Source organism: Pleurodeles waltl, chromosome 7 (genome assembly GCF_031143425.1).
Source record: "Pleurodeles waltl isolate 20211129_DDA chromosome 7, aPleWal1.hap1.20221129, whole genome shotgun sequence".
NCBI classification, from domain to species: Eukaryota; Metazoa; Chordata; class Amphibia; order Caudata; family Salamandridae; genus Pleurodeles; species Pleurodeles waltl.
In genome coordinates, this window is record NC_090446.1 from 823,330,671 (window position 1) to 823,402,759 (window position 72,089).

A 72,089-nucleotide genomic window follows, 5' to 3' on the forward strand; every position below is an offset into this window, starting at 1 on the left:
GCCAGTGAAGAAGACTGAGCACCGGGAAAACAGATTCAAATTCGAGAATGCTTAAAAGTAGACAGGCAACAGCATTCTGTAACATCTGAATTTTATTAAAGCATTTTTTCCAAATGTTGACAAATAGGGCATTGCTATAGTCAACTTTGGATATAACCAAAGCTGAGGTCATGGTTTTCTTTAAGCTAGATAGGATTAAAGGAAACATTTTCCTAAGGAGCCTCAAAATATGAAAAGTGGCTGAGGTAATAGTGTTAGTATGTCTCTCAAAAGAATGTTTTCTACCAAACACTATCCCTAAGTTTTTAACCTCATTGACAGGGGTCGGGAGAGAGAAAAATTCCTGCAGTCACCAATCAGGGGACCGCAAGGAAGCATTGCTGCCAAAAAGTAGAACCTTGTCTTTTAGGTAAATAAGGGATACCCATTTTCTAACCTGGAGAAGACAATCATAAAAGGGAGTGGCTGTGTCTGATTGATTACTGGTCACAGATATCACAATTTGGGTGTTGTCGGTATAAGACACTACTGAGAACCCGAATGACCTGATCAATTTAGCTAAAGGGGAAACATGAATGTCAAAAAGGGTAGGGCTCAATGACGAGCCCTGGAGAATGCCGCACAAATGCTTTTAAACTCTTCAGCAAAAAACTGTTTGTGATTGGTAAGAAAGGACTAATGAAGAGTAAGTGCTTGGCCATTGAACCCAGAGGGGGTAAGAATGTTGTGACTGATTGAAGGATCAAATGCTGCTGAAAGATCCAATAGTACTAAGGCAGCATTATCTCCTGTGTTGACAGTCTGTCTTATTTGCCCTGATGCTGTAATAAGGGCAAGTTCCACACTATGTTGCCTTCTGAAGCTGAACTGGTTGGGGTCAAGAACTCCATGGTTCTCAATAAATGAGGTCAATTGAGCATTCATGCATTTTCCATAATTGTTGCTGGAAACGGAAGGAGTGACATAAGGCAATAGTTTTTTTGCCCATGGTATCAAGATTGAGCTTTTCTAACAGAGAGAGGATATAGGTCAACTTCCACCTAATAGGGAACTATCCCATGCAAACTTTAAAAATGTATGTTAAGTGTTCAGCAATTCTTTCTGCTGCTTGATAGATTATTGGATAATTTTAGGAGTACAAGGATCAAGGGGGAGTCAGATTTATGAGAGAGATGTAAAAATAGAAAACCCAGATCATCTTCAGAAGCAGGCTGATGGAGGGTTACCTTAACTGCGGAGGCAGCAGCAGTCCCCTCTGATGTCCAGCAAATGCTGCTGAAAGATCCAATAGTACCAAGGCAGCATTATCTCCTGTGTTGACAGTCTGTCTTATTTGCCCTGATGCTGTAATAAGGGCAAGTTCCATACTATGTTGCCTTCTGAAGCTGAACTGGTTGGGGTCAAGAACTCCATGGTTCTCAATAAATGAGGTCAATTGAGCATTCATGCATTTTCCATAATTTTTGCTGGAAACGGAAGGAGTGACATAAGGCAATAGTTTTTTTGTCTGTGGTATCAAGATTGAGCTTTTCCAACAGAGGGAGGATATAGGTCAACTTCCACCTAATAGGGAACTATCCCATGCAAACTTTAAAAATGTAGGTTAAGTGTTCAGCAATACTTTCTGCTGCTTGATAGATTATTGGATAATTTTAGGAGTACAAGGATCAAGGGGGAGTCAGATTTAGGAGAGAGATGTAAAAATAGAAAACCCAGATCATCTTCAGAAGCAGGCTGATAGAGGGTTACCTTAACTGCGGAGGCAGCAGCAGTCCCCTCTGATGTCCAGCAAATGCTGCTGAAAGATCCAATAGTACTAAGGCAGCATTATCTCCTGTGTTGACAGTCTGTCTTATTTGCCCTGATGCTGTAATAAGGGCAAGTTCCACACTATTTTGCCTTCTGAAGCTGAACTGGTTGGGGACAAGAACTCCATGGTTCTCAATAAATGAGGTCAATTGAGCATTCATGCATTTTCTATAATTTTTGCTGGAAATGGAAGGAGTGACATAAGGCAATAGTTTTTTTGTCCGTGGTATCAAGATTGAGCTTTTCCAACAGAGGGAGGATATAGGTCAACTTCTACCTAATAGGGAACTATCCCATGCAAACTTTAAAAATGTATGTTAAGTGTTCAGCAATACTTTCTGCTGCTTGATAGATTATTGGATAATTTTAGGAGTACAAGGATCAAGGGGGAGTCAGATTTAGGAGAGAGATGTAAAAATAGAAAACCCAGATCATCTTCAGAAGCAGGCTGATGGAGGGTTACCTTAACTGCGGAGGCAGCAGCAGTCCCCTCTGATGTCCAGGAAAGATGAGAGCTTAGGTTTCCTAATGGAGCATCCTCAGCGGAGGTATGCCCAGGATCAGAAATTTGCCGAACACTGGCTGTAAACTGCCCTTACCTTATCCTGGAAAAAAGATGCTAAAGAATTGTAGAAGGCTTGGCTGACATTAGCATTTATATTTTCAGGGGGCTTCACACATTTTTTAACTATGGCAAACATTCTTTTAAGAGTTTTTATGGGTATAGAAGCAAGTTTTCTCCTTAAAAATCATATCTTTATATACTGAAAGGAGCACTTGTAAGATTCTCTTCCTGTGACCACGCCTTCGTTTTCTTTCCAACCTATGACATGTTTGCTTCTGGTGTTTAAGACTCTCAGTGAACCAAGGTTCAGAGGGCATATTTCTATGGTTGTTGTAGTTTTTGACAGGTGCAGTATGATTAGGAGAGGAGTTAACCCATTGATGATAGGCATCAATAGCCAGATCATGGTCCATCTGAAGTCTGTTGTATTTCTACACTAAAGCCAGAAGAAGGTCTCACAGACTTTGGCCATTTAGGGGCAGATACAAGTGTGCTAAGTTTGAGACTGATCATGACTGCTGAGTGGTCAGACCAGACCAAAGGAAGAGAAGGTAGACTTTGTCTGAAAAGATTCCATCTAGCAGATGGCGAGCTAAACATTTAGGCGCGTATTTATACTTTTTTAGCGCCGCATTTGCGCCATTTTTTTACGCAAAAACGGCGCAAACGTACAAAATACAATTGTATTTTGCAAGTTTGCACCGCTTTTGCGTCAAAAAGTGACGCAAATGCGGCGCTAAAAAAGTATAAATATGGGCCTTAGCTTCCCTAACATATTGTACTAGGTCCACACTATCCATTACATCTATAAGCTGGGCAGCATTGTTTCTTAATGTAAATTGAAATCACTGAGTATAATAAAATTAGACAAAGTCAACTTTGATATCTAAAAGTTGTCTAAGACCATGGGTAGAGGTGGCCCAGGTGCCTGGAGGTCAATAGATTAGAAGCTGGTTAAAAGAGTAATGATTGGTAATATCAATTTTTAATGCGAGAGCTTTGAGCCCCAGGGAACAACTGTGGTCTACAAATGACCATTTGATCAGACTGCAGTAGATGACAGTAAGGCCACTGCTTTGATTTTCGAGGCAGGCTTGTTCGACAGGAACTTCAGTGGACAGTTCTGGACCAGAGGCCGCATCTGCCTAAGATTCTGTGATGAAAGTAATATCTATAGGCTTTGATTGAAGAAAATTGGTGAATTCAAAAGCATGTCTAATGAGGGAGCGAGCACTGTTCAGGGTACAGCGGAAAGTCACTAGATAATAGAAGGGCTCATGTGTGGAGGTCTCCCAACAGTAAGGCCCTTTATTTTTAAATTAGATAAGGTAAAGCTTCAGTTAGGATATATGGAAGAATCAGCAATACTGGATGAGCAAAGAGTAGGGCCATAGCATTGCTTTCCTGGAACATTCAAATTGAGTAAATTGTCCCTTGGGTGGTGCAACAAGACTTTGGGCTGTGAGACGAAAACAACAGAGTGGCTGGTGCTGAAAATAATCTGAGTGTGGACAGACTCCAATGGGCTCGCCCTTGGTGTGCCTTCAGTGTGCCATTGACGTGCCTGTTAGATACTTGCATGAGCATTATGCTTATATAGTCTGCTAAAAGGTAGAGATGCACCCAATATGGTGGGCAGTCTTCCTGAGACTAAAAAAGACTAGAACATCACTAGAAATTGAGGGAAAAAATGTTGCTCTCTAACCAGAGCTTCAAAATACAACAGGCAATAAAAAATGGTGCCCCCAGAAAATGATTAAAAACAGCCCTGTAATTAATGAAATAGAACTAAAATTCCCAAAAACACTTACGGGCCAGATGTAGCAAAATTTTGCGAGTCCCAAATGGCCCGGATGCAAAAAAAACATTTCCGAATCGCAAATAGCGACGCAAGCCATTACCGACTCGCAAAATTTGTTAGTTAGTCGCAATTTGGGAGTCGCAAACCATATGAAAAAGCCACTCGCAAATTGCGACTAGTCGCAAAAAGCCCATTTTGCACACCCAATTTACCACTAACTCAGAGCAGGTGGTAACCAGAACCAAAGTATAAAAGGAGACCCAGAAGGCATCTGGGTGACTCAAGATGGCGGAGATATATGTGATAGCAAGGAGGAGGAGAGTCCATGCCGCACAGCAGAGGAGGAGGAGGAGCCAGAGACATGAGAGGATATACAGAACCAGGCAGACACTTTTCCAACAAACTGAGGAGGAGATTTATGATAAATACATACTCAGCAGTGCAGCAATATTAGAATTAATAGATCTACTGAATCGGTAGCTTCAACGCCAGACTGTGCGCGGCAGCGCCATCCCCACACATGTGCAAGTGCTATGCTCACTGCACCTCTTGGCCTCGGGTAGCAATCAGGGGGTCATTGCTGTGGCAGGTGGGGTATCCCAAAGTGCACTCTCACGGTTTTTCAGATGTTTCTTAGATGCCATAATCACACACATCTCCAGATACATATACCTACCCAGGAATGAGGCAGAAATCAACAGCACCAAGTTGGAATTCTACAGGATTGCCAACTTCTCTCATGTAATAGGGTGTGTAGACGGGACACGTATACAAATCTGCCCTCCTGCAAATCTGGAATATCTGTTCCACAACCAGAAGTGTACCCACTTACTGAACATCCAGGTGGTATGTGACGCCCATTATGTTATCACTGACATTGTAGCCAAATTTCCTGGGAGTACACATGACTCTTACAATTTCAGGCACAGTGGGATACACCAACGCCTAGAACGTGGGGAGTTTGGAGACAATATCTCCTAGGTATTGCTGAATACACCCTGAAGACATACACACAGGTCAATGTGGAAACCATCCATGCCCTGCTAACATTGTCCATTTTTGCCAAACAGGTGACAGTGCATATGCGCTACGACCATGGATACTTACCCCGTACTTAACACCCAGCAATGAGACTGAGAGGCGATACGACAGTGCACATAGGAGGACCCGAAATGTCATAGAAAGGACCTTTGGACTGTTGAAGGCAAGATTTCGATGCCTCCACAGAAGTGAAGGTGCGCTCCAGTGTGCCCCAATAACACCATTCAAGATAGTTGGCGCATGCGCTATACTGCACAACATTGCCACCAGACGTGGGCTACATCTCACCCCAGAAGACCCAGATTCGGAGGATGACGAGCAAGAGCTACCACATCGCCATCATGGGGATAGAAGCATTGCAAATCAAGGCAGACAGAGACGGGACCACATTGCAATCCAATACTTTGGAAGGTATGTGCTGCCTGTCACCACACACACGAATGTCACACACAAAGAGCCCAGGTGTGAAGTGGAACAAACAAGAACTTTTATTAAGTGAACCTAATAACTAAAGAACTGAACTGTTGGTCAGGGGCTGTAAATGTCCACCTGCAATGAGGACACGTTCACCTCATGTGCCTCAATTGTCTGCAAGTGCATAGCTCAACTCCTACGCCTGGGACGCCCAGCATGGCTAGTGCCTGGAGTGTCAGCAGATCCCTGACGTGCACTGCCACTCCTCAATACCCTTGTGTCCGTGGCAGATGCACTTCTGACGGTGAAGCCCTTCTCACTATCTTGAGGTGTGTCTGCCGTGCCCCTAGCCACCTGTCTTGTCTCCATCATGTCCACAGCGTGGCTTATCCGTCCCAGTCCGCGAGCCACATCCCTTGCAAAGTGGCCCAAGTCTACTTGCAAACTGACTGTCCGGCGTGACAGCCCTGTTGTATTGACAGCCAGGCGGACGTTTGAGGCAGCCATGCGGTCCAAACAGTGTATGAGTGTGCGCTCACGGCGCCTTGCACTATCTCTCACTGAAACAAGTTCAGTTACTAGTTGCCGGATGGAGAGTGCAAGGTCACTGACATGACTGTTCAGGCTTTGGAAGTCTGTGTGCACCTGTGCCAGCCCTGTGGTGACATTCTGCTCCATACACTGCATGGGCCCTGATATGACTCTCATCTGCATTGTTTGCAGGCGCTGACCTCTGATGAGAGCTGCCTCGGCGGCAGACATGGAAGAGTCCCCTACATCTCCCTGGGACACTGCAGGGACATGGACACGTCGTCTGCGACGTGGTGGAGCATCAGGGTCCTGTTGGCTGGCACTGTGGCTGGGACCGGGTGCTGGGTCAATCTCCCCAATGTCCAATGGTGCAGCTGGAGGGGACTGTGGTCGGGTGGTGCTGGGCCCTGTGGTGGCTGCTCCTGAGTCTTGTGCTGCCTGTTGGCTGACCTCTGCACCCTGGATGGACTGGCTGATGGGGATGTCTTGTGGGAGACCTGTGGGACATAGGGAACACACTGTCAGTATCTAACATCTGTTGTATGTTTCCTAGTAAACTGTTGCCTATCAGCTGCCTACTGGACTACATTGCCCATAATGCACCATTCTGGTGGTTGCTAGTCTGGAATGGAGCTAATTTGGTTGTGCATGCTGCTGTGTACTGGGTGGGTGGGGGTATGGCACATATGGGTGTACATGCATGTTTCATGGTACTCACTTGTTGATGTTCCTGGCGCTGACGTGTCCAGCTCTCCAATTCCAGCCACTGCCTCTGGCTCCAGGGTCTGTTCCACACGTTCCTCCATGGGTGTGGATGGTGGGACAGTAGATGGGCCTCCTCCTGTGCCCCTCATCTCCCGGAGGCGCTCTGCCACCCTCTTCTTGGTCCTGGAGCGCAGGTCGTACCATCTCTTTTTCAGCTCTTCAATGCTCCTGTGGCTCACCCCTATTGCATTTACCTTCTCCTGGATGTCAGTCCAAATCCTCCTTTTGTCTGTCTCTGGCACACTGAGGGCAGCCCTTCCGAATAGCTGGTCATGGTGCTGGCAGCATTCATCTGTCAGCACCTCCAGTTCCTTCTCAGAAAACTTAAGTTTCCTCTTCCTGCCAGAGTCCTCCATTCTTGCTGCTGTTCCTTCTGGTGGTTGGTCAGCAGTTGGAAATGGGTGTGGTCCTCCCTCCTCCCAGGTGTATTTGTAAACTTCCTGCCTGTGATGTCATCAGCAAGAGCCAGGAAGTTTTTTCCAGACTGTTCCGCTGCACCTGCATGCAATTTACGGCACAGTCGCAAATTGCGACACCCACTCGCAATTTGCGTGTTCGTTTTTAGCGAGGTCGCAAAAAGCGACCTCGCAAACAGCGGACTCACAATCTGCGGTGCGACTTCATTTGCAAATTTTTAGCTACCTACATCTGGCCCATAGCCCACTATTTCCTAGTCTGTTCCCCAATTTCATAAAAACAGTCTCATGCCCTAATTTTAAAAAGCGCAAACAGCGAAGTCATTGCAAATTGTCAGACTAGCAGCTAATATTAAAATTAGCAGATAGTTAGATGTTAGCAGCATATGTTCAAAAGTATCTTGTTTTAAAGTCTAACTCAATGCTGTCAAAATGTCATACATGAGTCATGTAGATAGAATAAAATGCAACCTGTTAAATGCATTACAGTGTACTCAGGGAACTAATGTCAACACTCGGTGGTCACAGCAATGGTGATGGAGTTAAGGCATAGATGCACAGATTCCCCTGCAAGTTAGAGTCATACACATACATGTTACAAACCAAAATATTGTATTGAGTTTTGTAGAGGACAGGTTCTTGTAACAACATCACTGTGCCCCACATAAAGATGGCCCAGATTCCAAGATATATGAGTCAATCAAAGTGCACCATTACAACTTTACAGTTAAAAAGAACAGTTGAAGGCATACAATAAATTGGATAGCACACAGAGCTCTACTCCACGGAATTCCGCATAGTTGGTCAAAAGGTCCATGGAATTCCACGGAGATCCACATGGGGCAGAATGCCACTTGGTACTGGGTAGCTACCAACCTGGTTTTTAGGTCGAGAGTTAGCGTCTGGCCTGTTGAATACTTTTAAGTATACAATAGAGTGAGTTCCAGCATTTTCATTTGTTAGTTGCAGTGTCCTTCAAAAATCCTTGCTTGCTAGTGGTCAGTTCTGCCTCTTTTTCCTGCCTTTTTTCATTTTGGGAGCAGCACAAAGTACTGTGTAATTACACTATGTCCTGTTTATCTCTTCTGTAAGTGACTTTTTTTTGGCATTTGCCTGTTTCACCTCAACAGTCTGGGTGCTTGTTGAGTTACTCCTCCCCACCAGCTCCCTCTGTAAACATAAACCAACAGCAGAGGGGGGCTTTTCCAGGGCCAGCTCACCCTCGCTCTCTTCCTTTTGTTATTTTCAGTCTGTGTGGCAATAAAAGTCCTGTCAGTAATTCAAAACGTTATGAGCTCTAACTCGAGCAAACACAAGACTATTGCATTCCAAATGCTTGTTTACTTTTAACTTTAAAAGGACTGCATTTTGGAACAGCAATCAGGAAAAGCCTTTTGTTTTTTTTTTTATAATTTTTTTTTTTTAAAGTTCGTGTTTTTCTTCTCTTCATATATTGCAAAATGAGTATGTGCAGGTGTACGCTTTTGGAAGTGATTGCTATATATGCTGCAAAGTTGTGAAGCGTGATTGATGCATTGGAAGCAAATAACCTTTATAACGCGTACAGATGCAAATTGTGCTTACCAAAACTAGGGGGCATATTTATACTCCGTCTGTGCCGATAGTGCACCAAAAATTTTGATGCCCAATCAGCGCAAACATTGTCTCGTATTTAAACTTTGACGGCCGAGCCCGCGGAAGACAAATAACCGTTGTGTGCGTCATTTTTTGGAAGCTGCAACCCGCCTTGCGTTAATTATATGCACGGTAGGCGTTCCCGTCCAAAAAATGGCTTAAAAGGCCGTGCGTCGTATTTATGCTTTCGGGCAAAAATGACGCACGTCCGTGATGCGGAGCCAGAAAAGGACGCACAGCCCGATTTGCGTAAAAAATTAACGCCTGGGTCATGACAGGCGTTAAAATGGGGCAAACACACCTGTATTTAATCAGAACACACAGAACAAACAGCAGAGCAGCAGAGCAGCAACAAGGAGCCATGGAGGTCATTCTAATCCAGCATGCACGCAGACGCAGAGCCCAGCAACAACAACAGCAGCTACAACAACACCAGCAGGGAGCCCAAAAACAGCAGAGCAGCAGAGCAGCAACAGGGAGCCATGGAGGTTATTCTAATCCAGCATGCACGCAGATGCAGAGCCCAGCAACAACAACAGCAGCTACAACAACACCAGCAGGGACCCCAAAGGCAGCGCAGAAGGCAGGAGAGGATATTCGGCCCAAGAACAACCCTTCAGGGCCTCAGGGAACACGACATCATACAGAGGTACAGGTTGAACTGGCAGGCCATTCAGCAGCTGCTGCGAAACATTGAACTGCAGTTGGCCCCCACTTTGTTGACACCCCACACCATCCCAACAGAAACAAAGCTGCTTGCTGTACTTCATATGCTGGCATGTGGCTCTTTTCAAACAACTGGTGCCCTGGTAGGCAGAATATCACAACCATCATTCTCTGCCTTTTTGGCCAAAGTACTGGATGCCATCATTCGACAGACACCCGCCACATCTGATTCCCTAACACACTGCAGAAGCAGCAGGAAACTAAACAGGGGTTCTACGCAATCAGTGGCTTCCCACACGTCCTTGGTGCAATCGACTGCACACATGTACGCTTGTGCCACCTGCTGCAACTGAACACCTCTACCGCAACAGGAAGCACACACATTCCATCATTGTGCAGGCCATAGTCGATCACCAGGGATTGATCACCAACATCGTGGCTAAATATCCTGGGAGTGTCCATGACTCATTCATCTTCTGTCACTGCACCATCAATCAACACTTCCAGGATGGACGGTATGGCAATGGACTACTTGTTGGTAAGTACAAAAACCTACTTATATACACACTGCACAGCAACCCACTAGGACACCCAACACATACACCACAACAGCAACATGTCAACAGGAACATACAGAGGTCCTGACATCACTAGCCATGTTTCTTAAGTCACCATTGAACCTGTCACACATCGGAAATTACTGTACAGCCTAATGTGAAGACGTCAATGAGTGTGGTTGCCTAAAAGTCACCTTGCAAATTGTAAGTGTCCCAATGACCTTTACATTAATACATTGCCTAAGTCTAAAGGTATGGGATGTAGAGGGTACTTTCATATGAACGTGCTAACAACACTTTAAATTTTAACTCTGCATGGAACTATCATCTCACCCCCAGTGAAGACACACGGACACCTGTATCACAAGTCACAATGCTAGGGAGGGCACACTGTACCGAAAATCCCCAAACATATTGCTGACAAACGGTTAGCAGACAAACACTTGTTCAGCCAAGGAAACAACACAATGCAGATGGTATAGCCTACAAGCATAGGATGTTACATTAGTACACAAAAGAGACACAGACAACACAAGACAACTACTGCCATTAAAGGTCTTTTCAATAGTGCCAGCTACATCAACATGATCCCATTCATTTTCTATTGCAGCTGATCAGGGGTATGGCATCCAGCCATGGATTATGATACCATTTGGCAACCCGAGTACAGCTGCAGAGCGTGCATACAACGACGCCCATAGGAGGACACGCAGCATTGTCGAGCGGACATTCGGCATCCTCAAGTCAAGGTTCCGCTGCCTCGACATCACTGGTGGTAGCCTCCTATATTCCCCTGAGATGGTCTGTAGGATCACCCTCACATGTGCAATATTGCACAACATTTGTGTCAGAAGAAACATTCCCCTCCTGGAACCAGAGCCACACATGCCTGAAGAGGAGGAGGAGGAGGATGATGGCCTGCAACAGGAGGGGGAACTACAGAACACAGCTGCTGGTATACGCAGGCAGCAACAGATTGTAAATAATTTCTTCTGAATATGATCACCTTCACCACTTTAGTTAACTATTTTAAATAAACACCTATTATAATCGCCATAACATGGTCTGGCTATTCCTTTTTTACACAGCTTCCTCTGTACTAATCGGAATAAGAGTGTTGCCTCATGGAGCATTTCTGAGATACTGTGTAGGACACGGAACATCCCAGAGCTTATGTGATGCCTGACATACAATGGTCACATACACACACACTCTTAATGAAATATATCATGTACATATCTCCTTTGAAGGCCTATAGCAGAGGACCACAACTATTTCACACATACATGTTGAAAGCAAGGTCCAACGCAGCATGGTGGTCTATGGTTTCTCACTTCATCAGATTATTCCCTCAGGAGGGGCAGAGTATGATGCAATCATGGTCACTGTGCAGATTTCTCTAACTACATAATATCTGGACAGTTCTATTGAGAAGCTATGTTATTTGACAGTAGGGACATTCCAATTATCTACTGCGCAGTTTATATGTCACAATACCCAGAGACCGATTTGTGGTGTAAGTGCTATTTATTAAAAAGTGCTGTAGTGCTATCTGTATATTGTCCATGACTGTGAGTCCATTATAGTGACATTTTAAATTGGGATCCAACACAAGGGTTTACCAAAATGCTTTTGTCATGCTGGGGTTGCTGTTTCAGACAGTGCAGAGGGACAGGATTTGGCAATGAGTAGGAGAGAGACAATCACTGGGCTGGGTGACAAGATATACAGTGGTTTGCAGAACAGTGCTTGAGTACAGTTGTTCCAAGACTGGCAAGTTACAAAGCGCAGGACCTTGGTAATAGTTGGCCATGTGGCAGGGACTAGTGCTTCCGGGTACTTTTCCTTGTGAATGTGATCTGTTCCATGTCTTCTTCTTCTGATGTGTGTGTTGCCTGCTTTGTCCTTGTTGTTGTTGGTTGTAAAGGGGCAACACACACCTGAGTGTTAGAAGACGTGGAGTCAGACATCCCAGTCGCTGCTCCCTGTGAAGATCTTAAGGGCAGTACTGCAGCAAGGAGGATCTGCTGGTTCTTGAGAATAGCAGCCACATCACGATGGTAGGCAGCCAAATCGGCCCTGAGGGAGTCATGATTGCATACGTGCATGCAGAAGGAAGGTTTGGGGTGCGAGGTGTTGTGGCAACTCCCTTACTGCAGTGATGAATTCTTTGACAGTTTCTTGTAGTCCTTGCAGTATGGATGTTAGGGCTTGCATAGCTGCTGCCTGATCTGCAGATGACATCATGCACGAATGAACCCCTTCAAGGCTGGCTGCCATAGTTTGCATCACCACCCGCACCTCCTTGGCCAGCTCCCGCTGTACTCCAACTACAGTTCTCTCAAAGCTGGTGCCAGTGTCGTCTGAGTCCTCAGCTGTATTGGAGCTGGCAGGTCTTACAATTGGGGTGGTGGGTGGATCCTCTGCGATGGCTGCTTGTTCTGTGCTCCTCCTTGTGACTGAAGGTGGGGTCTGGAGGGTTTCAAGGACCTTTTGGATGGTCTCCTGGGGAATGTTTATTGGCTCGTCATCCATGTCATCAGGGAAATCTGGGACAGGCATATCGGCAGGAGATCCATCTTCCTCTGCAATGAAACAGGGTACAATTAGTGTGTCTGTGTTGTGACAATTTTGACGTGACGTGCCTGCCTTTTGATGAATTCACTTTGGGATCTTGTTTTGTATTAATATCTGCAGTCCTTCAGATGGGCATTGTTTCAGGCCTATGGCCCACCTGTGTGTTACATGTATGTTATTGAGTTATCAGACTTGTCAGCCTCATTGCCTCTAGGTGTTGCTTTATGCCAAATAGAGAATTGCCACCTTTTTGTCCTACTCGACCCTCCGTGTATATCCATTCTCATGGTGAGACCTTTCACTGGCTGTGGGTCTTCTGATGGCCCTGGCAGCACACTTAACTATCAGGACCTGCCCCAATCCCTGATCTTTCACATCGAATTAATTGTAATTGACATGTAGCATATCCTATGCATGGCAATGTTATGATGTGATATGGATGTTGACATTGTTAATGTGTCCTGCTGATGTTGGGTAATGTGTGTTACATTGTATTGCCCTGATAATCGTATCAGTGTCCTATTTCCCCATCTGACTGTGCAGGTGTATTCCAGTGACCAGTTACATGTGTCCCCTCCTCAATGCTGCTGTCTGAGCAGTATGACATTTGTGATGTTGCCTTGTTACCCAGGCACAGGATGGACCCTGACATATGCAGCATGGGTGTGTCCTTAGTGCTGTGTCACTCCTATTGTTGTTTACATTGGCTGATGTTTGCGGCAACTATGGACATTGACATTTGAGTGTACTGTGGCCTTTGTCTTGTTTCTGGAGATTGTTGCAGTTGTCATCCTCACCCCCTGATTTAGGTATGTATGTTCCATAGGGAGGTTACTGTCATTGGCTACTTGAGCTGCACACAGATCAGAGGTTGTAGTGGCAACTGTTGTTGCAGTTACATTGCAGTTGTCGGTTTGGCTATAGGATTGCTAATAGGGCCCTACTTATTGTAGGAGGTATGTTGGCTGATGAGTGGCAGGATGTCAGTTTGACGTAGTGACCTTCCCTCCTGTCGTGGCTTTCCCTTTGCTCAGCATGCCCCCATGGGACTGTTGTTGGTGTAGTGTAATGGTGTGCCCCAGCTTATGTTTGTGCAGGCCATGCCCCCCTGCCGTGCCCCTTTACCCATGCCACTCCATGTATATGATGACTTACATGCAATGTGTAGTAGGTATCCCCCCCCCCGGTTGCAGTTGACATTATTGCATTATAATTCCCCATGCGACTTACATTGCATGTGCGTTGTCTCGTGGTAGTCTGCGCTGTCCTGTCCTTGAATCCCTGTGACGATCTCCTCAGGGATGAAGGCTGCAACCATCTCCTCTATGTGGTCCAGGGCCTCCTGGTGTGGTGGACTCCCCCCTCCAGTCTGCAGTGCTGCCTTCCTGTTCCTGGCCATCTTTTCCTTGGTCCTGCGTTTGCAGTCATGCCAGCGTTTCTTGCACTCAATGACTGTTCTTCCTGGGGTCTGTAGTGGCATCTGGGATCCATTTTGCCTCTCCTCTGGTGAACTGGCAGTGTCCGTGGATTTTTTTGACGTTATTGCGTTTCGTCAAAAAACGGCACATATCCGGTTTGCGGTGTCGTAAATCGACCCACAGGCATTTCCGCTGCGTTAACGTAGTTTTCCTTTAAGACTTGACGCCGCGGTGTGCGTCAAAAATAATGACTCCCACCTGTTGTTTGCGCCGCCGTACGTCAAAGTATAAATATGACTCCCGCACGGCGCAACAAAATGGCATTAGCCGGCGGTAATTTTTTTGACTCAAAACTGCGCCGGCGCAGTTTTGCGTCAAAAAGTATAAATATGGCCCTAAGTGTTTCTAGGATGGTGGACACACTATTAAATGAGTTTGCGTTTCGTCAAAACGCGTTCACATACTCATAATACAAAGAGTGGTAATGCTTCTGTTTGAGAATAACACCGCTGTTTAAGTCCTCGCGGCCTGCACTCGGTGATACACTCAGCTATTGTTCTCTCGCCATACCAACTTTACCAGTCACAGCAACTATCCTTTAAGATATTAACCTTTCATGGTCAGTGAACAGCCTTTTTTATATCCTGCTCCTCTCATTAAATACCATTTCTTTGCTGCTGACAACAGATTTTCGGATATTAAAGACAGCCTCTTTTCCAAACCACGTTTTCACTGTCATAAAGCCCATGCAACGTTTCATCATCTGATGGCTCCTGGTCACTAGGAGGGGGTCAAATCTCTGTAATCACCCTTCACTTCACTCACAGGGAGTAGCTTCTCTTTGTTACTGATTGTCCTTTCTCTGTCTTCCTCTTGACCTCACATCCTTGTGTGCCTTCAAAGAAACCAAAATGGCACTGGTAACCGCGATAACAATCTTAACGGGCATGATAAAGTATTGGCAAATATATTCAAGCAGGCAGAACAAGGCCTGCAAGCATTCTTCTAACTTAGTTCACATTTGACTCCATGTTGGCGCCACGAATACAGCTGCTCACGTTACACACATTTTATCTGTCATAGGTTGTCAGCTTGGGTTAATTTTCACCGGGAAATTTTTGGTAACTGACTGGCTTAGTGTTAACATTTCATTTTAGTGCTTTTTTGGAAGTTGCAAGGCAGCCTGCATCTGCTTTTGAAGTAATTTACGTATTATGTTGGAAAAGAGCTTTCCTAGTCAGTGTTTAAAAAACGTGCATTTTGTCAAAGTCCATCCCAGGGAATAATGATAACCTGTGATGAATGGTCAGACTAGCGAAGTCACTCAAAGCATAAAGCAGTTTGCAGCGTAAGTTAATTAGCTTTTACCCAAAAAAATGTTTTCATGTAGCTATCACAGGGAGTGCGTTTCGTTTTACCCTCATGTTTGCTCAGGAGAACTAATGACTTGACATTTGTGTGGGGCCTCTTGGCACCTGTCTGTAACTTTTAGCTGTTTTAGAGGGTAATACATCCAATTCAATGTGTTTTATTTTTTTGAGGTTTTATTTAGCGCTTACTCGACCCAAAAGTATTGCAGCGTTTTACATGAGAACCACTCATATTACACTAGGACACATTATTTTGTTTCTTTTTAAGACACTGATCAGTTTGCACAAAAACACAGTGGGCCTGATTACAATTTTGGAGGAGGTGTTAATCCGTCCCAAACGTGACGGATATACCACCAGCAGTATTACGAGTTCCATAGGATATAATGGACTCGTAATACGGCTGGTGGTATATCCGTCACTTTACCATCACTTTCGGGATGGAATAAAACCTCCTCCAAAGTTGTAATCATGCCCAGTATGTTTTTGGTTATGTCCATACAAAATAAGCATTTAGCCCCACAGGTTTCCGTAGAAAATTAAACTAGATCAGTGGGTCGCCATCTGTGGCACTAACTCATGCTACCTCCTGCTGTGCTCGTGGTTTCTGTCTATTTTAGGCTGCCTGCAAGCAAAGCATGTGCTTTGGGGAGAAGGGAAAGGGGGTGAAAAGGGATGGCAACTTTTGACAGATTTGGGGGAAGGGGGAGGTAACAGTACTTAAAGGGGTGCCAAGCTCAAAACTAGTTTGTGGACTGTGCAAAGCATATATTAGTGATGGCACATGCTACAAATATATAATTCCATGGGCGCTCTACCCTCTGTGGTTAGTAGTAGGTTAGTTAGTAGGACAGAAGATGTAGCCAATAAGCTTGGTACATTTGGTGTATCAGGAGACTTTACCTTTACCTCTCCTTCCTACGCCAAAAAGCATGATTCTGTTCAATTTGCTTAATCATCTTGTCTTCAATTCCGTATCAGCAACAAATTGGAGCGCATAGAAATTGAATTGTCATTTAAAAGGTGAACATTTGCCAAAAGTACATAAATTAATTAGGAATAACTGGATTAGTCGCCTATGCGATCTTACACATTCAAACAATTAGGGGGCTTCTCATCTTCTTTTCAATGAAAGTTGTTCCACACAGTGCCCATGAGCAGACGCTGCTTTTTGCTCACGTTGTTTCCTTAAAAGCCACCCATTGCCGGCTGCTCCCACTGGCTTCTATCCACTGTGGCTTCTCCACATGCTTGCTCCTGCAAAGCACATGCTTTCTTGTGGACACACAGTTGGATGCCGGTTGCACAAACATGCTGCTTTGCTAACACATTTGTTTTACCTCTTTGCATGGAGAGCTAGCTCAGTGCACACGTTTCTTGCTAGTCAAGGCTTATTACTCCTTCCAGGTCTGAGAATTACTCTCTGCAGTGCTCTTTCCTTCTCAGTCTGACCAAGCGCCCCTCCCCACCCCTGTTAGTTGGGGCCCCCACCTCTCAGTCTGAGCAGTTTTTAGGGTCGAGCCTGCGCTAGCATGCACATGCACTTGCACATGCGTATCGCTGTTATTCTTTTAATCAGAACAGAACCTGTCCACAGATTCTTTAAAAATGCTCACAGAGTAAAATTTTTGAGACTCTATGGTGTAGGTGAGCAGCCCCACAAAAACTAAGCAGCTTTACATTTTTTATAATGGCACATCCATAGTCATATGCTTTGGGCTCAGTGAGTATGATCTGGCACAAACTCTGCATGTGTTCCACAAAAACACATTACCTTGCACAACAAATGACACAAACCCAAAAAATCTAGAATCAACGTATGCCATAGCACAGTGATTTCTGAGTTGATAAGCAAATCTGGGCCAGTATCAGTTGTATATGTCCAAAATTGTGCATGAAGCAGGGGCAGATAATGTGCAATATTTATACACAGGCACTGTAACCAAACATGGACAGGAATGGTATAATGAAATCATATTCCAACACTGTGTGATTATACAACATATGCTACATCAACAGCAGCATTATGGGTTCACACTTGCTGCATGCTTTGTGCTCTCCAGATAAGACAGTTCAGTTAAACTGACAATAAGGTTGTGCAAACATAACTAATGAGTTACACATAAGTAATGCCTTTGGGTCATGACAGACATGACATACAGCAAATGACATGCCTACATGTGTCTTTCATGCGTTAGTTCTTTATTGGATGTACATACAGATCTTTGATGTGTTAGCCTCCACGAGGTGTGACTGCTGTAATCCAACATCAGTAGTATTTGACTCCTTCAGAGTTATGGTGCAAGGGTCCCTGTATCATATCAAAACAATGTTTAGGTAAGGTAAGTAGTCTGACAAGCATATACACATTACTTAGATGCTATGTACAGTTTATGAGCTTTGCATCCGAATGCAGCCTTGAGATTCTGTGTGTACATAAGCATGTCTAAGTATGGCTCCTCATGATTTTCCCCACAAGTCTGAAGCAGGAGATAATTGTTATATTTCTGTTCAATTGCATGAGTAAATGTTAGTAATGGTCCCCAGTCATGGTCTCGATGAGGTTCATGACAACCACCTATGCATTTATTAACTATCTGACACAGAGAAAGTGGAGCCAGCAATGTGTGCAAACCATGTGATACTACAGATGGGGTAGGCAAGTCTAAGCCACTCTGCTTGGACTGTATCATTTTATCCACTTACACTTATGTTGATGTTCAATAATCATCACATTTTCATGATGCAACTCTAAATCCCAAATTAGGTCAAACACGCCCATGTGACCAATTGTAAATATGGACATCATCATGAGTGTGGATTTTTGTCCAGTATGTTATGGTATTAATCTCATTGTGACTATTGTTACATTTTGTGCACCCACATAGATGGCACCTGACTATGGCCCTCATTCTGACCTTGGCGGGCGGCGGAGGCCGCCCGCCAAAGTCCCGCCGTCAGGTTACCGTTCCGCGGTCGAAAGACCGCGGCGGTAATTCTGACTTTCCCGCTGGGCTGGCGGGCGGTCGCCTTCAGACCGCCCGCCAGCCCAGCGGGAAAGAGGCTTCCACGATGAAGCCGGCTCGGAATCGAGCCGGCGGAGTGGAAGCTGTGCGACGGGTGCAGTTGCACCCGTCGCGTATTTCACTGTCTGCGCAGCAGACAGTGAAATACATGTAGGGGCCCTCTTACGGGGGCCCCTGCAAGGCCCATGCCAGTGGCATGGGCACTGCAGGGGCCCCCAGGGGCCCCGCGACCCCCCCTACCGCCATCCGGATCCCGGCGGTCGGACCGCCGGGATCTGGATGGCGGTAGGGGGGGTCGGAATCCCCGCGGCGGTGCAGCAAGCTGCGCCGCCGTGGAGGATTCAATGGGGCGGCGGTACACTGGCGGGAGCCCGCCAGTGGTGCCGGTCCGACCGCGGCTTTACCGCCGCGGTCGGAATCCCCATTGGAGCACCGCCGGCCTGTCGGCGGTGCTCCCGCGGTCCTCCGCCCTGGCGGTCTTTGACCGCCAGGGTCAGAATGACCGCCTATGTCTATTTAGTGACAATACATTGTCCATTCATCCATCTCTATTGCTGGGATTGGTCTGGTCAGGGATAGATGATTGTGTTAGAATGCAAAACTATTTCTCATAGACATCATGTGCATGTACCGCATGTGCTAACTATATTTTTCCTCATCACCCTAGACAATATTCAAAAAGCGGCGTGATCGTTCTTACCATGTTAAGAAATCTCAAAGGCGTACAGGAAGTTGCACAAGATCTATGAACGTGAAAGGCAGAAGAGTCCTGGAATGTCCCTCAACCTACCACACCAGCAATGGCAACATCTGCCATTATCCAGGACAGAGCAGGCCCAAGCCAGTGACAAGCACATCAAACATTAATACCACCGGCTACTCCTGCAGCCACAGAGCAAATATGCACATTGGCCACGAGGCCCATAAGAAGGGAAACGGTATACCACTATATGAGAATAAAGGAACTGATGAAGGTGAACCAAAAACTTGATGGTAATTGTCTAAAGCAGGCCAGCATATGTCAGAGGATGACTAACATGGAGGAGACCATGGAGCAACTCTCCCAATTTGTATAGACATTTTTACTTGCAATGTTGTATAGGTTTTCATATTGCAGTATTTTAATATTTCAAGTAATAGTTGATAGCTAAGGTATAGATTAGTTAGGTTTTAGATTTATATTTGATTTTATAGGTATATGTTTTTATACCTTTTTCTATGTTTACAAGGTTTTAGTGGATGGGGGGTTACGTTTAGGCTTTACTAAAAATATAATAAATAAAATAAATACACCATATTTGTTTAGGATTGTATATGTAATTAGTTTAGGTATAGGTGCAGTTCATGTTTGTATTGTGTCACTCTATGGGCCATATTTACAAGAATGTGGCACATCACAAGTGATGTGCCACTTTTCTTGCAGCCCCCTTACGTTCCCTAATGCCACCATGCTAGCTCGATATTTACAATACAGTGCATCATGGTGCATGTTAGGGCAATTGTGTCATTTTGTTGATGCCATTGTAATGCTGTACTGGATTAATGAAAAAGAAAGACGCTAATCCACTATTGTGTTAAAAGGCCCATTGATATCAATGGGAGCCTAATTTTAACACCTGCTTTAAGCAGGCATATATTATGCATGATGTGGCACAAAGGGTTTACAAGTTGGCTAAAACCTAGTTTGAGCCACCTTGTAATTATGGCGCTATGGTAGTGCCCTGTTGGTGTCAAATTTGCTGCAAACATGTTGCTGCAAATGTGACGCTAATGGCCGCAACAGACTTGTAAATCTGGCCCTATGTATGTATGTATATATTGAGTATTTATAAAGCGCATTCTGGCCCGAGGGCATCGAAGCGCTAACTGGGTGAGGCAGGGTCTACTAACAGGAGGCCCCTAGATTTATTGCGGGAAGAGCCAAGTCTTGACCAGTCTCCTAAATGTTAGATAGTTGTGTTTTTGCCTTAGATCCAATGGGAGTGAGTTCCAGATTTTAGCAGCCGCAATGGTAAACGCTCTATCTCCCCACTTCGCCTTCTTGGTGCGGGAAGTTTGGATTCGATAGGCAGAGGCAGATCGCAACAGCCTATTCGGACTATACCATTGCAGTTTGGAAGTTAGAGCCTTAGGCCCAATCCCATGGACAGCCTTGGAGAGCCGCTGGGCTACCGGAAGCCAGTGTAGATTTCTAAGGCACCTCTTGGCAGAGGCCCCGCGGGGCAGTTTCAATAAGAGCCTAGCAGCAGTGTTCTGCATCACCTGTAGCTTATTCAGCGATTCTTTATCCAAGTTGAGCAGAAGCGCATTCCACGTAATCCAATCTGGAAATGACTAGAGCCAGAGTGGCAGTAGTTCTGCAGGATTGTGGAATAAAAGGAAATATTTTCTTTAATTTCTTCAGAGTCCACATACAGGTCTTGATTATCTGATTGACCTGCGGTTTGAATGACAATTGATCGTCAAACAGTAATCCTAAATTTCTCGAGGTAGACCCTGGTATAGGGAGAGTGCCACACTCTTCAGGCCACCAGATGGAAGACCAGTGTTCCCTCTTAATCCCAAAGCACAGAATCTCAGTTTTTTCACAATTAAGTTTTAGCCAATTGGCCTTCATCCAGTTATTCACTGCTGTCATGCAAGCGTTGAAGCGGATGGCCACTTTCTCCATATCTTTTTTAATACGGATGATAATCTGAGTGTCGTCTGCATAAGAAGTTGGAATAAAGCCGAAAGAGCGAATTAGCTCTGCCAGCGGTGCCACATACACATTAAATAGCGTAGGGCTGAGGGAAGAGCCCTGAGGGACCCCACACGGCAAGAGGTAGGCTGGAGATCTAAAATCACCGCTGCTAACTGTGGCCCACCTATCTGATAAAAAGGATTCGATCAGCTTGAGAGCCTGATCTCTGATGCCTACCTGATGTAAACGGTCTAGCAGAATGTGGGGGGCAATGGTGTCAAATGCTGCCGACAGGTCCAGTAAAACCAAAAAGACCCCCTGCCCCTCATCAACCAATCTGCGTATGTATCGGATGATGCAATGAGAGCTGATTCCGTGCTATGGGATTTCCGAAAACCATGTTGCGAGCTGTCTAGGCCCTTTGAGGCTGACAGGAAATCAACCAATTCTTTATTAAGATGTTTTTCCAGAATTTTGGCTGAATAGGGAAGAAGGGCTATTGGGCGTAGATTAGTCAGATCATCGGGTTTGCCAGTTTCCTTCTTTTTTAAGGGAATAATAGTAGTTTCTTTCCATGCCTTAGGATACAAACCCGTTATAAGGACTTCCTGAATAATAGGGGCCAGCATAGATGTCACTAGCTCTGGTACTAATTGAAGGATGGCAGGGGGGCAGGGATCTATAGGGGAACCTGATTTACATTCCAGAAGTAGCTTACATATGACCTCATGAGATGGCACTTTAAACCTAGAAAGTAGAAATGGCGTATCTGGCGACCCATTGGGTGTCAGCACAGGGCGCAGAGGCTCAGCTAACCAGGAAGGGGAGTTTCTTTGTTCCTTGTCCGATATAAAGCTAGAGTAGATGTTAAGAATTTTACATTCGAAGAATTTCGCTACTTTGTTGCAAAAGTCTTGGGAGTTTTCTACTTTCGAAGTGCCTAAGGGAGTGGTGAGAACGTTAATGGTTCTAAATAGCTCTCTAGAAGAGTTGGCTGCCTCGCTAATTTTAAGTGTGAAATAGTCCGATTTGGCTACCAGACAGGCTTCTTTGTAGGTGTTTAGGGCTAATTTTAGCTCCGCCCTCTCATCTTCCCGGGGACTAAGTTTCCAACAGCGCTCCTTCTGCTGGTATTTCCTCTGTAGGATTTTGAGGTCTTGAGAGAACCATGGTTGGTTGGGTTTTTTTCTGATGCGGGGGACAAAGACCCTAGCCGGTGCTAGCGAGTCCATTGCCTGCGTAATGCCCTGATTGAATCTGGCAAGCGGTGACAGAGTGGACGCCTTCAGATCATTCCAATTATGTATTAATGCTATTTCCAACGGTTCTGCTTTAATGTTTCTCCAGGGTCTTAACAGTTTTCCCTGGGGAATGGGTATCAAAGGCTGCTGCCTGACCAGAAATTTAAATGTCAGGAGAGCGTGATCCGTCCACTCTAACGGGGTCGTTAAGAGATTAAGTTCTTCCTCAGGGTGGATAAAAATCCCATTTAGGGTATGGCCTGCTCTACGAGTGGCCTGCCCATCCTTTAGGACCCAGTCCAGAGCCGCCATAAGATTGAGAAATTCCACGACCAGCAGATCACTCGTATTATCAAAGTGAATGTTAAAGTCTCCTAAGATAATTGCTTTAGGGGCCATGATTAGAGGTTCCAATAGTGAGGTCCATATCAAGAGGAATTTAGGGATGGGGCCGGGGGGCCGGTAAATTGGCCTTTCTACACCATTTATCATTAGTAAATAGACCTCTCATAATATGATTTTGCATGTCATTCATACTGACAAGCAAGTTGTTGCACTGACCTTCTACATCCTTGTGCAGTTTAGGTGTGATGTTTATTCTGAAGAAGCCTGGCCATGAGTACATGCATATAACCAGTGCAAGCATATCTAAAAATCTTTAGGGTCTCTTCAATGTAAGCACTGAGGCTATCCTATGTGCTTATTGACACTGCAATGTTCACAGAGCTAGAAATATGTGGATGAGGGAAACATTTTCATTGGCTCACATGTCTCACAGGCCACATTTGGACCAGGTAGACATTCGTGTTTAGGCAGGCCTTTTCATTTTGTGCCCGTCCAGTTACTGAAGCATATTTTCACAAAATGACTTTCAATTGGTAAACAAGACATTCCGCATAAAGCAATGGCATTGGATGGACATGGTGTCTATGCATATACAACAGGAGCAGTTAATAATGTCTGTAGCTCAATCTCCTTGAGAAGCTAAAAAGTAGGTTGTGTATGTACATGTATACCAAGGTATAAAGAGTAATTTGCGGAACAGACATACAAAAATAAAGGGGGTTATTCTAACTTTGGAGGAGGTGTTAATCCGTCCCAAAAGTGACGGAAAAGTGACGGATTTACCACCAGCCGTATTACGAGTCCATTATATCCTATGGAACTCGTAATACGGCTGGTGGTATATCCGTCACTTTACCGTCACTATTGGGACGGATTAACACTCCTCCAAAGTTAGAATAACCCCCAAAGTTTCTAGGTGTGAAGTTATTTACGTATGTGCGTATGACACCATGAGCATTTGTACATGTGTTTGTGGCACACAATGGCCCGATTCACATAAGTAAACTTAGATGTTTGGTCTAAACTTAGACCAAGGGGGTCATTCTGACCTCGGCAGTAAAATGCCCTTACTGCCGGTCATAAGACCGCCATAACACCGCCGCGGCCGCGGTCAACCGCCACGGTCATTCTGACCCACAACGGCCAAACCTCCAAAAATCCGTCCTCCACTGCAGCCCGCCACATCGGCGGGCAGCGATAAACTGGAGATGACCAAACCTCCACCGTCACGCCAACAGAAATACGCCCATGCCATTACGACCCACGAATCCACACGGCGGTCATTCAAACGCGGTATTCCATTGGCGGTACACACCGCCGCGGTCAGAATACACACACATCACCAAAACACAGCCACATTGGACAATTTGAAATACACACACCTGATACACATACACACACCACTCCCACACAATCAACCAACTATAAAACACACACCCACATCACCCACAAACCCCTGCGACCCTAATTACTGAGAGAAGGAGAGAGAGACACAGCAGACAATCCATAGCAAGACACACTGAGGCACACTACACCATCACACACACCACATAGTAGCACAAAGCACCACTCACCAACACACTCCTCATCACAGACACCACCCCACACCTCACCCACACCACCCCATGGCACCCCAAAGGCACCCACGCTTTTCGGACCAAGAACTCCGGGTCATGGTGGAGGAAATCCTAAGAGTGGAACCCCAGCTCTTCGGCTCGCAGGTGCAGCACACCAGTATAGCCAGGAAGGCGGAGCTATGGCAGCGGATCGTGGACAGGGTCAACGCGGTGGGACAGCATCCCAGGAATAGGGAGGACATCCGCAAAAGATGGAACGACCTACGGGGGAAGGTCCGATCGATGGTCTCCAGGCACAACATCGCGGTCCAGAAGACTGGCGGCGGACCCCCACCCACCCCTCCCGAATTTACATCGTGGGAGCAAGAGGTCTTGACCATCCTGCATCCTCAGGGCCTCGCTGGAGTAGCCGGAGGAATGGACTCTGGTAAGTCCCATCTCAATTACTATATCCCCCCCACCCCACCAGCATGCCAACCCACACCCCCACCCCCAACCCCCCAGCACACATCCTTCCTGACAATGTCTCACCAGCACAACCCACCCATCCCAACACCAACTCCTGCATGCCAACACAAATCATGGGCACCCATCACCTAAGCATGACCACTGCACTAAACCCTCCCCCCCACTAAATACCCTCACAACACCTCCCTCCAGGGAATGCCTGCACTGGGGGACAAGGGCACCCACAACACGCATGCCATTGCACACACAGAAATAATAACCAAACTCTCTTACCCCATGCAGGACCCGAACGACAACACACCAGCCAGGAGGGTCCAGAAGTGTCCATCCCACCACCGGAACAGGCCCACACTGAGGATAGCAGCTCTGTCGACAGTGAACCTGATGACCAGCCCGGACCATCGGGGACCTCTGGGCAGTCGGTTCCCCTCAGGCAGCCACAGGCCACACCAGACCCGACCCCCTCTGCCGACACCAGCACAGCTCCCACCCAGCGGGCCCATGCCTCTGTCTCTAGGACAGCTCAATCAGCGGTGTGTCTGCCACTACAGGGCACCCAGGCTAACCCAACACCCCAACAACAACAGGGACCTGGGGGCAGTGGTAGCGGGCACACCGTCCAGGGGACAGAGGCCGGGGGAAACCGGGCAGCTCGGAGGGCTGCTGTGCGATAGGGGGGGGAGGAGAGGCCCAGGGAACCCACTCTCCAAGAGGCCCTCACCACCATCATGGGGGCATACCACCACTCCCAAGAAACGATGGCGACGGTACTGGCCAGGTTCACTGAGATCCAGGCACAGCAGGAGGAACGCTACATGGGGTTCAGGGAGGAGCTGAGAATCATCGGGACCGCAATGGGGACCATCGTCCTGGCCCTCCACAGGATAGAGGACGCGTTGCGGGACCATGGTGCACCACACAGGGCCCCTGTCACTAGCCCGGACCAGGAACAGCCTACCACCTCCGCCGGCGCTAGTGGACAGGAGGTCCCAACACCTCGACAGCCCCCCAGAACCCCACCTCCTGCTGAAGAACAACCACCCCGTAAGAGGAGCCTGAGACCAAAGAAAAAGACAGAGTAGGATGTCAAGACCCCCGCCTGCAGGACATACCCCCTCAAGTCTTCCCACTGTCCCACATTGCCACCCTGTCCAACCATGAACTGCCTATGCTCCATCCTTCCACAGGCAAAAGGACAATGCACCTGTGAGACTGAGAACTGGACTCTGCCATGGATATTCCTCCACCCCCACCCATCACCCTTAGAATCACATGTACCGATATCTAGCACTGTAAATAAATCACATTTTGCACACAAATCTGTTTTGAGTCATGCTGTATTATTGACAAATGTATTACATATTACTGTTCGATTTCTGTTCTGTCAATTAGTCATGACAACATACCAATGTCAATACGCTGTATTTCATGGGCGAACCAAGCAGAAGTCAGGTACTGAGTCAGACAGCACTGAGAAGGGAAGGGAAAGGCAAAAATCAATGAAAAACATCTGTGGGGAACTACAGAAAGTACAGATGCAGGAGGCTATAAACAATTGTGAAATGGCGTGGGTGATTCTTACCTGGGTGTTACTGGAAATACTGTTGTATCACTCTGTCCCTATTGTCTGTGTCGTCCTCTGAGTCTTCCTCCTCTTCACTCTCCGCAGGCTCCACGGCTTCTACAACACCACCATCTGGACCATCCTTCTGCAGGAAAGGCACCTGGCGTCGCAAAGCCAGGTTGTGAAGCATACAGCACGCCACGATGATATGGCACACCTTCTTTGGTGAGTACATTAGGGATCCACCTGTCATATGCAGGCACCTAAACCTGGCCTTCAGGAGGCCAAAGGTTCGCTCAATCACCCTCCTAGTACGCCCATGGGCCTCATTGTAGCGTTCCTCTGCCCTTGTCCGGGGATTCCTTACTGGGGTCAGTAGCCACGGCAGGTTGGGGTAACCAGAGTCACCTATTAGCCACGCACGTTGTCTCTGTAGCTGCTCCATCACATAGGGGATGCTGCTATTTCGCATCACATACGCGTCATGCACTGACCCTGGGAACTTGGCATTTACATGGGAGATGTACTGGTCAGCCAAACAGACCACCTGGACATTCATCGAATGATAATTCTTTCTGTTTCGGTACACCTGCTCATCGTCTTTTGGGGGTACCAAAGCCACATGGGTCCCATCAATGGCACCAATGATGTTGGGGATATGTCCAAGGGCATAGAAATCACCCTTCACTGTAGGCAAGTCACCCTCCTCGGGGAAAATGATGTAGCTCCGCATGAGTTTCATCAGGGCAGACAACACTCTGCTCAAAATCTTAGAAAACATAGGCTGAGACATTCCAGATGACATGGCCACTGTGGTCTGGAATGACCCACTGGCCAAAAAATGGAGGACTGACAAAACCTGCACCAGAGGGGGAATCCCTGTGGGTTGGCGGATGGGGGACATCAGGGCTGGCTCCAGCTGGGCACACAGTTCATGGATAGTGGCACGGTCAAGTCGGTATCGAAGTATTATATGGCGTTCTTCCATTGTCGACAGGTCCACCAGCGGTAGGTACACGCGAGGATTCCTCCTTCTCATCGCAAGTCCCAGCGGACGGTGCCTAGGAAGGACAACATGGAGCACAGAGTCAGGCAAACCACAGGTACGTACAGACAGCTTGCACAGTTAAAGAATGGCAATGGGTTGAAAGGCGTGTATGTGTGGCAATGCAAGGCCTAGGCCTGTGTGTCGCAGTCAAAATTAAGCCATGTGGGCCCTTGAAATGGCGGCTGCCTGACCTGTGAAGTGGGACAATGGGATGTGAGGTCAATGCGCTGGCGGGGCACACCGTGGCGGTAGGCGGTCGAAGACCGCGGCGCAAAGCCGCATTGGTTAACATTGAAGCCTATGGGTTTCAGGAGCCAATGACGAAGTGCGCCGGCGGTCGCGGTACGCACCGCCGCGGGCGTGACCGCCATTTTCTATCTGCTTAATCACTCGAGACCTGATCATCCACAGGAGAGGACCTATACTGCAAGTGCTGCTGTGACCTCGGTCTGGAAGATACAATGGCTGCTGCGACTGGGGAAAGGGCCCCTGCCTTCACGTCTGAAGAGTTGGATAAGCTCGTGGATGGGGTCCTCCCCCAGTATGCGCTACTCTACGGTCCTCCAGACCAACAAGTGAGTACACCGGGTGCTAATGGAATGGGCTATGTCTGTGTGGATTGGGGTGGATGTAAGTTGGTGGGGTGGGGGGCGAATGAGGAGTGCAACGCCCGACAGATGAGAGCATGTGCCATATGGCAAAGTGGGTGGGTGGGGGCCAATTACATCTAACATGCAGGTCATTGATGATTTCCTCCTTTCCACCCTGTACATGTCTAATAGGTCAGCGCCCATCAGAAGATCGAGATTTGGCGTGCCATCGCCAAGGAAGTCCGGACCTTGGGGGTCCACAACAGACGGGGCACCCACTGCCGCAAGAGGTGGGAGGACATCCGCCGCGGAACAAGGAAGACCGCAGAAACACTGCTGGGGATGGCCTCCCAACCTAGGAGGGGTGCCAGTCGCACCATGACCCCCCTGATGTCCCGGATCCTGGCGGTGGCCTACCCTGAATTGGATGGGCGCTTTAAGACATCACAGCAGACACAAGGGGGTGAGTATCAGCACATTCTCCTATCTTTCTGCGCAGTGGAGGCGTCTGGGTGGGGGAGGAGGGCTGTGGGTGACATTAGGTCAGGGCGCTTTCTGTAGTGTAGTCCTCTCCCTTAGGCATGGCCCTGTGCCCCCGGCCCCCACCTCTGTAGGGTGACAAGTACAGCCATTGAAGGTCCAGCATCTCCCATGTGCGCGTTTGACGTCTCTTGGCCTGTTGTCTTAGTCAGTAGTACTGAGTAGTGTACCCCGAATGCGCGGCTTAGTGCATTAGGCACCTGTGTCTGTCCTCTCCGCCAACGGTGTTGACATTGCATGCACTCAACCTGGTCTTCTTTTTTCTCCCCCCACCCTTTCTCTTCATCTTCTTGTGCATGTGTGCATTAGCATCATCAGGCGGAGGAGATATGGCATCGGAGCACGAGGGAGCTGCAGGACACAAGGCCCCGGTGGGCCCAGGAACAGACACCGAGGGCACCAGTGATCCGGAGGGCGAGGGGAGCACCACGACGGGGACCGCTGGTGAGAGCAGCGAAAGCGACACGTCCTCGGATGGGAGCTCCCTAGGGGTGGTGGCAACATCCGTGCCCCCCGCCTCTACAGGTACAGCCGCCACCCAGCGCACCAGCCCCGCCCTCCCAGCAGCCCCTCAGTCTTCGCTCCGTGCCGGTTCGCCCAGGAAGGCGCGCGTCTCCTTCGCCCCAGGCACCTCAGCCCCTGCCCCTGTTGCCCCTGATGCCCTCAGTGCGGAGCTCATTGACCTGGTAAGGACGCTCATTGTTGGGCAGACGACCCTTTTGAATGCCATCCAGGGTGTGCAAAGGGAGGTGCAACAGAGCAATGCGTACCTGGAGGGCATTCATTCGGGTCAGGCTGCCCATCAACGAGCGTTCACTGCTCTGGCCTCAGCACTGTCGGCAGCCATTGTCCCTGTTTCCAGCCTCCCTCTTCTGACTGCCTCCAGCCTGTCTCTGTCTCCTGTTCCTCAGCCTATCCCATCCACACCATCAGACCAGCCTGCACACACCTCAACACCCAAGAGCAGCTCATCCAAACACAAGCACCACAGATCCCGCAAACACTCACCCGAGCAACACCCAGATGCAGACATGCCAACAGCCACTGCCACCCCTGTGTCCCCCTCCTCCTCGTCTCCCTCCTCCCTCCCTGTGACGTCTACACTCACACCTGCATGCACCCCAACATCAGCCAGTGCTTCCATCACCACCTCACCCTCCAGTACAGTCCACACTCGTGCAGTCACCACCCCCACTGCCATGTACACGTCCCCTGTGTCCTCTCCCACTGTGTCTGTCACCCCCTCTTCCAAGACACACAAACGCAGGCAGCCACCCACCCAACAGCCATCCACCTCACGACAGCCTACAGCACCAGCACCTTCACCCAATGACAGCACACCTGACTCTCCTACAACCACCTCCTCTACCTCCACTTCCATCTCCACTTCTCCTACCCTTTACCTTGGCCCTAAAAAACTTTTCCTGGCTAACGTTAACCTCTTTCCCCCCGATGACCTCCCCCATCCATCTTCAAAGAGTCCCAAGAGCACCGCAGCCACCACCAGCCCAGCTTCGGGTGTCACTGTTGTGCCTGGGTTCTGGAGCCCACCCTTTGCCAGCAGTGACACATCGATCAGCAGCAAGGACACGTCCAGCCCCCCCCCCGGCAAGAGGACCCGCAAAAACAAGGACCGCCGTGCGAGGACCGACAGGGCTGACCCCAAGGAGCAATGTGCGGCCACTTCACCACCCACACCATCTAGGGGAGGCAAGGGCCCGAGAGCCCCATCAAAGGAGCGGAAGGGCAGCAGGAGCGCGGAGAAGGTGGACCCCACATGCCACATCCCAGCTGGGAAGGAGGACACTAAGGAGGCCAGGAGTCCGTCCCCGAAGGGTCCAGAAACGTCACGGTCCGAGGGCGACTGAGCAGGGAGTCGAGGCCAGGTCTGGCTCCCTTGACCTGCTGGATGAGCACCGCTGAACAGGGCCCGCGGTGCAGAAGAGCACCGCTGAACCGGGCCCCGCCGTGGAGATGAGCACCGCTGAACAGGGCCCCGCCGTGGAGAAGAGCACCGCTGAACAGGGCCCCGCCGTGGAGATAGGCACCGCTGAACAGGGCCCGCGGTGCAGAAGAGCACCGCTGAACCGGGCCCCGCCGTGAAGATGAGCACCGCTGAACAGGGCCCCGCCGTGGAGAAGAGCACCGCTGAACAGGGCCCGCCATGCAGAAGAGCACCGCTGAACAGGGCCCGCGGTGCAGAAGAGCACCGCTGAACAGGGCCCGCGGTGTAGAAGAGCACCGCTGAACAGGGCCCCGCCGTGGAGAAGAGCACCGCTGAACAGGGCCCGCGGTGCAGAAGAGCACCGCTGAACAGGGCCCGCGGTGCAGAAGAGCACCGCTGAACCGGGCCCCGCCGTGGAGAAGAGCACCGCTGAACAGGGCCCCGCCGTCTCAAGCACCGCTCCGCTGGGCCCTTCCTCTGAGGCACCGCTCCGCTGGGCCCTTCCTCTCAAGCACCGCTCCGCTGGGCCCCGCCGTCTCAAGCACCGCTCCGCTGGGCCCTTCCTCTGAGGCACCGCTCCGCTGGGCCCTTCCTCTCAAGCACCGCTCCGCTGGGCACCGCCGTCTCAAACACCGCTCCGCTGGGCCCTTCCTCTCAAGCACCGCTCCGCTGGGCCCTTCCTCTCAAGCACCGCTCCGCTGGGTCCGCCGTCTCAAGCACCGCTCCGCTGGGCCCTTCCTCTCAAGCACCGCTCCGCTGGGCCCCGCCGTCTCAAGCACCGCTCCGCTGGGCACCGCCGTCTCAAGCACCGCTCCGCTGGGCCCTTCCTCTCAAGCACCGCTCCGCTGGGCCCTTCCTCTCAAGCACCGCTCCGCTGGGCCCCGCCGTCTCAAGCACCGCTCCGCTGGGCACCGCCGTCTCAAGCACCGCTCCGCTGGGCCCTTCCTCTCAAGCACCGCTCCGCTGGGCCCTTCCTCTCAAGCACCGCTCCGCTGGGCCCCGCCGTCTCAAGCACCGCTCCGCTGGGCACCGCCGTCTCAAGCACCGCTCCGCTGGGCCCTTCCTCTCAAGCACCGCTCCGCTGGGCCCTTCCTCTCAAGCACCGCTCCGCTGGGCCCTTCCTCTCAAGCACCGCTCCGCTGGGCCCCGCCGTCTCAAGCACCGCTCCGCTGGGCACCGCCGTCTCAAGCACCGCTCCGCTGGGCCCTTCCTCTCAAGCACCGCTCCGCTGGGCCCTTCCTCTCAAGCACCGCTACGCTGGGCCCTTTCTCTCAAGCACCGCTCCGCTGGGCCCTTCCTCTCAAGCACCGCTCCGCTGGGCCCTTCCTCTGAGGCACCGCTCCGCTGGGCCCTTCCTCTCAAGCACCGCTCCGCTGGGCCCTTCCTCTCAAGCACCGCTCCGCTGGGCCCCGCCGTCTCAAGCACCACTCCGCTGGGCACCGCCGTCTCAAGCACCGCTCCGCTGGGCACCGCCGTCTCAAGCACCGTTTATGGTTCACTGTGCCCACCATGCCTCCTCCTTGACCAGTGGAGACTGTCATCCACCTGATGGACTGTGGCTTTGCACTCCCCAGGATGGTCCAGTGGGCAGCCCACCAACTGTAGAGACATTGAGAGACTGTGGCTTTGCACTCCCCAGGATGGTCCAGTGGGCAGCCCACCCACTGTAGAGACTTGAGAGACTGTAGCTTTGCACTCCCCAGGATGGTCCAGTGGGCAGCCCACCCACTGTAGAGACATTGAGAGACTGTGGCTTTGCACTCCCCAGGATGGTCCAGTGGGCAGCCCACCCACTGTAGAGACATTGAGAGACTGTGGCTTTGCACTCCCCAGGATGGTCCAGTGGGCAGCCCACCCACTGTAGAGACATTGAGAGACTGTGGCTTTGCACTCCCCAGGATGGTCCAGTGGGCAGCCCACCCACTGTAGAGACTTGAGAGACTGTGGCTTTGCACTCCCCAGGATGGTCCAGTGGGCAGCCCACCCACTGTAGAGACATTGAGAGACTGTGGCTTTGCACTCCCCAGGATGGTCCAGTGGGCAGCCCACCCACTGTAGAGACATTGAGAGACTGTGGCTTTGCACTCCCCAGGATGGTCCAGTGGGCATGGTGGCTCCTCGTGGATCTGGCGTCGTGGACTCATGTGGCTGTGGTGCCCCCCCCTTCCCTTCCCCCTGAGGTGCCTGTAGTTTTTAAATCTGATGCCCCTGCAGTGTTCTCTCCAAAGGACTCAGGTCTCCCGTGTGGGCTTTGCCCTTGTTTCTCAAGACTTTGGCCCACGGACATGCTGAATTCGTAGGATGTGCAGGACTTGTTACTTCAGTTATACACTGATGTGTATGTCATTAGTTTTGTTGTGGATATCTTTCATGGTTGTACGCTAATTTTCTGGAGCTTTTTGGTACATAAATATTTATTCCAAATATGATTATGTCATGGCATTTTTCTGGGGTGTTTGGGTGGTGTCACTGTGACTTGGTGCTCTGCATTGGTGAGTACATAGTTGGGGGGGTCGCATATGTGTGTGCCCGTGACCTTTCGTCCTCCCCCTCCCGTGTGTCGTAGGTGCAGTACTCACCGTTGTCGTCTGCGCCGGAGTTCGTACTCGTGGTAGATGAGAAGGTAGACGAGAGCAGGTAGGATGTTTAATTCGGGTTCCATGCTGTCCTCCTTCCTCCTGGAGTGCGTAGTGGTGAGCGTTTTCCCGTCCGTAGTCTGTTTCCGCCGTGTTTTTATAGGCGGTGCTCCCGCCCCGGAAAAGGTGGCGTATTGGTGAGTTGGAATAGTGTGGGCGGTACTTTGTCTCCCGCCTGTCTGTTGGCGGTGACCGCCGCGCTGTTTGTTTGTACCGCCGTGGCGGTCGGAGTGTTAAGGTGGCTGTCTGTGTTGGCGGTTCCCGCCAGGCTCAGAATCCCATTTTTTTTACCGCCAGCCTGTTGGCGGGTTGGCCGCCGCTTTAACACCGACCGCCAGGGTTAGAATCACCCCCCAAATGTCTACATTTACGACCTTGGGAAATCACAAAGGCCATTTCTGAGTAGTATCTTTAGGTCCACACTTGGGGTGGATCTGAGAGTCTGTTTGGGAGACATGTCATGAGACATGTGGAGGTGTTGAGAATTTTGGTGGGGAAATACAAATTGCCACTAGGGAAGTTAGGCCACTTCACCAGTCCACAGTTGGATAAGATTAACAGGTACACAAACTAAGGCCCATATTTATGAAAAATGAAACACAACTGCACTAGCATAGTTGTACATCATTTTCCCAAGCGCAATATTGTGCTACTTGGACTCCAGTACTCCCTGGCCGACATAGCTGCTGTCATGAGGCAGAGGCTACAACAATTGCCTTCCCAAACTGGCAGAAATTTGACTGACAACAGGCTGGGAGCCATGCAGAATACCCTGGAGTCCACACAATGGGAAGTGGCCTCCCTCAGGGAAAACATTGCTGCATACCACTGTGATGTTGCTGCAGTGTTGACAAATCAGCAGTGGACAGTATCTCCTTAGTTCTGGGATTAAGCTGTGACAGTAGGAAATGTGATCTCTTCACTGAACCACTGTCGACTTGTCTGCTATGTACTTTCAGTGTCTCCTTTCTTACCATTTGCCAATTTTAAACCTCCCCACTAATGCACACTTCTCACAACCATGTCTCATGGCATGTTCCTCACCTCTGGACTCTGATTGTGCTACATATGGCTAAGGTTCACTCATGGGGTCTGCGAACTGGACATTGTATTGTATTTGAAAATACACTTGTACCTGTAAATAAAGAACCTTGTAAACATGTAGCATTTTAACGTTTACTGCGATCCATCTACTCAGCTAAGTTATAGCATTGCGTGAAATCATGTCAATGAGTACAGAACATCATTACATGAGTGCATTACTGTCAGACACAAAGCCACTAACTAGGATCCTAACATGAGAAAAGGTGAATGATTGTGTTGTTGGTTACAACCAACCTACTGAGCATTCTATACACAGATTGAACAGATATCCTTTGAAGTTGACATACAGCATGTTTGGCTCAGAACCAAATCAATGGTAATTTGTCCAGATGGGAGTACCAATACAATTAATTTATGTGGTACAGAAAAGTCTTGCCTCTTGTCATACGTGCCACACTTGCCAACAATGAAACTGCAAGAACCCACCAATGACAGTTGAAGTTCCATACTTACCTGTCGAGGAAAAAGTATACATACACAAGGTGAATGGCTGTAACAGTGGATGGCAAGTGTATGGACAAGTTGAGATTATTTAGCAACCAATCTGACAGATCATAGGGGATGCCCATGGTAATCCATGGAAATCAAGACAGTAAGCATATCATAGGCCATTCCTCCAACTTGGCCAGTGCACACATGAGAACCCCCAGACACTCAATCAACATGGAGAAAAATAAGTCTCATACAAACAGGATTTGTTGTGAATTATTATTAACTACATACCCAAAACTATCCTAAAAACTACCCTACACTAAACTAACCTGAACAAAGTGAACGTAATTTGCAACTAAACCTGTCTAACTTATTCTAAACGCATCTCACATATGTAACGCCACACTCGAAACATTGTCCACCACCCCCTTTAGAGACAAGATTCAAGCACAACAACAAAAATATATGATTACGCATGTACTAACTTAACCTATGTCCTAAACAAAGATCTAATTTTTGGTTTCTTTAAATATTTTTATTTGGCATTTTTTTTTTTTTTACACAAATACTGCGACATGACCCGCTACCCCCAAAAAATAAAAAAAGTACTAAAACCCACCCTCAACTATACTTAACTAATCTATGCCAACCCTAAACTACTACACAAACCTAACACTACCCATCTAAAACAATTTGCAACAGTAAAAGGGAGAGGGAAGGAACTGGGTGGTAGTGTCTGTGCCACATCAGAAGTGTTTCAGCTTTTATTTGCATTACTTCAAAAGTTTCTGATTTTGAGTACTTTCCTTCTCTAACCTGTCCAATCTGGCCATCATGGTAGCCATGTCCCTTCTCATGTTGCTTTTAAAGTTGGCGCTCCAAACTGCAACAGGTGGCTGCACAGGTGCCTGGCTCATGACAGGTGCAGCAGATATAGATGGGGTAGGACCCGCAGAGGCCCCCTAGACTCCTGAGGATGTTGGCAATGTTGGCTGCTTATGTGGTGGCTGCTATTGAGGTCCCCTATGTGGGAACACATGACATGCCCCTGTGGCTTCTTCCTTCTGGGACCTCCTTGCCATCTGCCAGTACCTGGCAACAACCTCTAGAATGTGGTAGTACCTGTCTTCCCTTTTGTGAAACACATGATGTTCCTCAGGTGTCTTATTGGCAGCTGAAAAATTAGGAGAATCAAGCTTTAACTAAAGCATTAGGTGGAGTTAGAACAGACGTATGATGCACACAGCATCTGCAGATAACACATGCAGTCCACCACACATTCCTCAACAATTACTTACTCCTAATCCAAGACTATTTCCTACCAGCCATCTACGGTATCATGCACGTCACTGGGATGAAGGCTATCCATTGTTGACCATCAGTCCCCAGAAAAGAGTAGGACGCAACATATGTATTAACAAACTTAATAGCATCACATGGCCCTACAACTATAGATTTCCTAAGGCCTTGTCAATATGAGGGGCTTTTCATGTACTCCACCTCCTTGACACCCCTGGTGCTCCATCAGGGCTTGCCCAGACATCATGCATGCAAGGTGGGAATTATCAGATATGGGTTCTGGGAATTTTCCACTAGCTAATGTAAGGTTTTGTAAAGCTTCATTCATGTGTCCAGGTTTAAGAGACCTGGCCTGAGCATACTTAACCAGGGGGCACACCATTGCTCATAATGTGCCCATGTGTACAAATTATGCTATGTCCCCAATAAGTTTGGCAAAGCATGACCAGCACATCAATGTTCTCTACAGTTAAAGTAACTTATGCCCCCTACCCTATGCTATGTTGTGCTTAATGTGTAAAGCGGCACACACATGGTGGTTGTATGCGTGTCCTCATGGCCACATTGAGAATGGCACTCCACTGGGTGCTGCTACAGTATTCTTACATATTGAACATCATGTGAACATGCATGTCAGACATCGCCAAAGTACCAGGTACACACTCAGCATTCACATCATATGCACATGTGATGTGACCAAGATCACTCACAATTATCATGGCAACATGACCATGCTGGCAATTCTCCTAAGGTCCAGCATGGGACAATCCATAGACTTTTCCCACAATCATCTGGAGCTGAGTTGCCTATGAATTGTTAAACTACTGACTGTTGTCCAGCCCAATATGGCTCCTTGCAGTACTGCAGCTTTAACTTGTACCCGAAGGGTACTGAGGCACCTGTAATGAAAATGTTTCTGACATAAGCCCCCTAGAGACCTCTATACATTTCATTCATCCATATAGTTTTATGAGTAAGTATAAGCTATGTGCGGCACACAGTTCTGTCAATAGTGTTGTGACAAAGTTATTGTCAACAGGCATGCTGATTATATTAACAGTCGCTCATGATAGACAATTAATATGTGGCAATGCATTCCATTTCATAATACCCACAATTCCATACCAGCACATGTTTCCACTTGTGCTACAATCATGCCATTCTCAATGTTCAATATTCCATCAGAAATAATGTCACCATCCTAACTCCAATGATATAGCATTGATCAGGCAAATCTATTATTCATAGCATTGCACAGATCAGACTCACTCACATTAAACCCTAGATTGGCACACGTGCCGCACAAGGGGACACTTACTGGCTGCATTGGGATCTTCAAATATGGTGACCCCTCCAACGGGGTAGGGTGGAGGTCCACCTGCAATGCATGAAAGGAAAACATAGCTTTGTGATATTTTGACATTTATGTTAAAGGACAACATTGTTTAATATCAACTTGGCAGGCTGAGTCAGCAATTTAACCTTGTGGTCGATCAGACCAACTGTCAAACATCTATGATCAGTCAATCACACAAAGTCTGGGAAAATTGAGGCCCTGGCACCTGAAACCAACCCGAGCAACCCTATGGTGCTTTTCACTGCACCATATATGCATGGTATTGTCATGCAGTTGTTTTTTAGCTTTACACCTCGATGACCATATGGTACTGCTTGACACTGTATACTGCATCTGAGGGGCATGCAATGGTTGTTGCATTGGTCATCCCATTGTGACACCCATAGCTTTTGAGCCTGCTCCAGATGTTGAAGTCATCAACTTCATTGTCACTGCAAACTGATGAAGAACTGCCCAGAGGTTTTGGAAGTATTTCAAAGCATTGAGGAATGCTTTAATATATCCTGGTTTGTAGTTACTAGTAAATGTGTGTAATCACAAGGCACACACACGAGCAATAATGTAATGGGCGTTTACTTACATTCATTTAGTTGTACCTACCTGCAACTGATTGAAATTATGAATGTATTGCCATTACCGTTTGGACAGCCATTGTTAGCATGGTATTCCAGTATTTGTCCAGGAAGGGATTAGAACATGCGCATAGACATATGCCTCAACACAGACACAATTGCTCTGTGGTCCAAGGATACATTTGTTGGTGTAGGTTTCTGAGTAATGTTCCAATGATGGTACAGATGCAGGGCAGCCCCATACTGTCAGTAAGCTGTGGCAGGCCTGTGGTACTAAATCAGCACATGTGTGTGGGGTAATAGACACAGTTAGGGGTGTATGTGAAACACAATGTACAGGAAGAGGTAAGTGGTAGTAGTCTGGACCCAGTGCATAGTCAAGCTCCCTTACATGGCCTGGGCCAATGACACAGAGGGGCAGATTGAAGGAAAGTGGTGCTGCACCAAGGGCATCACTACAGTCCTTGAGGCCCTCACTGAACCCCTTTCCTCACCATGTGTGCGCCTAATGTGAAATAAGGCACAGCATGATGCAGATAGGGTACTGAATCTATTTATCTAGAGGCAAATAATGTACTCAGAAGGAATAGCAACAAAACCGATCATCACAACTTCTGCTGAGTACATAGGCGCACATCATATACATTTATATGCCCCCTCTCAGCAGCCGTTTAAAGTGCATGAAAAATGTAATTAAGTTATTTCTCATATTATCAGAGGCTGGTATATTTGCCCCCCAAACAGATGTTGGGACCCCCTCCAATACATGATGCATGACACAGGCATCATGTTGTCCTACTCAAAACAGAGTTGTGCTATGCATGCATCACAGCACTTTGTTATGGTTGTGCAGGGAATATGGCACTTCTGCCCTGCCTCTGTTTCATAAATATATATTATAGTTGCAGCCCTAAAATGGCACTGGAGCTCCTAATACAGGCAGCCTGTGACATTTCCAGATCCTTAGACAAAACATGCTGCACTCAACCGAATCAGCACCTGTCATGCACATGCAAATAGTGGTGTTGGTATGGAAATGGGATACTTACCAACTGCTCTACCAATCTCAATCCCCAGGTGATCCAGTAGATCTTGCTCCCTTGCAATAAGGTCAGCCCAGCTCTGTTTTATTTGGTGGTCATTGCATCCTGTGCCAAAAACTCAGGTCAGGTGGTGGCGCACCTTACCGCACCGCAGCTTCCTGGCCTCTGTGGTGTAGCCCTGGATTACACGGCCACAAAGTAGAAGTATCAATAGGAGTTAATGCTGGACAAGCCAAATGAAGCCCCCCAGCTCATCTGCCTCCATCTTGGCCATCCTCCCTTTCCCTGACAGCATGCATTGTAAAATACCTACAAATGCAGTTGCAGGAAAAATAATAAAACCTAATACTACCCTAACAACCCAAAAAACTATCCTACTCCTAGACAATCACCCTACAATACAGTGACAGTCGTAAAACAAATGCAGCACAAAGACTGATTAAAAGACAAAAATACACAGCAGCAACAGGACACAACACAAAAATACTGCAATATCTCCAATTCACCAACAACATCAGCTCCACACACCCTCACACAGTCACAGACAATAAGACTATGAAGTGAAAGTGAAAGTGAACTCACTGTACTATGTAAGCAGGATGTGCTGTTTCATCACTTCCTGGGCTCGTGAGTAACATTTTCAGTCATGTGTCATTTTTTTGAAACATGACGCCATGTGTCGTATTTTCCCCATTGTTTGTGAAAAGGCCTGTGGACTTGCGATAGATGGTCAGGGGCCAGGCATCTTTTTGCTTAACAGAAAAGTATGATTTAGGCGTTTGCATCTACATTTTTGATGCATAACGGTCATGCATCTTATTTTTCCCATTGTGTGTGAAATTGCTTGTGGAATTGAGATAGATGCTCAGGGGCCAGGCGTCATTTTTTTTGCCATGCAGAGTATAGAATTTAGCAGTTTGTGTCATAAATTTTGGGTGCATGACGGAAATGCGTGGAAATTTGCTATGTAGGCCTTGAGTGCAACCAGATTCTCATACCATGTCACATGGGCTATACAATAATGCTGTCATTATGGTGTAGCTACATGTGTGTGACTATCTCATCATATCTTTATGTGACATTGGTGTATTCAACCTATATGTTTGTTTATGTGTCTGCTGCATGCGGTGACTTATACCTTGTGCATATGTGCATGTGTAGCTACACTGTGTCCACATACATGTTTGAACATGTGTACTGAGTATACATATGTGTTCAAACACTTATTTGTGGGTGTACCACATTGTTATGTGCGATATACAAATTTACACATACTAACAACACAATAGACAAGATGGCCTATGTCCAAAACATGGTAAGACATGCGACAGCCATGACAATTTGTACTCAGAGGATGCAGTGGACTAGGACTGGATTGTCATCACATTACCCCAAGCAAATTAAGAGTGTTTGTGTATGCACTCTGTGGTGTGTTGTTGGTTTAGCCTTTATGCTGCCCTGCTACACGTGTGACATATAGTTCCCCATGCATCTTAGTTGCAGGACATGGTATAAACACATGTGACAATGAAGGTTGTCACATGCCGTATGTGTGTAAAGATATGTGTTGTGTTATTTCTGTAACATATGACCACAGTGGTGTGTTCATGGGATATGAAACCTCACATATCTATCTTCCTGCATGGACACATGTTGGACTTACACAAATGCCTGTGTAGTCACATCAGTGCCACCTATGTTTCCTTATATTGGAACACATGTAAAGGTCATTTATTTTTGTCAATGATCTTGTGATACATGTGCAGTTACATATGTGGTATGTTGCCTTTTGTTTAGACTCCAATACACATTACCATGCCTGAGCCATTTCAGTGGTACATGTGTACTGAGATATGTGGTATATGTGTGCATGTCTCCAACTAAGCACTCACATTCATCCACAACATTTTTGTCATGACTGTCACATGCAATGGCATACACTGTTTAGCAGTGTTGCAGTCTGGCATAGATGGCTGCCTACTCTTCATCACTACTGTGGGATTTTTTTATGCCGACACAAGCCCATGGTTGCATGTCAAGGGGCAGGTTATTGAGCTCCAGATTACTCAGTCCACTGTGCACATGCATCAATGCCTCTGACAATCTCATAAGTTTATTTGCCAGAGAAGTGGTGCTACAGTGTTTTGAGCAGGGATCTAGACTGTTCATGATTTCTAAGAAGCAGTGCAATGCACATTCCCCTGCAAACAGACATATGCACAATTGTAATCGAACGGACTGGCATATCATTTTTTCCTCTGCAGTACTTGATGTCAGCTGTCCCCTATCATGTACAGAGGACTGGCTACTTGCACGTGTTGGACATGTTTCATCATTTGATGTCCTCAGTCATTTCCATGGGCAGCTTGGTTAGGGGATGTATCTATGTTATGACTTCTATTTTGGGAATGTGCCACAGGACAAATGGTGTTATCTGTCACTGCCTCCTGTCATGTTGGTATGCAATGGGCAGCTACCAGGTTATAGCAGTGGCAAACATGACTGGGTTCTCTGTACATATGTTAGTTGTTCACATGTAGACAGTGATGTGTTGCACAGTCAGTATTGGTCTATGTGTGTTCCCTCTCCACATTTTACTGCATTACTGGTAAGGAATATTTTGTGTCCTACATTGCTGCCATTCTTTATGCTGCTTACACTTTATACACATCTTCTACAGCGACATTGCCTTGTTATACATGGACAGGATGCAACATGTGACTTGTATAAATTGAAGATGAACACATCTTCTACTTCTGGCTACATGATAGTTCTCCCCAATTGCCGGTATTTGTGATAGGCAATGAGTGTCACACAGACATGACATTACATCAGCCACAACACTTGTGTCACCTCAAAGTGACCTCCCATAGTGTATTTCAAAATATCTGTGGGTATCTCTCAGCTGTCCATCCACAGCCTCCATTGAACATGGGTATGCATTTATTCCAGCATGCCACAACCTATGTAACTCTTACCATGACTGAATGAGGTTGATGTGTGAAACCATCTCAGTGCTGATTTTTTCATTAGCCAAATGCAACATATATGGCTACTTCGATCCCCATTCATTTTCTGGATGGGTCTCTGATATTTTTGGACATTGCTTGTCATAGTTGCACATCCCACACATGATTGCCATGTTGGAACCCAAAACATGTTTGGAATAATGTGTAACTGTTGGTACCTTGCTCTTGGTCTGGCATGTGAGTGACACAGAATGGTGTGAATAACTATGTGCTGTCTGAATATACTAGGTAACCATGCTGACATGCATCAACCATTGTCGGTACTAGCAAACCCTTTGCTACCTAGGACACACACCTGTACATCAGTCTTCACATGTATATCTGGAATTGGTGTAAACATGTGTCAAGACAGCAGATTTGTGTGACAAGTGTGTATCTTATCTACATAAGAAGTGTAACACACTCTCCCAACAATCCACCCAGGCAATAATTTGGTGGTGCATTGCCCCATTTTATCCTTTGATCCTGACAATGGGTGATATGATTGAATAGGGAACCAATATCCATTGCTGCTTCATTTGTCTGGCACCCCATAGTGCACTCAACAACCAAGGTGTGTGTGCCATTAGTGAGTTACAGCCCAGCATGTGTCAGAGTTGTGCCCAATGGCAGTGCCATGACATAATCCCATGTATACACAGTGAAGATTCTGCCTCTGACATTGGTTACAAACCCTGTACAGTTTTGAAGGTACATAGTTACTAATAATGTCCCCCCCTTGTTACACATGCACAGTGCAGGTGAAGCTGCAATCTCCCTGAGATGTAACAGTGTTCAGTTCCCACATAATGTAAACACCATTTGATCATAGCCCCTACCTTATGAATGCCCTCCTTGCATACATTCTGGCAGCTATGATAATGATGTTGAGATAGGGCTAGGAATTAGCACACTGCCCACTTGACAATACTTTCTATGTTGGGGGTTCATGGATGTAGGCCTTCAAGAGTCCCATGTCTGTGAATTGGGTGTCAATGATATGAGAAATAGAGGCAGTAGACCATCTTACATCACAAATTATGTTGCTACCATACTTGTAACTATTGTGTTTCTTTCCTGCTCTCTGAGGTTTGAGGTACCTTTCAATGGTATATGTAGTGGAAAATGAGTAGACCAAAGAGATTCAGGTGCAAAACATTTTATTGGTGCTATTTACAATGTGATGATGATTGTACAGTCACTATGTGTAAATGTTCTTTACTATGTGGGTCTCCTGCAAACTCCTGCAGCAGTGATATGTAGTTCCCCCTCCAAATGTGCTGCACCATTGTCATCATCCTCCTTGTTGGGGATATCAACCAGTTCATTCCAGGGAACATTTGTCTTAACACATATATTATGTAGAATTACACATGCCATTATGATCTTACATACCAGTGGTGGAGCATACAACAGACTTCCTCCTGTCAGGGGGGCCAGGCACCTGAACCTTGACTTCAGAAACCCAAATGTCCTCTCTACCACACTGCTTGTTCTTCTGTGCCCTTCATTATGTGCATGCTCTTCCACTGTTGTGGGATTGGCAAATGGAGTCATGACCCATGGCTGTATGCCATAACCTTGTTCGGCTGCAAAGGAATGAGAGAAGATGTGTTGGTAAAGCTTGAGAGTGGTTTGGAATATACCATGGCTGTTGTTAGTTATAGGTGGAGTGGTGACTCAGACTTCCTTCTGGTATAATGTATGTTCCTCTTTTGTGAAATGGGTTAATAGGTTTGTGTTGATGGACATGACAATCTTGGGTTGTGGCTCAGGGACCTGGGAATTGTCAAATTAATTCCAAACTGATGGTTAAACCATTGCAAAGATGTGCTGTATAGACCACATTTGAAGCAGTGTCCTATTGTTGGATGGAACCTACCACCTCCTTATCACATGTTGAGACACCATGGTAGCCCTTAAAATCCAAACTCTGGCCTCCATGTTACCATGTGGCACTACGCATGCAGTGCGACACTTTGTGACCCTTTCTGGCACATGATGGTTGTGCCGGCCATCAAGTGTACGAGGGTGTGAAACAGACATTTGAGGGATTATCACATTTTGTGCAGTGGAATCTCCTAGCTTCCAATACATGATTTATCACAGACACTTTCAACACATGCACAGTGCAGGCTTTGGGAGGGAGAACACCGTTTTGTTATGTGGGTCCCTATGTATGGTGCTGAAAGGTCAGATAAATCCTCTATACTCCTACAGAGTCCTACTATGACATCCATTATCTTTACAGTTTTTAACAAGCTCTGCCCCATGGTGGACTGTTTCTTGTATACGGAACACACACGGTGGTATTGGGGGCAATAAGGGGCGCATGTGAAGTGGCACTGGAGTAGGCGCTGCGCCATTTCTCATTATTCTGTCCCATGGTCTACCATGGTAGGTTAATTTGTATTCCTATGTGTGCGGCACAATGCAGCAGACAGGAGAATGTGCAAACTACAGGTATGTCAGATATGTGTAGGTGATATGTAGTAGGTAATGGCACCATTTGGGTGGCGTCTGATATTAGTGCAGCCAGAGGCTTGCACACCATAATTAATGTGGGGTTGTGCCTATGTGTGACTTTCTTTACATGGCCATGGGCTATGCCAATCACATAGTTGAGCTATTCATTGTTAGGTTTAATGTGTGTTCATCTATATTTAGTTGTCAACCAGTAGACACTTGCACTGTTATGTGGCCAGCTTCTGTATGCAAAGGGGACATAGTTCCACCTGTCCTAACGTGGTGTGCCAGCTAGGTTGTAGCTGTGTTATGTACATGTGGGTGTATGTGTGTGTGATATGCAATTATTGCAGTGTAGTGTGGGATGTTGCATATGTATTGTTCTCTGTACATCTGTGTTCCTCTGCCCATGTGTATTTTGTGTGAAGGATGTCTTGTTTGTCCTACATGGTTGGTGTGTTGTGTGCGTACTGATTGGTAGGTGGCTTACCTACGAGTAGCCAATTGTCATATTGCCCAATCTGGAATTGCTTATTGATAGTAAAATGGAGGAACCTGTAGGCATCATCAACGGTGCCCGAATATTTGGCTAGGATGTCAGTGAAGAGCCCACAGTGGTCCACAATGGCCTGCACATTGATCGAATGGGTGTGCTTGTGGTTCCTGTATAGATGTTCATTTGCTGCAGGTGGCACCAGTTGGACATGGGTGCAGTCCATTGTACACAGAACATACAGGAACCCAGCAATTTGGTAGAAACCTTTTTTGATCCCCTGCTTCAGTTGCTGGCTGTTTGGGAAGCAGATGTGGTGGGGTGTGAGGACTATGATTGCGTCCAGGACCTCAGAATGGAAGACCGAGAAGGATGGCTGGGAGATACCACCCACTTGTGTGCCTGTTGTCTGAAAAGATCCAGACGCCAGCATGTAGCGGACAGCGAGGAGTTTGGTCATGGGTGGAATTGTGGTTGGAGTTTCCACCCTTGCAGTGATGCCTGGCAGAATGTGGTGCTCAGGCGTACAATGGACTCCCAGTTCAGTCGGAATGTCCTGACCACATCTTGTTCCCTGAGTCCAAGGATGGTTGTACGCTGTCTGAAGATCCTCTCCCACCTTCTGCACTGCCTTTGTGGCTGTTGTGGTGTTGTTTGAGGTTGCTGTAGTAGTGTTGGAGGGACCTGCTGTCCTCGCTGACGTGTGCCAAGCTGGAGCAGTACCACTTGCATGTTGTCCTGGAGGTGGCAAATGTTCATTCTGTGTGTTTTAATTAAGTGGTGGTGTGTGGGCCTCTTTTTAATGCCTGGTTTGATAGACCGATATTAACGTACAAAATGTATTTGAACTATTAAAATAACTATTATAATTATGACATTTTGGTAGAAATTACAATTTATCAAATGTAAATTTATTAATGCATTGATACATTCAGTTTTTTTTAAATGTAAAAGTTGTTTCATTATTTTTATTTTTATAGAAAAATATTTTATGGATTTTTTTAAATGTTGAAAATTATAATGTCATTGTTAATAAGCTGTTGAAAATATATTTACAATATTTTTTTAACATTTATTTTGCCAATTTATGAAATGTAAAATTAAATTATGGGAACAGAATAAATATAATTATTTAATTTATATATATATTTGGATCTTCTGGTACATTTGTATATCACAGTTTTTTTTTGTTTGTTTAAATTTACTAAACAACCATTTAATAATTACATTTTTGTTGTTTTTTATTGCAATAGATTCTGTTGTTGGAAATTTATATTTTAAAATATATGAATTTGAATTTAATACACATTGGGGGTCATTCTGACCCTGGCGGTAATTACCGCCATGGCGGAGGTCGGCGGTAGCACCGCCAACAGGCTGGCGACGCACCGATGGGCATTCTGACCGCGGCGGTTCAGCCGCGGCCAGAAACGGAAAGTCGGCGGTGTACCGCCGACTTCCCGCTGCCCTTGAGAATCCTCCATGGCGGCGGAGCGCGCTCCGCCGCCATGGGGATTCTGACACCCCCTACCGCCATCCGGTTCCTGGCGGTTCTCCCGACAGGAACAGGATGGCGGTAGGGGGTGCCACGGGGCCCCTGGGGGCCCCTGCAGTGCCCATGGCATGGGCACTGCAGGGGCCCCCGTAAGAGGGCCCCACAAAGAATTTCAGTGTCTGCTTTGCAGACACTGAAATTCGCGACGGGTGCAACTGCACCCGTCGCACCTTCCCACTCCGCCGGCTCCATTCTGAGCCGGCGTCCTCGTGGGAAGGGTGTTTCCCGCTGGGCTGGCGGGCGGACTTTCGGCGGTCGCCCGCCGGCCCAGTGGGAAAGCCAGAATGACCGCCGCGGTCTTTTGACCGCGGAGCGGTCTTTCGGCGGGAACCGCTTGGTGGGCGGCGACCGCCGTCCGCCGCAGTCAGAATCACCCCCATTATCTTTTTATATTTACATTTTACATTTAGTTTCATTTTTTTTAAATATATGATTTTCAATTTCAGATTATGATTAATAATATATAATAATGATGATATAATAATCATAAATAGTGATTAACATATTTTATATATTGCTGTTAATTTTAAATATGTAGGTTTTTTGTTTTTTATTTTATACATCAACCATTATGTGTGAGTGTGGCATATTGACGGCTTGTATAATTTCTTTAGTTTCCAACACCATGCTAAAATTCTTTAGATTGTAGTGGAATTAGGAAATATCACTGCTTTAGTGCCCAACACCTTCTCCAAACTGGCTTAGATTAGACTGGGATAGTAAGGGCAGTAACTAACCGTCTTTATTCAGTTTTAGATATAAACCATAAAAGCACATAAGTAAAACAAAAAAAAAAAACAATATGTACATTTTCAACATTTAAACAATGAAATCACAGTTTGGAATGGTAGAGGAAACCTGCACGCATTAGTGAATTTCCATGCTTGAAGTATCCTAAAAGCAATGCGTTAAAAAGTCATAGTTTTGATAATACAAATTATAATACATAATGAAACTTAAGAGCAATATGCAGTGGATGTCTATTTCTATATAAAACCACATATGAAAATGGACAATTTATCAGTAGTTAAAAAAAAAAAAAATTGGGTATGAGTAGAAATTATTCCCCATTACAATTCATTTTGAGGACCAGGCTGCCTTTCAAATACTTCAGATATCATTCAGAAGTGTTGCACTTTTGCTTGTCATGAAATGGTATATACTTGCATCTGACCACCATGTGAATAATAAATATCTAGCTAAAGCAAAAATCAGCCATGCAGTGATACCACTTCTGAGAATTCTAATAGTTGGCCTCATTTGTCTTACCGACAGAATATGGCAAATTGGATCTAGTTAGGATCTCCTATTCACAGCATAACTAGGAAATACATAGAAAGTGCTCTTCTGTTTCAGGGCTGCCTTGCAGAATGGACAAAGAGGAGATATCTTAGCCAGTCCATCTACAATGGAAATCAGTAAGTGGCAAAATACCATATCTAAATTGTAGGTATAAGGATTTTTCTTGAGGAGTCTTGATCTGATTCATGAACCCCTTACAAGATAATTGTCCTTGAAATAAAAATAAAAAACTACTTGTTGGATCCCTCACTGTGCCATGGTTCAACCATAGGATACCAATATGGAGCCAGAAACTCTTCTTAAGTGACACCAAGGTAATTTTACTAATACTAAGGGTATTAGTCCACAATTTGCTCATGCCAACGCTAATTAGCCATTTTTTAATATACCTTAGTCAAGGAATGCTCCCTTTGCTGTTGAGTGTCATTAATTTGAGAAACGATTCTCTCATGGGAAGCAGAGAGCTGCTATGCCAGACTTGTATCCAGAAGCTAGCAATTTTGAATGCTGCCACATGTACGATCTTTTGGGGAACAAGATCCAAAGGTATTTTGGTTAAAGGTTCATTTTGAGGTAGACCCAAAATCAACCTCATAAAAATGCTCTCAGTTTTTTCAATTACCCCAGATCTCAGCACCTTATAGTGCAGCACCTACCCTCTTGGCCCGGTAGATATCTAAAACAGAGGCAGATGGCCTATAAGTACATACTTTGAACCTTTTGAGCAAAGTGAAACTAACATGCTGAAGGGTAAGCAGGCAAAGAGTAATGTGTGGAATCCAAGCTAATGTGTTAGTGAATCTTACCCCTAAATAAACACATTTCTTTACTTGTTCTAGGAAGGTATCACCTAGCTTCAATTTACCTCTGAATGAATTATGTGGATTAAAAGCCATGAATTTCATCCTATTGGCGTTATCTTCTAAACTAAGTTCACCATATGCAGCTGAAAATATGTTCAATAAATTTTGGAGCCCGATTGGTGTTCTAGATACAAGTAGAGTTTCATCTGTGAACATAAAAGATGCAACTTTGGGTGGATCCCCATTACAATCATGCAGGGACTCTATGAGCCCATTGATATATAAGTTGAAGGGGGCTGGGACCAAGGCAAACCCTTCTCTGAACATAACAAATTTTGTTATAAAAACATTACGCAGGCCTCTGTCCACCTTAATGGATTCATAGCGCACCATTTCATCCATATTTTATATGGGTGTAATTCTCCTAGTGAAGCCTAATAACCATATCTAAGAGCTAGTTTGGAACATCTAGATGTTCTAGACCTGCCCACATTTCCCTCCGGGGATAAGATCAAAGGCAGCACGTAAGTAAGTATACAATGTATATGTGTTCTTTTTTGATCACCACAAACTTCCATGAAATAATTTGAAACTTGAATAACTGATCAATTGTATGTGTAGTTTCTCTAAACCCAGCCTGGAGGTGCTAGAGGATCTCATTCTCCTTAATCCAATCCTGTAATCTTTCCAGCAAATGCCTGCAGAACAATTTTATGTCATGTCGCTAAGGCTAATAGGTCTATAGCTCGCAGGATCAATTTTGTATACTGGCACCACCTCTGACCCTTACCACAAGTTTGGAACCTATGCTCCTTTTAAGACAGCATTAAAACAAAAGTTGAGGATAACTATCCATACTTCCGATTCAGAAAGGGAAAGGTCAACCGGAATTTTGTCGACTCTGGGCACCTTTCCTCTCTGTAGAGTGGAAATTGCTAGCTTGGTTTCCTCCAAACTAAACTCATTGTAGCCAGGACCCCAGGATTCCTTATTTATGCCTGCATGTAGTAAATTGTCCACCCACAGCGCCGTGGTAATATGTCCAGCATAAAGTGCACTAAAATGGTTTACCCAAGACTGCAGCTCTATATGACAGTCTTCATCTCTGATCTGTCTCTGGGTTCCCTTAGCCAAAATATGCCAGAACTACTTACTACTCTTGGTTTTAGCTCTCCATTAGCATTCTTCCCAGGCTCTTTTAGCGTATTTTTGTGCCTTAGTGTATTGGTTCCTCTTAAGGACTTCTTTATTTTTACATCCTGATTTGATGGCTTCTGTCAAATTTGTCCTTGCAGCCTTACAATACTTGTTAAACCATTCAGCTTTATTATTATATTTGGCAGTGGACATTACTTTTTTAATAAAAGAAGTACTTATGGCCACCTTATGAGTCGTTAGATCCCAGACTTGCTGTGGTGTTCGGACTGCCGCACTCCTGGTGGTCGGACTGCCAAATTACGATCTTTGCAGCCAGACCACCAGGGGACTACCACCACCATCAGTAACATAGTTCCAGATGACCTAGCAGCGGTTGGACTCGTGATCAGCCATGGTAGCACTGAGATCACCACCGCCATGCTGATCACAAGTCCTCTTTCTGCCAGCATTTTCATGGCAGGGTACCCCCCATGAAAAAAATGGTGGAAAACCAGCGCTGGGCCACCCCGCCAGCACCCTCAGAATGTGCGTTGTCTGCACTGCAAACAGTGCACAATCTGAGGGGGCTGGTGTGCCCCAGTTTTAGAAATGGCTTCTCTGCATTCTCACCCCCAAACATTTTGCCTTCCTCCTCTTCTTTTTCTGACCTCATTTTTGCTGGCTTAAGGACTCTGGACAGTTTACCACTGCTAATCATTGCTAAAGTGCATGCACTCTCTCCCTTAAAACATGGTAAAATTAGCTCATACCCAACTGGCATATTTAATTTACTTGTAAGTGTAAAGTGAAGTGTACTACATGTGCCCAGGGCCTGTAAATTAAATGCTACTAGTGAGCCTACAACACTGATTGTGCCACCCACACAATTAGCCCCTTATCCATATCTCAGGCCTGCTACTACAAGGCCTGTGTGTGCAGTTTCACTGCCACTTTGACTTTGCATTTAAAGCTACTTGCCAAGATTTAAACCCCCCTTTCTCTACATAAAAGTCACCCTAAGGTAGAACCTAGGTAACCAATAGGGCAGGGAGCTATGTAGGTAAAATGCAGGGCATGTACATGTGTCTTTTATATGTCCTGGTATTGGGAAACTCTTAAATTATTTTCCCACTACAGTGAGGCCTGCTCCTTTCACAGGATAGCATTAGGGCTGCCCTCATATACTGTTTGAATGGTAGATTATAGACAGAGAGGGGTAACTAGGTCAAATTTAGTTTGTCCAGAATGGTAATAGAAAATCCTGCTTATTGTTGAGGTTGGATTTCATATTACCATTTTAGAAATGGCACTTTTAGAAAGTGAGCATTTCTCTGCACTTAAAATCCATTACAGCCTGTCTCCAATCAATGTCTGGGCTGGGCTGGTTGAGAGCTTCCTTGTGAATTTCTCCCAGACAACCACAAACACAGAATACTCATTCACATCTGCCCTCATCTGCATACTGAATGGGTTTCCTGGGCTAGAAGGGTGGAGGACCTGACACTTATATTTCAAAGGCTAGTGACCTGCCCTCACACAATGAACAGCCAAACCCCCTACTGGAACCCTGGCAGACAGACCTGTACTGAATGGGGAACTTGTGCACTTTAAAACCACTCTTTAAAGTCTCCCCCTTCAAAGGCATTTTTGGGTATGTGAACTGGGTCCCTGATCCTACCTGCTCAGATACTTCTGGACCTGAACCTGCAACCTGTCAAGAGGAACTGCCTGGCTGCCCAACTGACTCATCTGGACTGCTTTGCTGAGAAGGACTGCTGCCCTGCTGTTGCCCTGCTGCCTTGCTGCCCTCTGACTTTGCTGAGAAGTGCACTCCATGGGCTTGTATTGAGCTTGCATCCTGTTTTCTGAAGTCTCAGGGCCACAACAACTTCATCTCTTCAGAAACTCCTTGTGCACCAAAAAGCACTGCACAGCCTGCCGGAAATGATGCACAGCCACTTTGCAACAGAAAAATTGCCACACAGCTGACCCAGAATGACACAGCCCAACTTCCCGAGTGAAGAATCTACACAGCCCCTGCCTTATGACCGGAAATTCCATGCACAGCCTATCGGATCGACACACAGCTGAACCACAATGACCAAAACCTGACTTCCCGAGTGAAGAATTGATGCAGCACCAGGTGTGCGACAGAAAATTCAACACATCGCCATAACGGGCCGATGTTACACCTGTGACTTCTTTCCGCAGGTCCAGGATTTCTTTGCATTGTCCCTGGGCATCAAAAAGATTCCTGCTTCTCAGGGAGGAACCAAGACTGTGTACCAGAAATCGATGCAAAGCCCTTGCAGTGTGGAAAGAAACTACGCATAATCTGTGCCATGTCCGAAAATCTGACGCACAACCTATTTTTCCACGCATCTCCCCCTCTGCTGTATGTATGTTATTTTTTCCACAAACCTGGTACTATGTGAAACCAAGAGACAGCTGTGGATTTTTCAGATTTAAGACTCATTTTAATCTTGCAAAAGTGATATCTCAACTTCTGCTTATTGAATCTTTATCTTTTTGACCTTAATTTGACCAGATAAATATCGTATATTTTTCTAAACCTGTGTGGTGTATTTTTGTGGTGTTTTTATTGGTTACTGTATGATTTATTGCACAAACACTTTACACATTGCCTTTTAAGTTAAGCGTGACTGCTAAGTGCTCAAGCTACCAGAGGGTGGGCCAGGGTAATTTGGATTGTATGTGACTTACCCTGTCTAGGATTGTGGTCCCTACTTTGACAAGTATGTATACGTCAGCCAACTAGTGACCTCATGTCTAACACCCGGCATTGGCCTTGGCACTGTTTCTGCCTCTCTGACCAGCAGAAACATCATAATATGATGTTTCTGTCAATCAGTCCAATGGAAACATTGCCATATGACTGGAGGAGAGGTCGTTGGTATGATGGCATCCTCCTTCCCGCAGCTTTGGTGGTCGGCTCACTTAAACCGCCAAAGTCATAATCTTAGGCCCTTTTTTCCATTCATTTACTGTATGTGTTTAACATAAGATGGAATAGTAAATGGCCACCCTTTAGTGGCCAAAACCTTCTCCAAATTGGTTTAGAATGGAGTGTGAATAATAAATGTCACCCCTTTAGTGTTCACCACCTTCCCAAAATTGGTATAAATTGGTGTGAGAAACGGAAATGTCACTCCTTTACTGTGCTACACCTTCCCCAAATTGGTTTAGAATGGAGTGGGAATATAAAATGTCATCCCTTTAGTGTCCAAGCCATTCTTCAAAATGGTTTACATTGCAGTAAATATGTAATTCACACTCCATTTTATTGTAAATTTATATTGTTAAATTGCATTCTATGTAGCAGGAGTATTTTATGATATATAATTAGAAGTGTTGGTGTTTAGAATGACAATTTAAGACATAGTTGAGTATTTTTAAAATAATTAACACTATTATTTACATATGGTCTCATAATAATGATATGTACCACATTTTAAAATTTAATATAATTTTTAAAGTGTATTTAATGTATATTTTGCATATTTTTAAACATATATGTTTAGTTTAACATACATATATAGATAAACAAAACATTTCTGAGAAATCTTTATTATTGAAAAAACAATGTAAAGAACATTTAAATGTTATTGTATTTTGTACATTTTTCAGGTTTTGTTTTAATGTTTAGCATTCTTTTAACATGTATTAATTTGCTTCCTAAACATTTTAAACATAATTTTAACACAAATATTTATGGTACATTTCAAATGTTTATATATTTTTTAGAATTTTATTTAATGATTTAATTTATAATTTACTATTTATTTTACATTTTTCAACATGTTTTATATGCTTAATAATTTGTTAAATTGTTTAAAATATGTATTCAACATTTTTGAAGTATTTTCTCATTGATTTCTAAGGGGAGATGGTCTTTTCTTTTAGTATTATTTAGTTGCTATCTTTTTTTATACCACTATCTTCTATTTTGTACTATGTTTTATTTTTAATCTTTTTTTCCAGGATCAACAATGCAGTAAGGTACTGCTGTTCATTGGAACAGACAAGTCCTTTTAAAAGGATTGTATTTAGCATTTGGGGGGATATGTAAGAAGGAGGTCTAAAGGTAATTAGTGTTGTTTGCAGTGTTTTTGTACATTCAGGACCTTTTACAAGTTTAACGGTGCATGGACTGCTACATCGGTGTTGGCAGTCCGACCATCATCGGTTTGGCGATCTATCCACTGTATTTTGATCTTGGTGGGCTGATGGAGCAAAGACCGCTGCGGTTCCGGCAGCACCACCAGGCAGTATAGACCGTGGTGGTAAGGAGGCAGGACAAACAGGCTAGTGGAACAAGTATTTCCGCCAGACACATTATGGTTTTGTACATCGCCAATGTGACAATGGCGGTCCTACCACCATGTCCTTGCAGGTGGAAATGGGTAATATAAAGGGAGCAACTCACCTGCAGGCAGCGTTACATTTCCTGTACCGGCCTGGAGCCCCTCACACAGGTCCTGCTGTTGCTGCTGCTCATTGAAGGTGCACAAAATGGACGCCCCCTGTGGACACGACCAACAGTAAGTACACACACCTACCTGTGTTATTATACTCAACAACAGATTGTCACACCGTCATCCACATGATAATGGTGTCATGCTAAAAGCATCAAGTTCACATGTCATAGTGTCCACAGTCAGAGTCATTCGGAAAGAAGGAAACATTCACAGCTATGAAACACCCCCTTTGGGCAGGTCACTCACACTACACTGACACACTACACAAAACCACGCATCTGCGTAGCTTAGGTACAGGGACAGTGAAGGGCACACAACAATGTGTCACACAACACCAACAACACAGCAACATCACATCTACCAGTCCAACTGACACCCTTACATTGCACACAAGCCATGGACTGTTGTCAGAATCAACACCCAGATGTATGGATGTAACAAAGAACACAAGCACCCATCCCATGAAACATCACTGTAATGGGCATACACATCACCCACATTGCAGCACAATGAAAGGATAATGGGATGCACAATAGTCACACTGACAGATATACAAAGCTCAATATGCAAACAATACCTGCACAAAGAGATGGAGGCATCAGGAGCACTCAGACAAGGATGCTGCCCTGGGACATTTTTCACTTTGCACATGTCCCTAAAACAACATTTGCACAGGAAGTGGCCATTCAAGTATCACAGGGGCAAACAATACTAGAGCCAAGTGCATATCTGCATTAAATGCAAGTCAAGAAAGCATACAACAGCAACAGCATGGGCCATACATCTAGATGAAGTAGCTGCTAGGTACACACAGCAAAATGGCACATGCACAGCCAAATACAGACAAAATGAGGACAATTGAACACCTTCCATTTCTGCACTCAAAACTCAAGCTGCCACACCTGAGACAAATTTTAAATCCACATCAGGGGATAGGTCTTGTCAGAAATGGGGGTCTTTGGTTGGCAGTCAGGTTACATCCTGTCCAAGCAAGGACCCTCACTCTAGTCAGGGTAAAAGAGAAACACCCTAAGTTAACCCCTGCTCACGTCCTTAGTAGCTTGGCATAAGCAGGCAAGCTTAACTTCAGAAGCAATGTGTAAAGTATTTGTGCCAACACACACAGTAACACAATGAAAACACTACAAAATGGACACCAGACCAGTTTAGAAAAATAGGTAATATTTAGCTAAATCAAACAAGACCAAAGCAACAAGAATCCAACCTACAAAAGTCCAGATATGCATTTTTAAAAGAATAAGAGTCGTAATCCTTAGAAAACAGTGTGAATGCTGTTGTTAAACAAAGTACCTGGTTAGCATAAAAAATAAAGCCACACAGGCGAGCATGTGTCAGAAAAGGTAGCAATTTGTTGATTCCTTACTCACAGGGTGAGGCCGTGCGTTGTTTCCTTCTCTGGTTGGGTCAGTGAGGCATGGTTTTTCTTCCTTGCAACACAGCGATGCGTCGACTTCCGAATGGGGCAGCTCGGATCCGCGCAGAGTAAGGTTGACTTGGAGGCCCAGGGATGATGGAAAATTTGGTTGCATGGTATCAGAAAACCGTGCTGGGTGAGGTTTGCAGCGTTATAAGCCTCCATAAGCGGGTGTTGTGCATAATTTCTCCAGCCACAATGCGTCAATCTCCCAGCCGCGATGGAGGTGGAGCATCGATTTCAGACATGAAGCTGGCAGTGTGTCGTTTATCAGCCGTGTTGTAGAAGTTGCATCGAAAATTTCCCCGATCAGAGTTCTTTGCGTGGATTTTCAGTTCTTGTCTGACAACTTTACCTTTCAAGGGCCCAGGGACTGGATAGGGTACCACTTGACAGGGCAGGAGTCTCATCAGAGAGTCCAGGTGCTGGCAGAGGAAGTCCTAGATGGCCTGAAACTTCAACAACAGGAGGCAAGCTCTATTCAAGCCCTTGGAGATTTTTCTCAAGCAGGAATGCACAACAAAGTCCAGTCTTTGTCCCCTTTCACGGGCAAAAGCAGCAACTGCAGGCTAGCCCAACAAAGCACAGTCACAGACAGGGACAGCACTTCTCCTCAGCTCTTCAGCTCTTCTACTTGCAGAGGTTCCTCCTGATTCCAGAAGTGATCTAATTTTCAGGGGTTTTGGGTCCACTACTTATACCGTATTCTGCCATAAAAGTAGGTAAACTTCAAGGGAAAGTCTCTCTTGTTTAGTAGGATCCTGACTTGCCCAGGCCAGGCCCCATACACACATTAGAGGGTCAGAGGTTCGATCGTGTGAGGTCCGGCACTGCCCTTTCAGGTGTTAGTGACCACTCCTCCCCTCCCTTCCAGCATAGATGGCTCATCAGGATATGCAGGCTACACTCCAGCTCCCTGTGTGTCACTGTCTAGAGGAGAGGTGCAAACATCCCAGCTGTCAAACTGACCCAGACAGGGAATCCACAAACAGGCAGAGTCACAGAAAATGCCTACTATCTAAAAGTGGCCTTTTCAAACACACAATCTAAAAATAAACTTTACTAAAAGAAGTTTTTTTTAACTGTGAGTTCAGAGACCCTAAACTCCAAATTTATATCTGCTCCCAAAGGGAATCTGCACTTTAATAGTATTTAAAAGCAGCCCCCATGGTAACCTATGAGAGAGATAGGCATTGCACAGTGAAAACTGAATTTGGCAGTATTTCACTGTCAGGACATATACTGTAAAACACATCAGTATATTTCTTACCTTAAACATACAGTGCACCCTGCTCATGGGGCTACCTAGGGCCTACCTTAGGGGTGCCTTACATGTAATAAAAGGGAGGATTTAGGCCTGGCAAGTGGGTACACTTACCAAGTCGAATTGGCAGTTTAAAACTATACACAGAGACACTGCAGTGGCAGGTCTGAGCTATGTTTACAGGGCTACTAAAGTAGGTGGTACAACCAGTGCTGCAAGCCCACTAGTAGCATTTGATTTACAGGCCTTGGGCACTTCTAGTGCACTGTACTAGGGACTTACTAGCAAATAAAAAATGCCAATCATGGAAAACCAATTAAACATACATTTTACATAGGACCACTTGCAATTTAGCAGTGGATAGCAGTGGTAAAGTGCCCAGAGTATCAAACACAGCACAAACAGAGTCCAGCACTCATCACCCCCCTGGGAAACAGAGAGAAAAAGTTAGGGGAGACCACACCAAGGAGGCCAAGTCTAACACGACTAATACCAGACATGCTGCCATTGGATGACAAAAGATACAATACTTACCATTCCAAGCAGAACACAATGCAATGACACTACAATTGCATTATCACCCACATATCCATATAGTCAACATCTACCTGTGTCTTTGGTGACACCAGCAGTGCCCTGCCACAAAGTCAGATATTGCAATTGGATCAGCATGCAGGCTGAAACATACATAACTACAGTCACAAGTTACTCTGGAACATCAAAATGGTAGAAAAGGAATTGCAGGACAAATGTGTACCTAAAACAATATATATTTGAATTTATTGAATTGAAAATGCATAATAGCAAAGGCCATTGACCAGCCAATTTTAAGTCTCTGCACAGTACTGTGCACACACTTGACTACTATAAATGCCAGGGAATCTCAATGGGAAGGAACACCAAATGGGCAGGCTGGCACCTCAGGAATCATCCTGGGGGGGGTTGGATTTAGGATGGGTGTGTTTGGGTTTGTGTTTGGGAGGGGTGGACTGTCTCTTGTGAGGAGTGGACTTGAGGGTTATGGGGACTTGCAGGGCGGGCAGGTGTAACAGGGAAGTACTTAGATGTAGAACGGATGGGTTGAGATGTGAGTGGGGGCCTCTTGGGTTTAAGAGGGGGTTTGAAGGCAACAAGGGAAAGGGCAAGGTTGAAAATGAAACTCTCCTTCAGAACACAGGGCTGGTCATCAGAAGGGGTTGGAGATTTGGAGGTTGAGGGAATGGTTGTTTGGTGTGTGGGTATTGATGTCTTGGGCATGTGAGGTATGTTTTTTTGGGGTGGTGTTTGTTGCATATGTGACTGTGGGTGTTTGCGTGTCTTAGAGGGCTGGGAGGTAAAGGTGCTGGCTGATGTCAGAGAGGTAGATGTCTGTGTGTCTGTTGCGCTGTGTCTGTGGGTTTGTGTGCCTGTTGGGGTGATGCCTGTGCGTATGGTGGGTATTGTAGATGTGTCAGTGGCTGTTGTGGTGGTGCCTCTGGGTATGCTGGATGTGATGAGTGAGTCAGTGGGGGTGGTGGGGATGTCTGGGAATGTGGTGGCTGATGTTGTGTTTCCAGGAAAGCATTGGTCTGCTGAAGTTGGCTGGCCAACCCCTGGGTGGCATTCATAATGGCAGTTTGACTCACAGAGATGCTTCTCAGGAGGTCCTCAGTCATGGCAGCAGATGTAACAAGGGCTGGGGCAGAGGTGCCTGCAGCAATGGAGATGCCCATGAGTGGGTATGGCCAACTGGGTGGGGAACAACATGAAGGATGGTCAGAGAACTGGGGGTGGTGGACTAAGATGATACAGGAGTAGGTCCTGATGGGTCCGCCACCACTAGAGAGTGTCCACTGGAGGTTGAATCTGATGATGAGGATGTAGATCCAGTTTTCTCCGTAGCACTCGCCTCACCCTCCACGCCATTGGGTCCCTCTGTGTCAGTGGTGTCTTGAACAGAGGTACCTTGGCCAGATACTTCAATGCTTGTGTATACCCTGTCTCCTTTGCTTGATGTGCTTTAAATACAAAGAGAAAAAGGGTTACCACACGGTTTATGAACTCACTTGGACAATAGCTGTGATTAGCAAACATTACCATGACATCAAGTAGGACCAGAAACAAACCACATCAGCATGGCTCCTACATGTGCAATATCAAATTCATGAATGCCATCTGAACTGTCAACAGTTGCACACAGGAAAATCAGGATCTCTGACAACTTCAATGGCATGGCTGAAGTTGTGCAATCACAGTAACCATTGAACAAGTAGGAGACAACATCACCTTCAATGCTTTGCCTCATTGAGCATGCCTCAATTACCTGTTGTCATACAATAGTAGCCCAATGCCAAATTCATTCCCACAGCTCCTACACATGGCCACGCAGGCATCTATTTGTCACATACACAATAACACAATAATGTGAAATGGTGTTCCCAGAACATGCCACATTGCTGACAACAGTGAAACAGCCTGGAGAACACTGGAAACAAATCAACAATGCACAAATTCTTGGAATTTATCCTAATGGAGTGATGGAGGTAGTACTAATGTTGCTCAGACATGCCATACATTTGGAATGGAAATGTACACTGTACACATAGGGGGTCATTCTGACCCCGGCGGGCGACGGTTGCCGCCCGCCTGGAGGGAACGGCCATTTGGCCGCCCCGCGGTGAAAAGACCGCTGGGGCCATTCGAACTTTCCCGCTGGGCCGGCAGGCGCTACCTAAGGTAGCGCCAGCCGGGCCAGCGGGAAAGGGGCCTGCAACACTGAAGCCGGCTCCGAATGGAGCCGGCGGTGTTGCAGGTGTGCGACGGGTGCAGTTGCACCCGTCGCGCTTTTCATTGTCTGCTAGGTAGACAGTGAAAAGCAGGCTGGGGCCCTGTTAGGGGGCCCCTGCCCTGCCCTGCCCAGGACACCCGTTCCCGCCATCCTGTTCCTGGCGGTAAAAACCGGCAGAAACAGGCTGGCGGGAAGGGGGTCAGAATCCCCATGGCGGAGCTGCTTGCAGCGCCGCCATGGTGGATTCGCCCAGCCGGGGGAAATCCGGCGGGAAACCGCCGGACCCGGTTTTCTGACCGCGGCTTTACCGCTGCAGTCAGAATGGGCAAGGAAGCACCGCCAGCCTGTTGGCGGTGCTTCCGTGACCTGCGGCCCTGGCGGTCTATGACCGCCAGGGTCGGAATGAGGGCCATAATGTGCAAATTGACAGAGAGATACATCCCTAAAATCCATAAAACAATGAATCTGGAAGCCCCAGGGAAAACATCACTAATGTCTGGCGCCCCTTATAATAACATGCTCTAAGCGCAGTAGTAAACACTATTAGTCCTTTGTATGTTTGAGACACACAGAGACTTTCACATACTTGCAGAAGGCTCTTAACATGTTGCCCAATGGGAAGCGACATCACTGTCTCTATTTTGGTCTTACAAACATAGATGTCTGTGGATAATTGGGTGTACACAAACACATGATCTCAACATAGCTGCAAGTCACATTGGGGGTCATTACAGCTTTGGCGGGCGCCGGTAGCTGTAACCGCCGGGCAGCCGCCAATGCGGCCACACTTCCGCGGTGCCCATTTGGACATCCCCGCTGGGCCGGCGGACAGAAACCAAGTTTCCGGCCGCCGGCCCAGCGGGGATGTGGGCTGCAACATGGGAGCCGGCTCCAACTGGACCCAGCAGTGTTGCGGCCGTGCGACAGGTGCAGTTGCACCTGTCGTGCTTTTCACTGTCTGCTATGCAGACAGTGAAAAGCTCCATGGGGCCCTGTCAGGGGGCCCCTGCACTGCCCATGCCAGTGGCATGGGCAGTGCAGGGGCCCCCAGGGGTCCCACGACTCCCCGTTCCGCAAGCCTTTTCCTGGCGATGCGAACCGCCAGAAAAAAGGCTGGCGGTCGGGGACTCGTAATCCCCTGGGCAGTGCTGCAAGCAGCGCTGCCCAGGCGGATTATCACCGCCGGGGCTAAAGTGGCAGAATACCGCCGGCCCAGGCGGTGCGACCGTTTATTCAAATTGTAGCTAAAAAATCCAGTCGTACACGTCATGTCCCTCATTGCTATGGCAGTTCTACACATCAAATGACATGCAATGACAGGTGGCGGTATGTATCAGCCACCAATCAATAGTGACACACTTATGGTGGTGGCACCACATGAAATGTAGCCCTACTGCAAATGTCCTATTCCAAATACAGGTTGGCATGCACATATATGTAAGGGAAAACAGAAAACATCCCATCAACACCGGTAGACCATTCATGAAACAGCAGTGTTCTTATTTTGCCAATAGAGAAAGGGACACATGCTAACATGATGGCAAGAGTAATGTTGTCAACAGTGATGGCACACAAATCATGTCAATGGACATTCCCCACTTACCATGGGAAAGTGTTGATCTGTAGCTGACCCAAAGAACAATCTATGCTCTATCACATTTGTGATGGCTATCATCACATTACAGACAGTAGTGAGGCACCAGCACCTATCACATGCTGAAAACAAGTAGCCTCTTGATGGCAGATGCCATTATACTCATTTGACCAGATACATAGCTGAGGACAGTGATACATCCATACATACAGCATTGACAAACAGATGTATTGGATCATGTGACCACTGTGCTGGTGGTTGGAGTAACAGAAACAGGGTCTGCTGGGATTTGAAGTCAGGTCTTCCCTCTACTACACACACTATAGAAATGGTATCCTCCCAAGTGAGTATAAAACAATTGTGAGTTCACAAACAAGGATAATTTTGTAAGAGAACCCTGTGCTAGTGGTTAGAGTTACTGAATCCGGGCCTCCTGGGAGTTGTAGTCAGGTCAGTCCCTGTACTTCCCAACACTATACAAATGGTATCCTCCCAGATGAGTAAACTTCATTTGAGAGTTATTAAACAGGGGTATTTGAAGACATGAACACTGTGCTGGTGGTTGAAGTTACAGACACAAGGCCTACTTGAAGTTACAGTCATGTCACTTTCTCTACTACACACACTACACAGATGGTATCCTCCCAGGTGAGTACACTTCAATTGTGAGTTAAAAAACAAGGGCAATTGTGCAAGTGAACCTTGTGCTGATGGTTGGAGTTACAGAAACAGGGCCTCCTGGGACTTGTAGTCGAGTCAGTCCCTCTGCTTCCCAACACTTACAAATGGTATCCTCCCAGGTGAGTAAGCTTCATTTGAAAGTTAACAAACAGGGCTAGATGGGAAGAGAACACTGTACAGGCGGTTGCAGTTATAGACAGAAGGCCTCCTAGGACTTGCAGTCATGTCACTCTCTCTACTACACACACGATGCAAATGTTATCTCCCTGGGTGAGTGAAGTTCATTTGTGAGTTGACAAACAAGGATCATCAGACAAGAGATTACTGGGCTTCCTGAAACAGTGCCTTCTGGCAATTGCAGTCAGGTAATTCCATGTACTACACCCACTTGACCAATGTCATTTCCTCCAGGTGAGTACACTTCATTTGAGAGTTTACACACAAGGACCTTTGTACAAGAGGTCAATGAGCTGGTGGTTGGAGTTGCTGAAACAAGTCCTCCTGGGAGTTGCAGTCAGGTGATTCTCACTACTTCCCAATACTTGTCAACTGTTTTGTTTTACATGTCTGTGTGCAGGCTGCATTTATGTTCCTGCATACATTGTCATTTTGGGGCATTCCGTGGATCCTGGAATGCATTTCTGATATTGTGAGATTTCCATGCCCCATTTGGACATATGGCATGTGATGGGCCTTGGTAACTGTGATATCGGGTCCAATGTTAGCACTTAGATACTCTGCGTATGGTATTATGGTGAGGTACATTGTTGGAAAGTGAATAATTGGTAAAGGCAGGTAAGTACCTACACCTAGCAGTAGGTCACTAAACCCCACTTAAGTCCAGTTAGGTCTCAATAATTTAAACCCAGCTCACCCCTTGGTAGCTTGGGAACAAGCGACAAGCACTTACTTAGGAGACAAGTGTGTAAAGCATTTAAAAATCACAAAACAGTAAATAAATAAAACACAAAACACAATAAAAATGCAACACCATTTTATAAAAATAGATTATGTTTTTATATTTACAGTGACATTAAAATGATTACAATCGGATAAGGAGAACCAGAGGTATTAATTTTTAAAGAATTAGGCGGTCATTCTGACCGCGGCGGTCGGCGGTCGCCGCCCGCCAAGCGGTTCCCGCCGAAAGACCGCACCGCGGTCAAAAGACCGCGGCGGCCATTCCGGCTTTCCCGCTGGGCCGGCGGGCGACCGCCAGAAGACCACCGGCCGGCCTAGCGGGAAAGCCCCTTCAACAATGAAGCCGGCTCGGAATGGAGCCGGCGGTGTTGAAGGAGTACGACGGGTCCAGTGGCACCCGTCGCGATTTTCACTGTCTGCTAAGCAGACAGTGAAAATCTTTGTGGGGCCCTGTTAGGGGGCCCCTGCACTGCCCATGCCAGTGGCATGGGCAGTGCAGGGGCCCCCAGGGGCCCCACGGCACCCGTTCCCGCCATCCTGGTTCTGGCGGTGGACACCGCCAGAAACAGGCTGGCGGGAAGGGGGTCGGAATCCCCATGGCGGTGCTGCAAGCAGAGCCGCAATGGCGGGTTCCCTGGGCCAGCGGGAAACCGGCGGGAAACCACCGGCTCTCCTTTTCCGACCGCGGCTTTACCGCCGCGGTCAGAATCGCCCAGGAAGCACCGCCAGCTTGTTGGCGGTGCTTCCGCCGCACTCCGCGATGGCGGTCATGGACCGCCAAGGTCAGAATGACCCCCTTAATGTCTTCTAGCACATAGAAGAAACTAGCACTCAAAGGGTTATAAAAGGTCACACTGGACAGGGACAAAGTCAAAAGTTCAGGCCACCCACATGGTAACACTGTTACACTTACTTTCAGAAGTGTTTTTTGATTCAGGAAAGTGGTCCACGGCACCAGCCAAGGGTTCAGGGGCTCTGGTTTACCTCTTGGGGTCTGGGACTCCAACTCCTACAATGCACTTCTTCAACTTATGGAGTTGCTCCAAATGTCTTCAAACTTCTGGATCTTCTTCAACTTACAATTGTTGTATTTAATATAACATGTTCAGGTAAGGAGTTTTAGATTTTACCTGGAAAGTTGCCAACTTCAGCCCTGCAGTGTTTTGCGGCTTTGCTCTGAATGGCCAGCCTCTGGCAGCCTGGCCAGTCTGCCTTGATGAGGAGTGAGTTGGCCTGGCTCAACACAAAGAGATGTGCCTGGGGGTAGAGATCTTCCCTCAGCAGATGGCAAAGCAGGAAGGGGGAGGGCTGCAAAACTGGTCTTATGGAGCAACCCAGCACCTTCCCTCACATTCTACAAACCCAGACAATTAAAAGCCCCCTTGATTCAATTAGGAGAGGGCAGGAGAGGGGTGTGTTTAGGGCTTTTAGTCACAGCAGTGGGTAGGCTCAGACGGATGTAACGTCCAAAAATCTTTTTCAACCATGATGGATTTTCGAGGAATGTTGATTTTGCCACACTTCCCAGGAAGTGATCTTTACAGGGGGAAGGACCCTGCACCTGATTGGAGAACCAGGACCCCTCTGTTTTTCACCCGGGAGCAAGGCAGACCTGCACCCACACCTCAGACCCCAACCAGGAAGAACTACAGGAGAAGGAGGACTGCCCTGCTGGACCCCTGATCTGCACCTGAACACTGCACTCTGAAGGACTGCACCAGCTGCACACTTGGGCTTCACCACAGGAAGGATTTTTCCTGGTTTCAACTGGACCATCTGTTTGCCGCAAGTGAAAATTTGCTAAGAGTCCCCTGCACCAACTCCTGAAGAAACTGACCAGCTGACCACTGTCCAGTGGCCAAATTGGAGTTTGCGCCAGGTGCATTCTGGGAGTTCTAGTCCGCAACCTCAAGGAGCATCTCAGAGCTTCTGGAACCCTGGGGTGAGCTGTGGACCTCAAAAGAACCTTAAAAGAACATCTGGAAGAAGATCCAGAAGTTTGGAGAAATTTGGAGAACTTTAAAAAAAAATCTCCATAAGGGACCGACCCGCCGTGGCAACTCTAGCTGGCTTGCCTCAACCGTGACCTGGCTTGGCTTGCAGGTTCATCTGGGTGAAGAAAATCTCCCAAAAAATGTCTCAGTCCGAACGCAGGAAGTTAAACAGCACCATCCAGGTAGTCTATCTGAAGAGGGCTCCGGGGATGTCGGATGAAGATTCAGGTATACTCCGGTCGAAGGAATTTCAACTAAAAAAAATGACTAAGTCCGAAGCTAAAAGTCTACAGCGAGGGCTCCCATGACACAAATCCGAGGAAGAGTTCCAGGAGGTTGTATTGGACTAGCGACTTGGTCCTGCTGAAGAAAATCACCAGAAAATCAACTACGTCCTAAGGTAATCTTTTTACTTAGGCCTCCCGCAGGCTGTAGCTGAGCAGGGCTTCATCGCGGTCAACCTTAAACTTTGACTTTGCCCTGGTCGAGGTGCGACCAGATGACCAGATTGGCGCTATTCGTTTCTAAGTGATGGAAAGCATTAATTCTTTAAAGACTCATATCTCTGGTTCCCTTTAGCCTGTTTTGTTAATTTTGGTGTCATTTTAAAGCTAAAATTATTGCCTATTTGTAATAAGTTGGTTTTGGATTTTTCAACAGTTTCTTGTGTTTTATTTCTTTACTGTTTTGTGATATTTGAATGCTTTAAGATGTGTCTCCTTAGTTAAGCCTTGTCGCTCGTTGAGCTCTCAAGGGTTGAGCTAGGTTTAATTTACTGAGACCTAACTGGACGTAAGTGGGCATTAGTGGCTTATTGCTAAGTGTAGGTGTTTACCTGCCCTTACCAATAACCCATTTTCCAACATTTTCTGTATGTTATGTGCTATTACAATGGCTTTTTGATGGTTACATGCAATGTATATGTACTTTTGGTTAAGCCATGTTTTTTGGTGATGATGTTTTCTTTTTCTACTTTCAGGTTTCTCTCTACGAACATGTCCTATTGGCGTTTGAACGTTTTCATTCTTTTAAAGAAAATCTATTTTAGTTTATAATAATCCAATACTTTTTACTTTGATTTCTTTTTTCAGGTTTGTGGATGCATTTCTTTTTTTAAATCATTTTTTAGTTTTTTTGTGGTTGCTAGATACTTTGGATTGTTTCGATGCATCTGTATTGAATTGGTTTTATATTTCCAGTTTTCCGGGTTCTTGAAAAATATCTTTCCTGTTCATGATCCATAAGATTTTGACTAAGTGGCTACAGATGATGATAGGCAGTAACAGAACAGTAAGTAGTTTTTAAATGATTTGCCTTGGGTTGGATATATTATATTATATTATTTATGTAAGTGCCATATTATTTGAAATTGTGTGCTGTATGTGTAGTAATTATATCATGGGATGGATTGAGTTTGTTCTTTAAGGTTTTTGGTTGCTATATTTTATTTGTATTTACTTTATTATATCAGGCTGATTTAAGATTGGGGTCTTATATTGCATTTATTATTTATAAAAAAACAATTAGAATTTGTATTGTTGTTTAAGATTATGTCATACTTTCTTAGGAGTTTTGATGGTTAATATTTATTTGATAATATGCTTTTCTCTATACTTTCTAAGTAATTCACCCCTTTGTTGAAAGAGATTTTCATTAAAAAATTATAACATGTTGTATATTGTTTAGGTTCGTTTGCAAATTTTAGGGAGAGTTTGGGTTAAAAATTGCTTCATTGGTAGTTGTTGTTAGCTTTGCTCTTTTTCTAATGCTTCAATAAATGTCTAGAATGTATGTTGGGTTCTGCTTAGTGTGGACCGGAAAGCATTCTGCCATCCTTCCACTTTATCATTTGTTTGGGCACCCTTTTCGAAGGTGCTGTCATAGACATTCCACCATGGTATTTAGAATTTGGGGTGGTGTCTATATCCAATGCAATGCAGTCTGCCAATCCATGTATCTTCAAAATAATCCATTAGGGGGCTTGGTTTGTGTTCATTTTATCAGAATAAAGGGCTTTCTATTGGTACATTGTAGTGGTTAGCTACCTCTGTGACAGGGACATAGGCTAGTGATATTATTATTTTTATTTCAAAGGCAAATCAACTGCATCATATTCCACACTTGTAGATTATTGGAGGTGCTTTGATATGCTTTGATTGAAATGGTATGTAGCGGGCGTCCTCTGTGGACGCAGCCCACGGATGCCCCACGGGTACGTCCTCAGCTGCCGACGGACTGGAAGGTACTTCCGGTGCCAGATTATCCGACCCGGAAGAACATTCCAGGAGAGGAAGAACTGATGAAACGCCAGGTACTGTAGGGCTTTTCAACAGCCCAGGAGATCAAGGAGAGGAGAGCACCGCAGCTGACCCCGTCAACAGAGGAGCCGAGGAGGGGGACAGGCCGACCATGACACAGTATGACAAGGACTCCACACGAACGCGGCACAGCAGACAGGGCGACTAAGAGGCAGCAACTCGCTGAAGCCGGCCACGCTCTAGGAGTGCATTGCCTAACCAGGTACAGGAAGGGGGGGGAGTGAGAAAGGTAATGGGTTTGTTTGTTTTTCATTTTGTGCTTTGTTTTTATATTCAGAATTCTCTTTAACCGCTAAACTCGCCCAGATCAAATGACCAGAACATGGTCTGAATTGGTTTTGTCTTTTTGGTAGTTTGTTTTCTAACCAGAAGGTTGTGTTTAGTTGTACTGAGGCACAGCATTGAGTTATACAGCAGCCCAAAATAAAACACAAGGGAAAATTAAAGAACCAACAGAAAGAGTGGAATCATGGGGTTACATCTTTATTTATTTAAAAATACAGTAGTCATTTGATTGAGTATGAGAGAATATCAAATAAGACAAACAACGAGCAGAACAGGAAAAATCAGTAAAGACAAGAAAACAAAAGCAGGACAGAATGAAAAGTAACAAAAAGAAGAGTAAGAGACAGAAAAGCACAACAGGAAGCTAAAAAAAGTACACAAATAGAAGGGTAACAGATAGAAATACAAAGAGAGACCAGTACCAGAAAAGAAAAGGTAGAGAGAAAAGTAAGAGGCAACAAGGAAAGAGAAGGAATATAAAATAAAAAGAGGACATACTTACCGACCTCTGTGTTTTTTTCCTTTACATGCTCCTCCTGAGTTGACCCTGTATAAGAGAAGAATAACAAGAGGAGAAAAGCTTGAAGATTAAAAGAGAAGGCAAAGACAAATGAGTCAAGACACACCAAGAACAAAACGATTAAGAGATTGTCAAAAATTCTTCTTTACTTTAATAAACCATTATAACAAAGACAAGTGTGTTCCTCCATTTCTGACGCTCTCCTACAGTGGTGTCAGAAGTGGGATTTAACCTACCGGTCCCATATACTTAGGCAAAACAGAGTGAGGAAATGGAGGACAAACCATAATTGGCTGTCATGATTGCCCAATTAGCGGAGGGGCAGAGGAATCTGCAGCTTGTTTGGGAAGATCAAATCCGAGAAGCCAAGGTAGAGAGGGAGGCCATTCAGACGGCCTTAAAGAGTCAGGCGACGATCATCGCCAATAACCAGCTGGTTCACAAGACAGCTCTGGGGAAATTGACTGATACCATAGCCAGCAGCAAAGTCCATCCCAATGTCCCCAGTAGTGTACTTCAAAAGTACCAAGATAATGAAAACCCAGACTCCTTCTTTTCCAATTTTGAACGGGTTGCCAGCTCTGCTAACTTGCCAGCCGAGAAGTGGGGACAATACATTGCATCTCTTCTTACGGGAACATTACAAGCCGCCTACCAGACGGTAAACCCTGGTGGTGTGATGCCCTATGCAGAAATCAGGAATGCCATCCTGGAGAGAATTGGATTAGATCAAGAGAGCTATCAGGTCCGGTTCAGACAATACAAGTGGGGCCCCCAGGGGAATCCTCGTACATTGTACTATAGAGTACAATACGCCGTGGGAACGTGGTTAAATCCCACAGAAACATCCAAGGACACTATGTTTGATAACGTAGTGTTACAACAATATTTGGATGCTCCTTCTCCATCTACCAGACACTGGATCCGGCAGCATCCAAATTTATTTTATTTTATTTTATTTTTAAGAGTTTTCTATAGCGCTAGCAAGACCGAGAGGGTAACAGAGCGCTTTACAGCATGACAGGAAGTAAACATGAGAATAAACATGATAAACATAAGAATAAACATAAGAAACACAACAAGTCAAGTGTCATTTTGTACAATGGGGGTACAAGTGGGTTCTCACGGATAGAAGGGTGGCAGTTCGGGGAAGGGGGGGTGGAGAGGGAGAGACCCTTATTAATGAGAGGGGTGGTTTAGGAGGAATTCTTTCAGTAGTTTCTTAAAGGACAGGTGGGAGGTGTTAGATCTGATGTGGATGGGTAAGGAGTTCCATATTCTCGGAGCGTTGTTAGAGAATGAGCATGATCGAGTTTTTTGCTTGTTGGGTTTCGGAAGGAGGAGGAGGAGAGAGTTTGTGCTTCTCAGAGATCTGGTTTGACCAGCTTTCACTAGCTTGTTAGCGAGGTATTCAGGTTTTCCAGTGTGAAGGGCTTTGTGTGTCAGGCAGGCAGTGCGGAACAGGCAGCGGGCCTCAATCGAGAGCCATTTCAGGTTCTTCAGGGCTGGGGAGATGTGGTCAAATTTGTTAGTTCCTGTCACTAGTCTAGCTGCTGCATGAAGAGTGGACCTCATAGGGGCGAGTCGGGATTTGGCCGTGCCAGTGAGGATAGAGATCCCATAGTCTAGTCTTGAGAGTGCCAGTGCTTGAGTGGCCTGTTTGAGGTCATCGTGGGGTATGAAGGATTTGATTTTGTGAAGAAGTTTAAGGCTGCGGAAGGCATTATTAGCGTTTGACTTAATATGGTCCTGCAAGGTCAGGTTAGAGTCCAGAGAGATTCCCAGGGATTTGACCGTGGTAGATGGGGAGAGAGTGCATTTAAGGGCGTCAATAGATTTTAGCCATTCTTGCAGTTGAGGAAGCTGGTTAGATTTCGAGAGGAGGAGTATTTCCGTCTTTTCATGATTGAGTTTGAGGTGGTTATGAGAGAGCCAGCAAAGGGCTTCTTTAAGGGTATTGTTCAGGTGGTGGATGTCATCTAAGGAAGATAGTTCAATATAGAGTTGCGTGTCATCCGCATAGAGGTGGAAGGGGATATTAGCTCGGGTGAGGATAGTGGTAAGAGGGTCCATGTAGATGTTGAAGAGGGTTGGAGAGAGGACAGAACCCTGGGGGACCCCTCTGGTAATGGGGGAGGTGGGCGAGGTCGAGTTTAGAAGCTTTACTAGTTGTGTACGGTTTTGTAGGAAGGAGGAAAACCAGCGGAGGACAGTGCCTTCAATGCCTACTCTCTTTTGGAGGGAGTCGAGAAGGAGTTTATGGTCAACAGTGTCAAAGGCTGCTGTAAGATCAAGGAGAATGAGTAGGCAGGGTCTGTCAGAGTCAAGAGAGATGAGGAGGTCATCTACAATGTTGAGGATGGCGGATTCAGTGCTGCAGCCTTTCCTGAAGCCAGATTGAAGAGGGTTTAGGAGGCTGTTGGAGTCAATATATTGGGTTAATTGTTGGAGAGCACATTTTTCGAGAATTTTGGCCAGGAAGGGAAGGTTGGAGACAGGTCTGTAGTTGTGGAGGTTGTTCGGGTCTGCTCCTGGTTTCTTCAAAATTGGCGTGATTTGGCCTAGTTTTAGGCAGTCAGGGAGCACGCCAGTCTGAAGGGAGCTATTGATGATCATTGTCCAAGTAGGGGAGAGGGACTGGTGGAGTTTTTTTGCCAAGGAGGAAGGGAGGGGGTCAGCTAGGTGGGAGGAGGTTTTGGAGGAGGACATGAGTTTGGAGATGTCCGATACCAGGAGGGGTTGGAAAGAACTCCAGTTGGCAGGGGCCGGCCGATGCGATCGGGTGGGGAGAGTGATCTCGGTTAGGGGGGAAGAGTTGTCGGAGGGGTATAGAGTGGGGGTAAGATTGACAGTGGATGGGAGGAGGGGCACAATGTTGGGGGGAGAGTCCCTTGCTAAAGAACGTTCAATCTCAGTGATTTTATCGTTGAAGAAGTTGGCAAAGTTAACGCAGGTGGTCTCAGTGGTGGGTAAGGGGTTGGGAGTAGGTTTGGTCGTTTGTTGTTTAATGATGTTAAAGAGCTCTTTCGGACGGTTTTTGGCTCTGTCAAGGGTATTCTGGAAGAAGGATCTTTTTTCATTATATATGTGTTTTTTGTACCTTCTCCGTGCACATCTGAGCTGATCTAAGTGGGTGGAGGAGGGGTCAGATCTCCAAAGTCTTTCCGTGGCTCTGAGTTGTCTTCTCTCAGAGTTGAGGTCATTGTTGAACCAAGCTCTAGATGGGATATTTCGCAGTTTTTTCAGTTTTAGAGGGGCAAGCTGATCCAATATGGTAGTTATAGTTGAATTGTAGTGGGTGGTTAAGTCCGTCGTGGAGAGGATGGTCGAGGGGGGGGGAAGAAGAGAGGTGATTTTTTCTTCAAGGGTAGATAAGGGGATTTGGCTGACATTTCTTTTCCAACTAAAGGATTTTTGGGGATGGGGAGTGGGTTGGGGGATAAAATTGAGATGGAAAAGGATGATGTGATGATCTGACCAGTCGACTGGAAGGATGTCAACGACCTTGAGGGAATCTTTATGTGCTATGATCGCATCTAGTATAGCACCTTTGCTGTGGGTTTGGCCGTTGCAGTGTTGAGAAAGGTTGTTGCTGTGAAGGTGGTCATGTAGGGATTGGATGAGTGCATTGTTCTCATCATTCCAGCGAAGGTTGAGATCGCCCAAGATGATAAAGTTGGGGTCAGAGAGGGAGCAGTGAGTTATTAGGTCAGCTAGGTGATCCGCAAAAGGTTGGGTATTACCAGGGGGGTGGTAGAGAAGGTGGAAGGACACCTTAGAGTTGGCGTTGGTCTTCAAGGAGGCGTTCAAGTGTTCACAGGAATTGAAAATGAGAGTTTCTTTGAAATCAATTTCTATGGTATTTTTGTGAATGATGGCAATACCTCCCCCCTGTCGGTTCTTTCTCTCTTTGTTGTAGATAGAGTAGCCGGGAGGGACAAGGGTGTCCAGGATTGGTTGAGAGAGTTTGGTTAGCCAGGTCTCTGTGATGAAGGCAATGTCAATGTTATGG